General features: G+C 35.4%; 3 protein-coding genes across 3 annotated transcripts; 1 reads left to right on the top strand and 2 right to left on the bottom strand.

Moving 5' to 3' along the window:
- Nucleotides 1–38,701: 38,701 nt before the first annotated feature.
- On the top strand, nucleotides 38,702–47,348 carry LOC145790301 (putative zinc finger protein At1g68190). Its single transcript, XM_082868059.1, has 3 exons — nucleotides 38,702–38,840; nucleotides 44,793–45,442; nucleotides 46,704–47,348. The coding sequence occupies exons 2-3, from the start codon at nucleotides 44,885–44,887 to the stop codon at nucleotides 47,049–47,051; spliced, it is 906 nt and encodes a 301-aa protein (XP_082724185.1). The 5' UTR covers nucleotides 38,702–38,840; nucleotides 44,793–44,884; the 3' UTR covers nucleotides 47,052–47,348.
- Nucleotides 47,349–47,903: 555 nt separating this feature from the next.
- On the bottom strand, nucleotides 47,904–50,502 carry LOC145791069 (uncharacterized). Its single transcript, XM_082870857.1, has 4 exons — nucleotides 49,560–50,502; nucleotides 49,348–49,478; nucleotides 49,177–49,252; nucleotides 47,904–49,057 (listed from the first exon to the last, which is right to left on the bottom strand). The coding sequence occupies exons 1-4, from the start codon at nucleotides 50,500–50,502 to the stop codon at nucleotides 47,946–47,948; spliced, it is 2,262 nt and encodes a 753-aa protein (XP_082726983.1). The 3' UTR covers nucleotides 47,904–47,945.
- A 13,465-nt stretch (nucleotides 50,503–63,967) lies between these two features.
- On the bottom strand, nucleotides 63,968–69,608 carry LOC145791951 (uncharacterized). Its single transcript, XM_082872408.1, has 2 exons — nucleotides 68,362–69,608; nucleotides 63,968–64,151 (listed from the first exon to the last, which is right to left on the bottom strand). The coding sequence occupies exons 1-2, from the start codon at nucleotides 69,606–69,608 to the stop codon at nucleotides 63,968–63,970; spliced, it is 1,431 nt and encodes a 476-aa protein (XP_082728534.1).
- Nucleotides 69,609–72,089: the final 2,481 nt, after the last annotated feature.

Raw genomic sequence — 72,089 nt, 5'->3', positions numbered from 1 at the left:
CAAATTGAAAGCCTTATCAGCGGCCGAATTTGAAATTGATTAGTGATATGTGTTAATCATAATTTATGTGATTTTATGGCATATTTATCCAAAATGTGATTTAGTGTGATTAAATTAGATTAGATAATGTAAAACACATAAGTTGGTTTTATCTACCAAAATGTCATTGTGAGTTGGCCACTACCTTAGACCATATTTGAGCCTTATTACACTCATTCATACACATTTCATCAGCTCATTTCTACGCACAACCGACCATAGAGAGAGAGAGAGAACTAAGATAGTTGGTTTACATCTTGTTTTGCTTGGAAATTGAAGGAATTGTAGAGTTTATTGCAAAATTGAGCTTCTAGACCTTTAATTCAAGACTTAAGGTAGAACATCCACCTTCTTGAACTTGTTTTTGAATTGATTCATGCATGGTTCTTGTGTCCTTAGTGATCTAAGCCTAGATTGAGCCTTATAATGTTGTATTGTAGCTTAATTCATGTATGCATGTTGCCATTCTTGAGTTTTGAAGTTATTATTCATGAGATTGCTTCATGCATGTTCATCTTTTGATCATAGTTCATGATTTTACCATATTTTAGAAGAAATTGGCTCATTAGAGCATGTAATTGAAGCTTTGAATTGGTTAAGCTCATGCATGTCATCTTTGAGCTTTGTTCATGAAAATTGGTTTGAAATTAGATTTAATTGAACTACCTTTGGGCTTTGATTTCTCAAATTGATCTTTGAAACATGTTATACTATGGGTTTTGAAGTGTTTTCCAGAAAATTAGCGCAAAAGGATTGAATTTAGTACATTAAAACTTGGTTTTGAGCTTGAGGTTCGAATCTGGAATTTCCAGATTTTAGACTCACGCTCGAGCGGAGTAACTGGCGCTCGAGCGTGAAATTCGTGCTCCCAGCACTTTGCACTGTTTTACAATCCGCTCGAGCGGGGTATTGGATGCTCGAGCGAGGACTTGTGTCACATGCTCGAGCGGGTGTCGAGCGCCCAATCGAGCGTGATTTTCACACATCTAGTACTTTTTCAGTACGCTTGAGCGTGAAAGTTTACGCTTGAGCGGAGGCTTTTGTTTGCATGTCTGCTCGAGCGGGGAATCCCACGCTTGAGCGAGACCCCTGTTTTCTAAAAATTCTGAAAATGTTTTCTAAGTGCATCCTTGCATCCTCATTTCATTCTAGGCATTCTTAGGCTTAGTTTAAGACATCTTGATGAGGATATCGAGGTAGAACCACACCGAGTCAAGATAGGGATTAAGTTATTATTTTCCCAACTGTGTAGCTTAGTGTGTGTTCATTCTGCAACTGTGTAGGATTGGCTTTCGGAGACGCGCTCTAGCTTATCTGTAGCCTAAAACTCTGTGAGTAACAATGTTGTAAAGATATGTTCTTAAATAAATATTTTCTGAATGATCAATTGAACTGTTTTCTGAACTGTTTACTGTTAACTGAATGAATGTTTGTCCTCTATTCTGAACTGTATTGTGGCATCCTTAGCAACTACTGTTACTGTTACTGTTACTGTTACTGCTACTGTTACAGAGATCTCTGTCGGTTCCCATGTTTGGAACCATTACTGATGGCCATCATTGACTGTTCGGTCTCTCAAGACCTATTGTTTACTATACTGTTTCTGCTATTAGATGTACCACATCTGACTGTTATGACTGAATGACTGATATACTGAATCAATTGACTGTTTTCAATACTGAAAGGATATTCATTCTTAACCTCTTTACGCATTATGTTATTCACTGGGCTTTAGCTCACTGCTCATATATATTTGTAGGTGTTCAGGCACCAGACCGGAGCTTAGAGCGTGGGTTAGGCTCCCTTTTGTCAAAACCAACCATGGTGCCTCACTGCGAGGTTCCGAGCCTGTCAAGCCAAGGCTTTGGGGGGTGTTTTAGGTTTCTCCTTTTTGTATCTGTTATGTAATTACTGTGTAGACTGAATGTTTTTGTACTGTACTGTTTAATAGGAATTAAGTCCCTGTCCGGAATGATTGTATACATTGTACATACTGTCTTGGTACTGATTGTATATATATATATATGAAAAGTCTTTTTGCATACAGACTGTCACAGCTCATTGGACATTGTCTATTTACTGTTTTGGCTTCCGCCATGCCCCTGTACTCTGTATTACTGTTAAGCAGGCCTTCGGTAATCTTGGATTACTGGCCAGTTACGGTGCTAAACCCATAGGGGCGGGTTTGGGTCGTGATACTACTCCCTGGGTTCTGATCCCTGGGATGCCGACCTCCAGCGAAATGACAGCTTCTGTGCCATAGGCCATGGCAAAAGGGGATTCTCCCGTTGATCTTCTCGGCGTAGTTCGATATGCCCAGAGCACACTTGGTAGTTTATCCACCCACGTTCCTTTCGCTGCCTGCAGCCTCTTCTTTATCCCATCCAAGATAACTTTGTTGGATGCTTCTGCTTGTCCATTGCTTTGGGGAAAGCTTGGGGTTGAAAAGTAGTTCTTGATCTTGAACTTTGCACAGAAGTTCTTAATCAGTTTACTGTCGAATTGTGTTCCGTTGTCGGCAACTATTGCTCTTGGAATTCCAAATCTGGTGATGATGTTCTTCCATATGAAGCTCTTTACATCAACATCTCGAATTTTGGCAAGGGGTTCAGCTTCTATCCACTTGGTGAAGTAGTCTGTCGCAACCAACAGGTATTTTCTTTGTCCAGTTGCCTGGGGCAATTTCCCAACGAGATCCATGCCCCATTGGGCAAACGGCCGAGGACTGGATACTGGGTTCAGGTCTGCTGCTGGCTGGTGTATCAGAGGTGCAAATCTTTGACATTTTTCACACTTCTTCACATAGGCTTCTGTGTCTTTCTGCATGTAGGGCCACCAATACTCCTGGGTAATGGCCCTATGGGCAAGTGATCTGCCTCCAGAGTGGCTTCCACAAATTCCTTCATGAATTTCATATAAAAAATCTTCAACTTGTAAAGGATATACACACCTCAAAAGGGGTCCAGTGAAGGATCTTCTATAGAGGTGTCCCTCTGCTGTCAGACTGAATCTTGCCGACTTCAATCTGATCTTGTGTGCCTCATTGTGGTCGTCTGGCAGCTTTCCTTCTTTCAGGAATGTTACAATTGCATCCATCCAGCTTAGTCCAATGTCCACACACATCGCTTCGCGCGCTGTGGTCAGTGGTTTGATGCTTGGGCCCGACAAGTAATCAACCATTATGGTCCTTGCTTTTCCAAGTTGTACTGCACTAGCTAGGTTGGCCAACGCATCGGCGTGGCTGTTATCATCTCGGCTTACTTGAAGTAGTCGGCAGTTCTGAAATAAGGCTGACAACCTAATAACCTCCTTTGCGTAGGCCGACATTCGTTTATCTCGGGCTGCAAACTCGCCTGTTGTCTGATCAACTATTAGTTGTGAATCACAAAAAACTATTACCTCATCTGCTTGCACTGCTGCTGCCAGTTTCAGCCCTGCAATGAGTACTTCGTATTCTGCTTCATTGTTTGAGGCCTTGAACCCCAAATGAATCGATTGTTCTATTATCTGCCCATCTGGAGATATCACAACTACTCCTACCCTCGCTCCCTATCGGTTGGAACTCCCATCAACGAACAGTCGAAAGGCGTCGCCGATGTAAATGCTGCAAGGTCTGAGTTTTTCTTTTTTCTTTTGTTCTTTCGCCTTTACCTGGGCTTCTCCTTGCTTGTTTGGATATCGTTTATCTTGGCTCAACGGAGCCCGATATACGATGGATTCTGATGTGAACTCGGCTACAAAGTCGGCCAGAACTTGGCCTTTGATTGCTGTTCTGGGTCTGTACTCCAGGTCATACTGGCCCAGGGCGACTGCCCATCTGGCTATTCTTCCTGTCAAGTCTCCTTATTGCAGCAAGGACTTCAAGGAGTATTCAGTTAGCACCATAATTTTATGGGCCTGGAAGTAATGGTTCAGCTTCTTTGAAACCAGTACCAAAGCCAGTGCCAATTTCTCTAAGGGTAGATACCTTTGTTCTGCATCGACCAAGGTTTTGCTTACATAGTAAACAGCCCTTTGCTCTCCTTTTTCTTCTCGAATTACCACTGCGCTCACTGCGTGTTCTGAAACCGCTAAGTACAGGAACAGCTCCTCCCCAGGTTCTGGATTTGAAAGAACTGGAGCTGTGGTCAAGTACTTCTTCAGGTCGGCCAAAGTAGCTTCGCACACCTCGGTCCATAAGAAGTCCATAGCTTTCTTCACTGAGTTGAAGAAAGGTTTGTATTTGTCTGAACTTCTGCTGATGAACCTATTCAGGGTTGCGGCCCTTCCAGTTAGCATTTGCACTTGTTTTGCCAACGTCGGGCTCTTCAAATCCAGTATGGCCTTGATCTGATCTAGGCTAGCCTCTATGCCCCTTGTAGTCACCAGGTATCGCAAAAACTAACCAGATCCTACTCCAAAGGCACACTTTACTGCATTGAGTTGGAGCCGATATGTCTTAAGGATGTCGAAGACTGCTTTCAGGTCGGCTAGATGACCTTCAGGTTCCTTGGTCTTCACGACCATGTCGTCAATGTACACTTCTACCGTTCCGCTAATCAGGTGTTTGAACATCTTGGTTACCAATCTTTGGTAAGTTGCTCATGCGTTTTTTAGCCCGAAAGACATCACTTTGTAGTAGTATAGTCCTTTGGGGGTGATAAACGCAGTCTTCTCTTCATCTGGGGGGTACATGGCTATCTGATGGTACCCCCTATATGAATCCAGGAAGCTCATCCTCCCATGCCCCGAAGTGGCGTCTACCAGCGGTCAATCTTGGGTAGAGGAAAGCTATCTTTAGGACGGGCTTTGTTTAAACTGGTAAAGTCTACACAGACCCTCCATTTACCGTTCTTCTTCTTCACCACTACTGTGTTCAATAGCCATGTCGGGTAATTTACCTCTCGAATGGCCCTGGCCTCGAGAAGTCTGTCTATTTCTTCTTCGACTGCTTCGACGTGTGCCAACGTTGGTCTTCTTGCTCGTTGAATTACAGGTTTGGCCGACCTGTCAACGTTCAGCCTATGGCAAGTGACCTCGGGGTCAATGCCTGGCATTTCGTAAGGCATCCATGCGAACACCTAGATGTTTGCTCTGAAAAAAGCTTCCAATTCTTTTTCCTCTTCTTCGGCTATGCCCGAGCTGAGAAGAAAGAAGCGTTCTTCATCCTCTTCCTGGACAGAATTTTCTTCAGTGCTTCTTCACCCTTTTCGACTGGCTCCTTGCCGACATCTTCTAGGACCTCCACGTCCCCATCTTCGATCTCTGCATTTTCTGGTTCTCGAATGTTGCAGGTGGATTTCATTGCTACCATGGAGCAATTTTTTGCCTGCAGTTGATCTCCTCTTACTTCTTCAATCCCATGCTCTGTTGGGAACCGCAATAGTTGATGCAATGTTGAGGGAATAGCCCCCATTGCATGCAACCATGGCCTTTCCAAGATGATGTTGTAAGGGGAGGGTGTGTCGATTACAGTGAACTCTGTTGTTATCTTCCTGGTGCCTGCCTGCACCTCTAAGTTGGTTGTTCCCAGTGGCCATGTCGGCGCTCCATTGAACCCGATCATTGGGCTATTGGATTGCTCCATATCGTTTGGGTGAAGGCCGAGCTCCTTGTAACATCGAACGTACATGATGTCGCAAAAGCTGCCTTGCTCAATCAAGATACATTTTACTTGGCACTCCCCAATCTGGAGGGATACTACCAAGGCGTCATTATGCGGATGCTGCACCATCTCAAGATCGGCTTCCGAGAAGGACACTACTGGTCCTTGGCACTCCTTTGCCCGATGTCTCTTCTCCCCGACTTGGTAGACATGTTGCAGGTGTTTCACCTTCTGGGTCTCCCCCTTAGTTTTGTTCTCGTTGACCTTCGAGTGAATCACATTGACTACCCGAGGTCCTCCTGCCTGAGGTTGTGGGGCTGGGGGAGGCCGAGCTACTGGCGCCTGAGGCAATCTTGTCTGTTCTTCCCTCGTCTTGGCCTCATCAACAAGGTCTCTCAGATGGCCTTGTCTCACCAGGTCTTCCAAGTGTGTTTTCAGGGCTCTGCAGCCTTGAGTCATATGCCCATCTTCATTGTGGTAAGCACAACGCCTACCAAGGTTTCTTTCCATAAATTCTCCTGGAGCCCTTGTTGGTGCTCTGAAATAGGGTTGATTCCGAATTTGTTCCAGGACTTTGTGAATTGGGATTCGGAACACAGTTGTCACTGCCTATGTAGCCCTTAGTTCTGTTTCTTGCTTGCTCGATCCATTGTTACCTCGGCCTCGCTTCGGCGAACCGTTTCCTTTATCTAGCTTTATGTCCTTAGTCCCCGACGTGTCTTCCTTGGCTCTAGCATACTTCTCGATTCTCGCCATGAGCTCTTCCATACTTTTTGGCAATGTCTTTGCCAAAGACTTTCGTAGTGGACAGTTGTCTTTTAGGCCGTTCTTGAAAGATACGACCGCCACCTCTTGATTACATTCGGGTATTCGATTGAACACCTCATAGTATCTTTTTGCATAGGCCCTAAGGCCTTCATCCTTGCTGATCTTCAAGGCCATCAATGCGTCCACCCTTAATGGCTGCAGCTTGTTTGTCACGAACCTGGCCACAAACATCTCGGCCAGGCCTTCCCAAGTCTTCACGCTTCCCTTTGGTAATTTGTGGAACCAATCTGATGCAATCTCCCCGAAAGATGAGGGAAACACTTTGCAGAGCAACGGCTCGTTCCCACTATACAATGCCATTGAGTTCAAATATAATCCAACATGGAAGTTGGGGTCTAACTTACCATCGTATATTTGAAACCTCGGCATACTGAATCTCTTCGGCGCCTCAAACTTGTCCAATTCTACCGAGAATGGTGTCCTCGGCTTATCTGGGGAGGTTACCTCGGCGTCGGCATTCTGTTACTTTCTCTTGAGGCAATCTCTTAAGTCCTCCTTCGTCCGCCCAGGAGCTCGGCTATCTCCTGCTTTTAGTCTTTTTGGTGCGCTACTTTCAGTTTCGTGGTGAGTCCTTTTTGACCCTTCTCCATGAGTAGTGTCGAAGCACAGTGCCTGCCCCTGAACATACCGATGTCCTTTGGGGTTTGCCTCTTTTGTGCGATGTGTCCTCCGTGATTCTTCTCTTTTTGACTCTCTTCATCCGACTTCCCTAGAAGCTCGGTGATAGTATCTTTCGCTCCCGTTGTGCTGAGGGGCTACGGGAATTGTTTTCTACCCTCCCTTTTGGGCATTGGCCACTGGAATCGGTGTGTCCTACAGCGGGAACGGTGGCTGCATAATGTTATTTTGCATCATGAAATTGACAACCGACTGCAGGTCTGCCAATTTGTTTGCCATCTCTTTTACCTCTTCATCCCCTCGTAGGCACCTATCATTCCAAACCTAGAGGTCGTCCTCGTTGTAGTATCCATTTCGATCTGGTTTCTTTGGTGCGTCGCCAGTCTGGCCGACGTCTTTCACTCCGTGATTCTGGTCACGAGTTTTTGCATTGCATTCGTCTCTTATGATATCAAGGTCAATAGGTCTCCCACTCCCAGCAGGAGTGTTGTCTCTAATCTTTTCCTTCTATCCGTTACTGGCCATATATTCTCCTTTCTTTCCCACAGACGACGCCAAATTGTGTGGGTGATTTTTCGATCACACTGCCCAACTCAGTAATCAGCTGGAGAGAACTGGTAGAATAGATGACACCTGGCTGACCTGCAACAGAAAGAGAAGATTCCGGCGATGGTTTGTCCACCCGGGGGCACTTCGACGATCAAGTCAGTATATCTCTCAAAGATAATCAATAGTTCAAGATTCACTATACTGAATATAAATTGCGTACCTTAGACCTACGGGGGTGCCTCTCTTTTATAGCTAACTCAATCCTTGTCCCAACAGGAGCCTAACTCTAATAGACTTAGGATTACTATCAATCTTGGACTCCCAGTAGGATTGGGATAAACTCCCTAAGAGTCTTATCTTTTCCCAACTGTAGTCTTCCCCTTTTCTAGGACTCTTGTGCCTTATCCGCTTATCTTGGATTCCGATATCTTCGGAGGTAACCTCGGCCTCGTCGAGATCACCTCGGCATCCTGACCAGGACACGTGTCACCTCGGCTGACACGTTGGCGTCACCTTAGCCACGTGTTGGTACTCAGAAAATATATCCCCACAGTCGACACAGATGTGGCGAGTAGCACCAATATCCACCCACCATTCTTTAGAATTTCCGACAAGGTTTGCCTCAGAAACAACTGCAGAAAGATTTATATCCTCAACACCATTGGAAATTTTGTCCACTTCGGTCATATTGGCTTGAGCAGATTTCTTGCTTGATCTTCCTTTACCTTTGCGTTTGCTACGACAATCTTTGGCCCGATGTCCCTCTTTATCACAGATGTAACATTTTCCATTAAACTTGTACTTCTTAGTTTCCCATCCTTTAGAGCCTTATGAGGAACTTTCTCCAAAAAACTTTCATTTTTTGGCTTTTGGAGCATATTCCACTACATTTATCTTAGACTCCATTGGATGCTTACCAGCCCGCTTTTAAGAATTGCAATTGTCCTACTCAATCCTCAAACGCACAATCAATTCCTTCAATGTCATTTTTTTGCGCTTGTGTTTGAGGTAGTTCTTAAATTCCTTCCAGCCTTGTGGTAATTTTTCAATTAAGGCAACAACTTGGAAAGATTCACTGAGAGACATGTCTTCTGCATGGATGTCATGCAGAATAAGTTGGAGATCTTGAACTTGGCTGATCACAATCTTTGAATCAACCATCACAAAATCGAGGAATTTGCCAACCACAAACTTCTTTGAGCCAGCATCTTCTGTTTTGTACTTTTTCTCCAGAGACTCCCAAAGTTCATTTACTGTCTAGATAGGACTGCAGACGTTGTATAATGTGTTATCAAGTCCATTCAAGATATAGTTCTAGCAAAGGAAATCAGCATGTTTCCAGACATCGATCGCAGCAACCACTTGCCGATCAATTTCATCATCTTTCAGAGTAGGAGCATCCATACGGAGAAAACGTGCCAGGTTGAGAGTAGTAAGATAAAATAGCATTTTTTACTGCTATCTTTTAAAATTAGTTCCTAAGAACTTCTCTGGCTTCTCACCGTGATTGACTGGCACAGTCACAACATGAGGAGGGGCTGGAGCAATTGCAGCCACCACACTAGTATTTGTTTGAGGATTAGTTTCAGTAGCCATGAATTCTTTATAAAAAAAATTATAATTTAAACTAAAACTGTAGAATTAAATTTTGTAAAAATAAAAGAAATAAGAATTGTAACTTTTATTTCTAATTAATTTGAAAATAAAATAAAATTTATTTAAACAAATTAATTCCACACAAAAAATTAAATTTCTATAACACTTCAAAAAATTAAAATACTAAAACAAAATTTTAATTAATGAAAACTCATAAATTATTTTTGAAAATCAAAATTTAATTTCTAACAAATTTCACAAATAAATGTTCTGAATTGTTAATGACTACCAATATATTACTACTAGTTGTCAAAGAAAATAAATAGTATATTACTACTTTTTTTCAAACAGTATATCACTACTATTTTTTTTCCAACCAGAATATTATTTTGTAAAATTACAGAAAATAATTTCTAGAAGAAGAAATGAATAAAAAGAAACAAATGAAAAATTCTGTATAAACGGAATAATTCGAATCTGTCTCAAGATTAGATTGTTGGAACAATCTTCTGTGTAAAATAAATAACTTAAAATAAATCAAAAAAATAAAAATAAATTACTTACAAAATTTATTTTACCGAAATGTAAAAGTACAAAAAGATCAAGTTGAGTGTGTGACACTCTGTACTACGTTACTTACGGATAAATGACATTTATCTCTCAGGATACAATGATCTTCACAAATTGTAGTAGCACTGCAAACAGTTTGTACGGCGAACAAAACCTGTGTTCTATGCTCTCTGAATTTAGATCATGTTGTTGCACTTTTTCTCTGTCAAATTCCATTCATGTAAGGGATTGTTAGAATTTATGGTTTTTATAGGCTTATTTTGGGTCAATTTTGAGGCCAAATTTTAGTGGGGTCCACACGTCTTTTGAGGTGGGTGCAAAGAGCTGACGTGTTCCTTGTCGCGTGGCGAGTTACAAGGTGAAGACGGTATATCAAAACCATTTATGAGTGAATGGAAAGTTGACGTCGTTTTCGGATTCGTGGAATGAACAATTCAAGAAGTAAAATGTGGGTTTCCTTGAAATGGTTATCCCACATTGGAAACTTAAGAGAACTTATGTGTGTATATAAGTTCTAGGTGGCAATACTTGGGTTGGGCCCCATAGGGCACCCCAAGTTTATAGAAGGGAGGCATATGCCCAAATTATTGGAAGCTTAATGTACTTAATGACCCAGATATAGCCTATGCAGTAAATAAATTAAGTAGATATACGAGTAATCCATGAGCAGAACACTGAAAAGCAATTATAAGGGTTCTTAGATACCTCCAATTTACTTGTAACATTGGGCTAAATTATACTAGATATCCAGCAGTACTTGAAGGATATTGTGATGCAAACAGGATATCGGATACTAGAGACTCAAAATCCACCAGGGGGTATGTTTTTACACTTGGTGGTGCGGCTGTATCCTGGAAATATTCTAAACAGACTTGCATTGCTAGGTCTACTATGGAATTAGAATTCATAGCTTTAGATAAAGCTCGGGAAGAAGTAGAATGTTTTCGCTACTTCCTTGAAGATATTCTAATATGGCCAAAACCGGTGACTGTTATATGCATACATTGCGATAGTCAATCAAGAATAGGTAGAGCAAAGAGTCATATGTATAACGGTAAGTCACAACACATTCGTCTTCGACATAACACCGTGAGACAACTACTCTCTAATGGAATTATTGCCATTGAATATGTGAAGTCTAAAGACAACATAGCAGATCTATTAACCAAAGGGTTAACAAGAGAGTTAGTTGAGAATTCATTGAGGGGAATGGGACTTAAGCCTATTAAATAAGAGTTACCACAACAGCAGCCCAATCTAGTTGACTGGAGATCCCAAGATCTAGGTTCAAAGGGAGAATCGAGTTATGTATGACTCAGAAGGATCACTAGGGAGTCAAACTCCTACTTATTTCTATGATAAAATAGTGATGTCTGCATCATTTTAGGTTAAATAATACTTTTAATGATTCTTATATCTAGGTATACCTAGTGGAATATGGCATGATACTTTTCATAAGAATCATCTATATAAGTGTGAACTGGGCTGGTTCTATGAGATTTATGAAGGGCTACAATTCTCTAGAGCATTCATGAAAGACCAGGTTGTTCAGGGCCAAAATGAACACAATTGTGAGAACTAAACTATGTCTGGTAAAATACTGTGTGAGTTCTATTGTCTTAGTTTACACGAATGGCTGAACAGTTCAAGACATTATGTTCACTGGTTAGCTAGTAAATCTGATAGTGTCTTACAATGGAAGGTTCAAAGCCAAAAGTTGCCTATCCTTTGCAGAATATTTTCAATTTTTGTACTCTCTGTAATTAGATCATATTGTTGCATTTTCTCTCTGTCAAATTCCATTCATGTGCGGGATTGTTGGAATTTATGGTTTTTATAGGCTTATTTTGGGCCAACTTTGAGCGCAGATTTGAGTGGGGTCTACACGTCTTTTGAGATGGGTCCAAAGAGGTGACGTATTCCTTGCAACGTAACAAGCCACACGGTGAAAATGGTACGTCAAAACCATTTATGAGTGAAAGAAAAGTTGACGTCGTTTTCGAATTCGTGAAATGGACAATTCAAGAAGCAAAATGTGGGTTTCCTTGAAATGGTTATCCCATATTGGAAACTTAAGAGAACTTATGTGTGTATATAAATTCTAGGTGACAACACTTGGATTAGGACCCATGGGGCACCCATGGGCACCCCAAGTTTGCAGAAGGGAGGAGTTATGGGCAATATGAACCTTAGCCCAAACAAACACACACGAGCGCGCCGCCGCCGTTGTCCATCTGACCAGTCAGTCGAGCTGAGCTGTGCCGGGCGCGGGTAATGATTGTGGGTCGGGTCAATTCTAACTTTAATTTTTTGGACAAAATTTATTTGAATTTTTTTCCAAAATTCTTGTTGGAAAAATTTAAATTTTGCACCAATTTGAATTCAAATTTTTTGCTCCCTAATAGTGTGTCTTTTCTAGCAGATTCAAAACAGTTTTTCCAAACTGTTTTAACTGAACTACACCGGACAGGTTCAAACTGCTTTAACAGATATGAAGCTGCCAGTAGTTTTTTAACAAATTCAAACTGGTTTGTAACAGATCTGTTTAGTTTGAAGTTGTATCTATCCAGTTTGAATTTGCACCTGTTAAATTCAAATAACCTACCTGTTCGGGTTTGTCAAGTTGCTTAAAAATAGAGACCCAATTCCAGCAGTTTTGGACATCTTAAAACCCCAGATAGATTTGCCCCGCTTCGGTGCTTACTGATAAATGACGTCTATCTCCCAGGATACAATGATATTCACAAATTGTAGTAGCATTTCAAATAATTTGTACGGAGAACAAATTTGTTACAAACCAGTTTAAATCTGTTAAAAAACTGTTGGCAGTTTCATATTTGTTAAAGCAGTTTGAACCTGTCCGGTGCAGTTCAGTTAAAACAGTTTGGAAAAACTGTTTTGAATCTGCTGGAAAAAACAAATTGTTAGGGACAAAAAAAATTGAATTCAAATTAGTGCAAAATTAAAATTTTTCCAGCAAAAATTTTGGAAAAAATTTAAATAAATTTTGTCCCAAAAAAAAATTAAAGTTAGAATCGACACGAACCACACCCAAACCCCGCACGGCTCGGCTCGGTTTGCCAAACAACGGCAGCAGCGCGTGCATGCATGTGTGGTGGTTGGGTTAAGGTTCACATTGTCCATAACTCTTCCCTTCTACAAACTTGGGGTGCCTCTTGGAGCATAACCTAAGTGTTGCCACCTAGAATTTATATACACACACAAGTTCTCTTAAGTTTCCAATGTGGGATAACCATTTCAAGAAAACCCACATTTCACTTCTTGAATTGTCCATTTCACGAACCGAAAAATGACGTCAACTTTCCATTCACTCATAAATGGTTTTGACGTACCGTCTTCACCGTGTGACTCGCCACACGACAAGGAACACATCATTTCTTTAGATCCACTTCAAAAGACATGTGGACCCCACTCAAATTTGGGCTCAAAATTGGCGCAAAATAAGCCTATAAAACCCATTATTTCCAATAATCCTCTACATGAATGGAATTTGACGACAAGAAAATGCAACAACATGATTTAATTATAGAAAGTACAGAAATTGGGAATATTTTGCAAAGGATAGGTAGCTTTTGGCTTTGAACCTTCTCTTGTGAAATACTATCAGATTTACTAGCTAACTAATGAACATGATGTCTTGAATTGTTCATCCATTTGTGTAAACCAAGACAATAAAACTCACATAGCATATTATCAAACACAGTTTAGTTTTCACTATTGTATTCATTTCGTCCCTGAACAACCTGGTCTTTCATGAGTACTCTAGAGAATTGTAGCCCTTTACAAATCTCATAGAACCGGCCCAGTTCATACTTACATAGGGGATTCTTATGAAGAGTATCTTACCATACTCCACTAGGTATACCTAGATATAAGAATCATTAAAAGTCTTACTTAACCTAAACCGCTGCAAACATCACTATTTCATCATAGAAATGGGTAGGAGTTTTGACTCCCCAGTGATCTTTATGAGTCATACACAACTCAGTTGTCCCTTTGAACCTAGATCTTGGGATATTCAGTCAGTTAGGTTGGGTTGCCGTTGTGGAAACTCTTATTTAATAAGCTTAAGCCCCATTTCTCTTGATAAATTCTCAACTAACTCTCTTGCTAACCCTTTGGTTAGTGGATCCGCTATGTTATCTTTAAACTTCACATATTCAATGAAAATAATTCCATTAGAGAGTAGTTGTCTCACGGTGTTATGTCGACGACGAATGTGCCGTGACTTACTGTTATACATATGACTCTGTTCTCGACCTATTACTGATTGACTATCACAATGTATGCATATAGCAGGCACTGATTTTGGCTACAATAGAATATCTTCAAGGAAGTGACGAAGCCATTCTGCTTCTTCCTCAGCTTCATCTAAAGCTATGAATTCTGATTTCATAGTAGACCTAGCTATGTAAGTTTGTTTGGAAGATTTCCAAGATACAGCCACCTCACCAAAAATAAAAACATATCCACTAGTGGATTTTGAATCTCTAATATCCGATATCTAATTTCCATCACAGTATCCTTCAAGTACTGCTGAATATCTAGTATAATTAAGCCCAATGTAACGAGTAAATCAGAGATATCTTAAAACCCTTATAATTGCTTTTCAGTGTTCTACTCCCGGATTACTCGTATATCTACTTAATTTACTTACTGCATAAGCTATATCTAGGTGAGTGCAGTTTATCAAGTACATTAAGCTTCCAATAATTTGGGCATACTCTAATTGAGAAATACTTTCCTGTGCATTCTTAGAAAAAAACAAATTAACATCTGTAGGTGTTCTAGCAAGATGATCATCATCTTTGTTGAATTTGTCAAGTATTTTCTCAATGTAATGAGATTATGACAAAGCATATCCTTCTGATGTTTCGGTAATTTTCATACCAAGAATTACATCAGCAATACCCATGTCCTTCATGTGAAAATGTTTATTCAACATTTTCTTGGTAGTTTTAATCATATCATTATTACTACATATGATGAGCATATTATCCACATAAAGACATACTATAACATACCCCTTGCTTGTGTTTTTAATATAAACACATTTGTCACATTCATTAATTTTGAATCCATTTGACATCATTACTTTGTCAAATTTCTCATACCATTGCTTTGGCACTTGTTTTAAATCATATAATGATCTAATCAATTTACACGCTTTCTTTTATTTTCCTGAATAGAAAATCCTGCTGGTTGTTCTATGTAAATTTCTTTATCTAACTTACCATTTAAGAAAACGTTTTTCACATCCATTTGATAAATTTCTAGATTGTACAAAGATGCAATGGCAATTAGCATTCTAATGGATGTTATTCTAGCCACTGGTGAGTATGTAGTAAAGTAATCAAGACCTTCTTGTTGTCTATATCCTTTGACCACAAGTCTTGCCTTGTATTTGTCAATTGATCCATCTGCTTTCATTTTTCTTTTGAAAATCCACTTGTACCCAAAAGGTTTACAACCTGGTGGCAAATCCACTAATTCCCAAGTGTGATTTTGCATGATGGATTCAATTTCGCTGTTTACAGCTTCTTTCTATAAAGGAGCTTCAGGACTGGACATAGCTTCTTTGAAAGTTAAAGGCTCATTTTCTAACAAAAAAGTTAGAAAATTTAGGCCAAAAGATTTTGAGGTTCTAGCACATTTACTATGCCTAGGTTCCTCTTTTTCATTTTAATCTATCTCTTGCTCTTGTTCTTGATCATAACTAGTAATAGCATCAAAAAATCTTTTGTTAGTACTAGTCTCTTGTCCAGTTTTATTTGGAAACACAAGTTCAAAAAAAGATGCATTCTGATATTCAATAATAGTATTTACGTGCATTTCGGAATGTTCTGTCTTATGAATCAAAAATCGATATACACTACTATTCATGGCATAACCAATGAAAATGCAATCAACAGTTTTAGGACCTATGTTAGTCTTTTTAGGACTAGGAATAGTCACTTTAGCCAAACACCCCCACACTTTTAAGTATTTATAGGATGTTACTCTCCTATGCCACATTTCATAAGGTGTTTGATTCACTTTCTTTTGAGGTACTTTATTAAGTATATAATTAGCAGAAAGTATTGCTTCTCCCCACAAGTTCTGAGGTAATCCAAAACTTATTAATATGGCATTCATCATTTCTTTTAAAGTCCTATTTTTCCTTTAAACAATTCCATTTTGCTAAGTTGAGTAAAGAGCGTCGGTTTGATAAATTATTTCATATTCTTTACAAAACTCACCAAAAGGTGATTCATATTTACCACCTCTATCACTTCTAAGTTTTTTTAATTTTTTCACCAAGTTGATTTTCAACTCCATTCTTGTATTGAATGAAAGTTTCCAAAGCTTCATTCTTGGTTCGAATTAAATAAACATAACTATATCTAGTATAGTCATCTATGAAAATGATAAAATATTTTTTCTCACCTCTAGTTTGAATTGATTTAAAAACACAAATGTCACTATGAATTAATTCAAGTGGCTCCGTACTTCATTCAATGGAATGAAAAGGGGTTTTAGTTAATTTTGCCTCAATACAAATTTTCACATTTATGATTTAAATCAATGTCAAATTTAGGTAAACATTCCATATTAATTAATCTACGCAAGATCTATAATTTAACATGTCCAAATCTACCATGTCATAAATTTGAAGACTCAAACAAGTAAGAAGAAGATGTATTTTTATTAATAACTGAGGGTACAACGGTTATTGCATTTTGTTTGAAAACACCATCAGACATGTAACATTTTCCTACATACATCTCGTTTTTGGTAAATACAAATTTGTCACTTTCAAAAACTAGCCTAAATCCATTTTTACTCAATAGAGATACGGAGACTAGATTCTTGCGAATGTCCAGTACATGCAGCATATTGTTAAGAGTGAGTTCCTTTCCAAATGTCATCTTCAGAATAATCTTTCATTGTCCTTCAACTTTAGAAGTCAAAGAGTTGTCTATAAAGAGTTGTTCGCTATTGTCCACCATAGAATAAGATGTGAACATCTCTTTCTCGGCACAGATGTGGCGAGTAGCACCAATGTTTACCTACCATTCCTTAGGATTTCCGATACGATTTGCCTTGAAAACAATTGCAAAAAGATTTATGTCCTCAACACCATTGGAAATTCTATCCACTTCGGTCATATTGGCTTGAGTAACCTTCTTACTTGATCTTCCTTTGCCTTTGCGTAAATCAGTTCCTAAGAACTTCTCTGGCTTTTCATTGTGATGCACAGTCACAACATGAGAAAGGGTTGGCGCAATTGCAGCCATCAGACCAGTACTGATTCAAACATTAGTTTGACCAGTTTCTGTAGCTATGAATTCTAAATTATAAAACAAAATTATAATTATAATTTTTATAGTACACAGAAAATTGAACCAAAACCACATAATTAAATTCTGTCAAAATAAAATAAACAAGAATTGTAACTTTCATTTCCAATTAATTTGAAAACTTTTGACCACAAGTCTTGCTTTGTATTTGTCAATTGATCCATCTACTTTCATTTTTCTCTTGAAAATCCACTTGTGCCCAAGAGGTTTATAACCTGGTGGCAAATCCACCAATTCCCAAGTGTGATTTTGCAAGATGGATTCAACTTTGCTATTTACAGTTTCTTTTCATAAAAGAGTTTCAGGACTAGACATAGCTTCTTTGAAAGTTAAGGGCTCATTTTCTTACAAAAATGTTAGAAAATCTAGACCAAAATATTTTGAGGTTCTATCACGTTTCCTACGCCTAGGTTCCTCTTCATCAATTTGATCTATCTCTTACTCTTGTTCTTGATCATAACTAGTAATAGCATCAAAAGATATTTTATTAGTACTAGTCTCTTATCCAGTCTTGTTTGGAAATATATATTCAAAGAACAAAGCATTCTGAGATTTAATAATAGTATTTACATGCATTTCGAAATGTTCTGACTTATGAATCAAAAACCGATATGCACTACTATTCTTGGCATAACAAATGAAAATGCAATCAACGATTTTAGGACCTATCTTAGTCTTTTTACGATTAGGAATAACTACTTTAGCCAAATACCCCCACACTTTTAAGTATTTATAGGATGATACTCTCTCATGCCACATTTCATAAGGTGTTTGATTCACTTTCTTCTGGGGTGCTTTATTTACAATATAATTAGCAGAAAGCATTGCTTCCCCCTCCCCCCCCACAAGTTCTGAGGCAATCCAGAACTTATTAACATGGCATTCATCATTTCTTTTAAAATCCTATTTTTTCTTTCAACAATTCTATTTTGCTAAGGTGAGTAAGGAGCGGTGGTTTGATAAATTAGTCCATGTCCTTTACAAAACTCACCAAAAAGTGATTAATATTCACCACTTCTATCACTTTTTAGTTTTTTAATTTTCTTTCCAAGTTGATTTTCAACTTCATTCTTGTATTGAATGAAAGCTTCCAAAACTTCATCATTGGTTCAAATTAAATAAATATAACTACATCTAGTATAGTCATCTATGAAAGTGATAAAGTATTTTTTCTCACCTCTAGTTTGAATTTATTTAAAATCACAAATGTCACTATGAATTAATTCAAGTGGCTCCATACTTCGTTCAATTGAATGAAAATGAGTTTTAGTTAATTTTACCTCAACACAAATTTCACATTTTTGATTTAAATCAATATCAAATTTAGGTAAACATTCCATATTAATTAATCAACGCAAAGATCCCTAATTAACATGTCCAAGTCTACTATGCCATAAATTTGAATACTCAAACAAGTAAGAAAAATATGTATTTTTATTAATAACAGAGAGTACAACGGTCCTTACATTCATCTTAAAAATTCAATCAGACATGTAACATTTCCCAACATACATCCTATTTTTGGTAAGTACAAACTTTTCACTTTCAAAAACTAGTGTAAACCTATTTTTACTCAACAGAGATCTGGAGGCTAGATTCTTGCGAATGTCTGGTACATGTCGTACATTGTTGAAAGTGAGTTCTTTTCCAGATGTCATCTTCAGAATAATCTTTCATTGTCCTTCAACTTTAGAAGTCGAGGAGTTGGCCATAAAAAGTTGTTCACCGTTGTCCACCACAGATAAAATGTGAACATCTTTTTGTCGGCACGGATATGGCAAGTAGCACCATTGTCCACCCACCATTTTTTAGGATTTCCGACAAGGTGTGCCTCGGAAACTACTGCAAAAAGATTTATATCATCTACACCATTGGAAATTCTATCTACTTCGGTCATATTAGCTTGAGCAGCCTTCTTGCTTGATTTTCCTTTGCCTTTGCGTAAATCAGTTCCTAAGAATTTCTCTGACTTTTCACCGTGATTCATTGGCATAATCACAACATGAGAAAGGGTTTGCGCAATTGCAACCATCATACCAGTACTAATTCGAACATTAGTTTGACCAGTTTCTGTAGCTATGAATTCTAAATTATAAAACAAAATTATAATTATAATTTTTATAGTACACAGAAAATTAAACCAAAACCACAGATTAAATTTTGTCAAAATAAAATAAACAAGAATTGTAACTTTTATTTCCAATTAATTTGAAAATAAAATAAAATTTTATTTAAACAAATTAATTCCACACAGAAAATTAAATTTCTGTAACACTTCCAAAATTAAAATATTGAAAACAAAATTTTAATTAATGAACACTCAGAAATTATTTCTGAAAATCAAAATTAATTTCTGACCAACTTCACAAATAAATATTCTGAATTGTTAATAATTACCAGTATATTACTACTAGTTGTCAAAGAAAATAAACAGTATATTACTACTATTTGTTTTTCCAACCAAAATATTATTTTGTAAAACCACAAAAAATAATTTCTGTAAGAAAAAGAAAAAGAAAAAGAAACAAATGAAAATTTTTGTATAAACAGAATAATTTGGAAATATCTTAAGATTGTTAGAACAATCTTTTGTGTAAAATAAATAAGTAGAAACAAATCAAACAAATAAAAATAAATTACTTACAGAATTTATTTTACCGAAATGAATAAGTACAAAATTAGATCAAGTCGAGTGTGTGACACTCTGTCCTTAAGACAGATTTACCCAGCTTCGGTGCTCACGGATAAATGTCGTTTATCTTTCAGGATACAATGATCTTCACAAATTGTAGGAGTACTCCAAACAATTTGTATGACGAATCAAACCTATGTTCTATACTCTCTGAATTTTATTCTAAAACTAGTATGAAGAATAATGATTCAAGAAAGCAAAATAAAGGCAACAAAATGAATTTTTCGGGAAAAAAATCGAAATGCTGGAAATGGCCTAGTATTTATAGACAATTAGGTGACCATTAGATCTGTCCGAACAGGTTCAATTTGACATGAACAGATTTGTTTTTGAATGAACCGGTGCAGTTACTATTTGAACAGATAACTACTGCAGTTTCATATCTGTTCATAACTATTGGGCAGTTTTAAACCTGTCTGAAATTGCTAGACTATTTTTCAATCTGTTGAACAGTTTGAACCTGTTCAACTTGTTGGAAAATGGACTGAAAAAGGGCACTGTTTGAACAGAAAAAATTGGCGCAAAATTTAAATTAATTTTCCCATTTGAATTTTTTGAAAAAATTCAAATAAATTTTCTCCTAAAAATTAATATTAGAAGCGACCTGACCTAGGCACGGCCGGCGGCGCGCGCACGCTCGTATGATGGCTTGAGCCAAGGTTTACTTTGTTCATAACTTCTCCCTTCTACAAACTTGGGTGCCCCTTGGAGCCCAACCAAAGTGTTGTCACCTAGAACTTATATACACACATAAGTTTTTTTAAGTTTCTAATGTGAGATTACCATTTCAAGGAAACCCACATTTATTTATTTAATTTTTCATTCCATGAACCCGAAAACGACATCAAGTTCTCATTCACTCATAAATGGTTTTGACGAATCGTCTTTACCATGTGACTTGCCATGCAGCAAGAAACACGTCACCTCTTTGGACATACCCCAAAAAACGTGTGAGATCCACTCAAATTTGGGCTCAAAATTGACCCAAAATAAATCTATAATACCATTATTTCCAACAAGTGTATTGTCTATATTCCATATTTAGGGTTTCGATAGTTTGTGGGTTCCCATAGTTTGGTTTTGTTTGAGGCTACTCCATTCTGAGCCTTTATATATAGGCTCTCTCTTGTATTCATAATTATTTAGCTCAATATAATTTTCCATTCTCTTTTTATTATTTTAAAATAGTGTTAGAATTTAAGGTTTAACCAAAACTCCAAATTTCTTTGCACTCAACCTCTCTACCGGGTTTATATATAATTCAGTTTTAAATCCAAGCCTAACTCCTCTATTCTACCCAGTTAAAGTTTGGTATCATTTTGGTTTCCATTTCATTTTTTTAATTTCTTGTTTTCAATTTTCAATTTTCATTTTTTATATTCGCGAATAAAAAATACTACCAAATGCGTCTAATCCTAGGTAACATTTGCGTGGAGCGGGACTGAGCACGAGACTGAGAGTGACTTATAAAAAATATCATAAAACCGATGCACCATGCTAAAAAAAAAAATTGTAGAGAATTTACATATAAGTTTTAACTTATGAATTTATACTCTATTAAGTTTTAATTAAGATTTTTTAAATCTTTAAATTCCATTAAATTTTTAATAGTCAGAATTATTTTTCAAATTATGATTATTTATCATTTATGATTATTTATAAAAGAATACGATAATTTAACATTTATTTTGATTTTCAAAATTTTAAAATATCAACTTTTAAATTGAAAAAACTAAAAAAAAAAAAATTACGTGCAAAAAACAAAACAAACGAAACAAAACAAAATTGAAAAAATTGAAAAACTGAATTATTTTTCTATGCAAAATTGAAAATTTTGTGTCTATAGAGGAACATGATGATGGAACATTGATGTGTAAAACTGTTAAAAAAATTAAAAATGAAAAAGCTGTTAATATTCTCTATTTTATTGGATAGTTGAATCAAACCAATAAATAGAAGGGCAAAAACGTTTAATCTCATACTTTTTTTTTTTTATCAATTAGTGAAACAATTATTTTGGACATTACTATGCAAAAGTAATAATGTTTTTAGTTTTAAAAATTGAAAAAAACTGATAATATTCTCAATTTTACTAAATTGGACTTTTTGGTTCAAAAAAATCTTAAATAGGATCTGAGTTATCATATTCGTAAATAGAATTTTTAGGTAATTAATTCTTTTTTTATTAACAAAATTTAATTTTGTTAGTTTCAATACCAAACTACATAATAAAATTGTGTTATTAATATAGTTTTGATTAGATGAAAGGATTTTAAAAAAATTGCATATAAAATATGAAAAGAGGCATTGCACAGATGCCCCACCAGTGATGTATCGTTATCCAAATCATACGGTTGAACATTTCCGGATTAATTTACCACCGATAATTTTTTTGAACATATGCCGTATAATGTTAATATCATTTATACCCAATTTGAAGGGGTTGATGAAAAGTTAAAGATTTGAAAATAAAATATAAAGTTTCAAATTTAATATATTCTAAGGGTCATTAGAGGTTTGTCTGATTGTTAATCTCAAATACTCGAAATTAGTCAAGTTTGCACGCAAATTAATCCAAACACTTATTGTTCCAAAAAAAAAGAAAAAAAAAAAATCACTTATACCTGACTAGAGAACTGAAATTTGTAGATATTATCTTAAAATTAGTCAAGGTATAAGTAAAATATATATATATATATATATATATTTAAAAAAATCACTTATTTCTAACCAATGTGCGTTAGAATTAATTTAACAATCCACTCAAAGAACCAATCCAAAACATACGGTTTGAACATGTCAGGATAAAGATAAACTTATCAGTTCCACCAATAATTTTTTGGAACACCCCAAGCAAATTAGTTAATGAAAGCCTGTCAAAAACAAATTCTTATTGAAGATGCCAGATATGATTCTATTAATTACAAACGATAATGTTAGGCCTCGTTTGACAAGTGATTTTTTCAATCAAAAAATCAAAAAATTATTAAAAAAATCAAAAAGTTAACAACTCATACAAAAAAGTCAAAGATTCGATTTTCTCTCTACTTGTTGCCCATCTTTTTGTAAAAAACTAAAAAGTCATCTCAAACATACTAATTTTTTTTACATCACATTTTAGCCAAAAAACTAAAAAGTTACTAAAAAAAACATGTTCCCAAACAAGGCCTTAGTATCATTTATACCTACTCAAATTGGGAGAGTGATAAAAATTTAAGAATAAAATTTAAAATTTTGAATTGGAATTGGAGTCATCTTAAGGGATTAGGAATATTTGCTCTATTATGAATTTTAGGGTTCTAAGATTAATCAAAGTGCGAGTAGACTAGTCTGGACATCCAGTTATAAAAATTAAAATAAATAAAAAAATCATTTATACGTAACTAAAGAACTGCAATTTGTAGATATACTAGCAATTAATTCATATAGTTATGTTAAGGCATATTGTATCTAAATGATGAGGAGATAACACGGGAGGCCATAATGTTTGTGATTGGTTGAAGGCACCATGTGACATGTCACATGATACCCTATTTGCACCTAAGTATTTTCCTATTTCTTGTAGTGGTTCTTAAGCATAGTGACCTTTGGCTATCTAGTTATTGTTAGACTTTAATTGCTCAGTTTAATGTAACTTAATGTTTCTTGTATTTGAAATTATTCGATCTATAATTAGACCGAATTTGCTAGCCTTGTTGAGCAACTTTCATTTTACCTCTAAATTATTTTTCGAAGCTCAATTTGACCCATGTCTAATAATTTTGTCAATTTTTAACTTACACTATTCCAGTTTGAATCAATTATAATATTTTGATATAATTATCTAAAGTAAATTCAAGGATATCTTGTACATCTCATGATTCTGCCTAACTTTTTGTCCATCGTCATCAAACTTCAAAGCCAAATTAACGAAAAATTCTTAGGTGCAGATAGGGTACCATGTGGCATGTCACATGATACCTTCAACCAATTACAAACATTATGACTTCTCATGTTGTCTCCTTATCACCCAACACATAAATATAGTCCCCACTCTCTCAACTAATGACAAAAGAGAAAGGTACCATATGATACCTATCCTATTTGCACCCAAAAATTTATCAAGAGATAGCCCAAATTTATAAAGAAATAAGCAACACATATATACTTATAACAATAATTAGAAAATCAATAGTCACCACCACAAAATAGCCTAAATTTAGTAGGAAATAAACAATACATATACAATTTCTATAATAAAGAAGAAATAAAGTCAAATAAATAAAACATCAAACTGACAAAATAACTCCATCAATAGTTAGAAAGCCAACAACCATCCCAAAAAACAAAAAAAAAAAAAACCCAAATTTAGGAAGAAATTAAAGAAGAAGAAAAAAAAAACCAATAGTCACTACAAGAAATAGCCCAACTTTAGGAGGAGTTGAATCCAAACCACATGCCACAAAACAGTGATACTACACAACCACAAAGGCAAAGGCTTTAAGGGTCACATTAATCCAACAAAGAACCCATGAGTACTATAATTAAGCAGTCAGACTGTCATAGAAAACTAGTAAAGAAATTTAGTTCTTACAGAATAAAGATAACAAACTAAACTTCATCAGAATTAAAACTCCGGCAAGTACTTGAATTACTGCAACACAACTTGTTCAGAATTTGCTAAAAGTAACTTCCTTGATTATTAAGGACAAACAGACCTTCTAAGGAAAAGCATTATCAGAAGCAGGAGGTATGTCAAGCCATTCAAAAAACTTACCATTATTCAGCTCTGCAATCTCTTTGTCATCTTCAAATAGTTTCTGCAAATCATCAAAACTTGTTGAACGCCTTCCCGGATGACCTGAACTTGCAGGAGCAGCCGTACCCACCACAGCATTTGAGTCTTGGTTAGTAGCTTGGAAGTTGTTGATCAAGTCTGGATGAGAATTGCTGCTAGAAGAAGTTTGTCCCTGCAAGAAGCTTGTTTTTTGGGTTGACTGAGGAAATGCCACGGAGAATCGGTTGGGGATTTGCAAGTAGTTTGTAGCATTCAACTTTTGAGCATGGTCTAGCTTTTGGTACGTATCATGAACCATTTCTGAGGAGTAAGGGCGGTGTCTGTAGTATGGAGCATTCAACTCTCGAGCATGGTTTTGGTACACATTAGGAGGAACTTTTTGGAAATTGTATGAGGCGTTAAACTCTCGAGCATGGTCTAGCTTTTGGTACATATCATGAACCACTTCTGAGGAGTAAGGGCGGTGTCTGTAGTATGAAGCATTCAACTCTCGAGCATGGTTTTGGTACACATTCGGAGGAACTTTCTGGAAATTGTATGGAGCGTTAAACTCTCGAGCATGGTCCAGCTTTGGGTGCATATCATGAACCACTTCTGAGGAGTAAGGGTGGTGTCTGAAGTATGGAGCATTCAACTCTCGAGCATGGTTTTGGTACACATTAGGAGGCCCTTTCTGGAAATTGTATGGAGCGTTAAACTCTCGAGCATGGTCTAGTTGTTTGTACACACTAGGAAGCACTTCCAGGGAGTTAGGGCTTTGCAAGTTGTATAGAGCATTCAACTCTCGAGCATGGTCTAGCGGTTGTTTGTCCACACCAAGAAGCACTTCCAGTGAGTTATGGCTTTCCAAGCTGTATGGTGAATTGAACTCGTGAGCACGGTCAGGAAGCACTTGCAGAGAGTTAGGGCTTTGCAAGTTGTACGGAGAATTCAACTCTTGATCATCATATAGAAGTTTCTGCACATCAGGAAGCACTTTCATGGCCTGGTATATATCTTCCAAATCCGCAAAGCAAGCTAGTTCTGAACTGAAATTCTCGGTGCTTCCACCAAATCCAAGAAGCTGCTTATCCATTTGGTTAGCATTTGGACCATCAATGCTTAATTTGTTCAATCCACGAAGCTCATCAGTTTTGTTTGGCACCTCAACTCCAATTGAGTTGCTAGGATTCAATGCTCGTTGAATTATTTCAAGATTGTAGTGAACTGATGATGTGCCAACATTTAGTCGTTGTGTTGTAGTAGCAGCAGCTCCAATTTCAGAGTTGGAAGCCTGAAGACCTTGTGTGTGCACCATTGAATTTTGCTGCTCCAGTTGTTGTTGTGCATCCATTTCACAATTCATTCGGTTTACCTGTTCTCTATATTTCTGATATCACGAAAATAGGTAACGTAGTCAGTACAAAAATAGATGATGGAGACAAAGAAAAATGAAAATAACGCATCCATGGCATACGTTATCATTTATTCATTTGAAGTATCATATAATAACATATTAAGTACAAAAAAAATAAAGTATGTTTTACATAATAAATAAAAGAAGTTAGATATATATATATACATATATATTCTTGCGTGCCCTGTTATATTGTCAGTAGAGGTGGGGGCTTTAAATTGAGGATCGCCATGGCCTGAAGTATATATATCCTAACACTTTAGGGAACAATGAATTAATTAAAAGAAAAAAGTAAAGAAAAAACTTTATCATCTTTTTTTGAACAGCTAAAAAAAAATTTAGGGTAAATTTTACAAATAATCTCTATAATTTACAAGATGTGTTAATCTGGTCCATGTTGTTTCAATTTACTCGATTTTGTCCCTTAATTTAACAGATTGTGTCATTTTAGTCTAATAAATAACGGTTGTTAAATTTGGTACAATTTAGTCCATGTAGTTTACACAATGTGTCAATTTGGTCCCTATCAAAATCGAGCAAATTAAAACAACAGAGACCAAATTGACACGTTGGGTAGACTTTCCATCCAACAAATTTAACAACCGTTATTTATTGGACTAAAATGACACAATCTGTTAAATTAAGAGGTAAAATTGAACAAATGGAAACAACAAAAAACAAATTGACACATCGTGTAAACTACATGGACCACTTGCATAATTTACCCAAAAATTTATTGATGAAAAACATAATACAAAGTACAAATACAACATCAATAAAGCAAGACAAGTGGAAAAAATATCACAAAGTGCAAGTTCATCCGAACTAAGTTACATCAAAATGTACGCACTATCATTTGTTAGCGCCCTAAGTTGGTGAAAAACCAACCAAAAAGCTTTATCATCTTCGCAACCAAGATGCAAAGAAGCCTTACAGAAATCATATCTCAAGTTGCATGAAGTTTCATGGTTTTGCTACCATTACATTAATTGCAACCATATCTAATGCACAAAATACCAAAGAAAATTTAGCTTGCATTCTTGCTAGATTTCATGCAACATATCTTTTAGTTGCTATTATCGTGTAAAATATAAACTAATCTTAGTCTCCCTTTCAAGAAAGAATAATTCCACTCCAAGCCAGCTCCATATGAAATGAACTAGGCAAGTAGGTACAAATATTTAGTAATTTATTTTAAAGATATATACTAACTAAAATTAGTGTTGATGCAAAAATAATTAGTGTTGATGATACTGAAGAGATAACGTTGATGATAACAATGATACGTAAATAGCTAAAATTGGAAAACTCAATATATCAGATGAATTAGCTGAGCTTTCATGAATACCCAATGCATATATTAGTACTGGATTTAATAGAGAAGATTATAATGAAAATTTTATTTTAAGAGTCGTCTTTCAAAACCTGAAGATGGCTAGCTACATTGCAAACCGTCAATTCAGGCTCATTCATCATCTCATGTAAAACTTTCGGATGAGCTCCTGGACCAAGAAATCAAATAGAGACAACAAGAAGTCAACATCTTACTTATTGCAAACAATGGTACAAAGAAGAAACTAAATTTTCAAATTTTAGATTGAGTTAAAGAATGAAGTTACTTTCATCTCCCACTGTACTAATGGCTTCCATGAACTTGAATTGAAGAGCAGGAGTCCATTTCATTCGTGATTTTTTCTCGGTGCTACTGTTATCTGCATTTTTCCTTTCACTGCGATCCTCCATGGATTTCAAGCCTTTTGAATTACTTATTTTCAAGTAACTACTCCTTTCACTTCTTATGTCATCATTATCACTGTTTACTCTTTTTCTACTAGATGTGCCTTGTTTTCCTTTTTCCATACTCATAATCTGTGCTGCATAAAGTGACTCTCTTGCACAGTCATCCCCAACTAGACCAAATTCACCTGTAACTTGTGTACTTTTTTTCCTTTCCTCTCTTGGTAGAGTTTCAAGGATAGTTATTTTCTCAATATTTGCCTGTTGGTTTTCTTTTTTCGGGGACCTTCTCTTTCGATACACATGTTTCCACACACTTAAAAGATCAAGCCTACAAATTGGTTTAGGAAGAAAGAAGCATGCCCCTTGATTTAGGGCTTTGTTAGCTATATCCATGTCTTCCTCGAATGATATAACTGTATAAAGAAAATAATTTTAAAAAGCATCATTTGAGGGAGAAGTAAATAAATATATAACGAAACCTTTTAAGTTGAAAAAGAAAGAATAAGCTCACAAATGATCGGCATATCCTTTTTAAGCAATATGCTATTGAGAAATGTAGAGATATCCATTTCCTTCCCCACGTTAGTATTGGCCATAACAAGGTCAAATTGGTCATCTCCTTGTTGAATCATGGACAATGCAGCCGATGCTGAGTTACTGATTTTCACTAAAAGAACATAGTAAATTGTCAACATTCATGTTATGAAAGTGTTGAATATCATGTATAAAAATAAAATACCTGGGGATACTTTTAGGAAAGAATAGGTGTTAAAAATATAGACGTAACCAAAATGAAAAGTATATCATGTGTTTATATACGGAGATTATTATGATTTTTCCAATAGAATTAGATTGAGATGGCAAACTAAATATTACCTTAAGATGCTTAATTTGCAACTAGAAAAATAAAAATACATGTTGAAGATGTTAACTCATATGTAGAGGAGAATTTTTTCAAAAGAAGACATGTTCTGTTAGTTTTCAGTACAAAACCAGTGATTTAGTGTTTGAAAATTCAACTAAGTTGATCTTTGTGACCAAACTATTTCAATGAATTGCAAACTTGACCACATTAATTTGCTACTTGTAGAAAATTAATAAATGTGCCTCTCTTTTATTTATCTTCTATAAGTAGTCTCTTTTACCAATTTTTCTCCCTAACAAATAAAATTTTCGCCTCACTTTTCAAGCTCTAATTCTTTTTTTTTTTTGGTGACAATCCCTAAAATTTTGATTCCTAAAAAAAAAAAAAATTTGAGTTGAGGTCATTAAGTATATAGACAAGAAAATAATGAAACTTAAAAGACATGAAAATCTGTAGAGATTGTCTTCTTGTTTCCAATCTCTTTCACACACAATTTAGATTTTGGAAAAACCATAAATATAAACAACCCACCAATTTCTGTCCAAACTCAACATTTTATCAATTTAACCATGTCATATGATGGGAAATAGAAAGGGAAACATAGAAAAAGAAAATTATATTTAATTTGTTATTCCCAATTTTACGATATATATACGTGAAAATAACTTTTGAGATTTATTAGTCTAATGACATGATTTCGTAGTTTTCTTTTCAAATTTAGATTCAAATAGACCGTTAGCTGCCGTTATTTAAAAAAAATGTCACCCTACTACCTTAATCATGCAACACACTATGGGTGAAAGATATTTTAAGAATATAGCATACGTAAAAATAACTTTTGAGATTTATTAATGTAATGATATGGTTTCGTAGTTTTCTTTTCAAATTTAGATCCAAATAAACCGTTAGTTGCCGTTATTTTCAAAAATGTCACCCTACTACCTTAATTCATGTAACACACTATGGATGATAGATTTATAAAGAAGATGGCGTCTTTCAACAAAATTAAAGAAAATAAAAATCATCAGCATGCATAGACATGAAGATCAAATTCTCATAGATCTTATAAAATGAATAGAAACCCTTGGTGGTCAATTTTACCATCGTAAAATTCCTTAAGCACTGATGCTACGGCCAGGAGTGTAGAAATCTTCTGATCAACCAACAGGACACGGAGGCCACGAGCAGCAATAGGAACGAGAGAATCTTTTGAACCACTAGTACTCATTTTGTTAAAACTTCTTACCCCTTTGACAATGAACAAGGAGAAACCAGCTTAAAAACCCTAGACAAGTAGAAAGAGAGATATGCGTGCTTGTGTGTGTGTGTGTGTGTGTGAGAGAGAGAGAGAGAGAGAGAGAGAGAGAGAGAGAAATATACAGATAGCATCTATATGAACTAACCTGGTACATAGAAAATTAGAAGATGAAAGTGTGGTATAACCTTCTGAGAGCTACTCTTCCATAAAACACATACTGGACTGGACTGGACTACACATTCAGCTTATATGTAATGAGAGAGAGAGAGAGAGAGAGAGAGAATTTGCCATAGCAAGTGTAATCTGAATTCTCAATGCTTCAAATGAATAAGATCAACTGAGTTTGTTTTTTGTGACTATTAATTGTATTATCTCCACTTAACAAACTCACGGAAAACCAATAGCGGAAAGGTAAGGCCGATTCTTAGAGACATAGACGGTATAATGGGACTGTGAATACTGCTATTTTAATATATAACAAATATTATGAATTTGGTCCATAATTTTACGCATAGAATTATTACATAAATTAAGTGGGTTTAGCTTAGTTGTCACTCCATTCCCTCATATTATTTTATTTCAAAATTTTGTACTAATAAGGCCTCTTTTGGGAGCATGGAAAAAAGCCAATTTATTATTATTTTTTTTTTTTTAAAAACATGCAAAAAAAAAATAAAAAAGTGATGTGATCCAAATAAATCAATAAACCAATAAATTGGCTTTTTTCCTACTTCCCAAACAAGCCTTAATGTATTTTGTAGGGACCACTCGAAAATTTTAGTTGGTAAAAAATTTAATGTGAGTTTATGAGTTACAAAATTAATAAATGAGTTTACATGAGGTGATGAGTTCAAAAATATTTTTTTCTTGACCATAACAACTTTATTTAAATTTAATATATTAAATTATTTTCTATTGTTCATTGTTTCTTCAAAGGATCTGCAAGTTAATCTGTATGTTAAGAATGTGATTTGATGAGAGGTAATTGATAATCAACGGTGATAAGTTAATTGCATCATAAGTGGCTTTTGTCAATTTTGGTAAGGTTGGTTCCTACAAATTACAATTCAGCAAAATAGGCATGATTATCTTTTTAATTACAACATTTAACACGATTTATGTAAGCACTTGTGCATTCTATTTGCAATTTTTATGTCTTTTTAAAGCATAAACATATGTAAGCATTTCTAATCAAATACATAGTACCTATTGTATACCTTAAAGGGGAAAAATATCAAGATTTTGTTTCTTCCGTATAATGTTTTAATAAACCGTCCATCTTCGGGAGACTTTTCCTGCAACTTTTTCGGTGTTGGCGGTGGTCCGACAACGAACTAGCGGTGGTCAAGAGGCAGTTTGATAGTGATCTAACAACATTAAAGTAAAAATGAAAAAAAAAATTAATTATTCTTTTTACCGAACAATTTCTTTAATCATATTATTATCTTCCTAAAAAATCAAATTTTGGATTTAATGTCAAATCGTCATAGAAATAAATTTATCACTAATAAAAAAAAAAATTGGGTTGATGGCCACTAGTTCAAACTCAATCAACAAGCCTCATTTAGTCATTTAACAAGTTTAGGTACACAGTTGACCAAAAAAAGAAAATGTAACGCTGATGTCTAACAAGGAGTAAAACCCACATGATGTGGGGCACATATCATATGGGACCCACATATAAGACCCCAGTCCCACTACATTGGGGTCTTCTAACTACACTCCTAATAACGTGGCTAAGACTCATGTGAAGTGGTTTGAGAAATGTCCCAACCTCTCCTCCCATTTCATCACTTCTAATTGTACTTCTAATGATGTAGCAAATAATATCAACCAATCAATTTTCTTTAAACTCTTCTCTCTTTTTTTTCAAAATTAGTTGCCATTAGAGATGTAATTGGGGGTAATGAAATAAGAAAATGTAGCACAACTCGTTTTACACTCCTCTCTCTTCGTCTCATCTTTTACTCCCTGATTTCATATTATTTGGAAGGAAAAATTGGAGGGATAAATCATTTTTCTATGAGGCCCGGTTTGTTTTGGGTTATAGGGGATGAGATTTGATTAAGATAGATGTGGGACTCATTAAAATAGTATTTGTTTCGCAGATTATGTTAGATGGGATTAAAAGTACGATAGCGATTGAGTGAAGAAATTATTAGTATAGCAGTATTAAGTTGGAGATGTAAGATAAAGTGTATTTGTTTATGTACTAGGGTGATAGTATTAGTTAGTTAGGACTAAATCTGTAAAATTACGTAAAATTGCTCCTCACATATAATATAATTTGTTAGTTTTGTAAAGTAAAAGGCAAAATGATAATTTAGCTATCAATTTGTGTGAGGGGATTAGCTATCCCAACCTTTCCATGGGATGCCAATCCCACCATAGGAATGGATTCATACTCCCATAGAATTAGTAATCCCATGACATTTATTGCACACAAACAAAGGTTTGGTGGGTCCCATGAATTGGTTATCGAATCTCCCATCCTAAACCCCCAATCAAACATGGCCTAAGGCAATGTTTACGAACCTGGCCCGGCCCGGCCGATTAAACCGGTAACTGGGCCTTGTTCCAGTCTGGAAAAACCCCTAAACCTGGACTAGGATAAAAACCGGTGTAAAATGCAAGAACTGAATAGACCGCCGATTGAACTGACAAAACTGGTGACCCGGACTCAATTATTATGAACCGACCAGGTTTGTTGAACATATATATAGTACTGAAAAAAAATCTCAAATCTTAGGGCTACAACAGAAGGGTTTTTCTTCAGCTCCTCTCTTTCTCTCTTTTGGGTTTTGCTGGTTTTGGCTTGAAATCCCACTTTCTCTATCCAGCAGCTGCAAAATTTTGGTAAATGGAGGACACAAGTCCGATGAGTACTTCGACCTCTGCTATTGCTTTGTTTCGTTTCTCTGTTTTGTTGGTAACTATTCTCTCTCTCTCCTCATTCTCTTCCTCTTCTGCAGCGGTGGCGAAGACAGAAACTCTTGCGCCAGCCTCACCATTTTTGCTAGAGAGTATAAAATTGGTTGGTTTCTTGATTCGGAAAGATGAAAATTGGTCCCAAATGGTTCAGTTTTTTTTTTTTTTTTTGGTTGAAAATTTGGGTTTTTCATCATCATCAATAAGTCCTTTATACTTCTCTTCTTCATTTTTTCTGCTTTTGTTTGGATTTTTTTTCTATCGTAGAGAGAGTCCATTGATTTTTGGTGTGAGTAGAGCTTTCTCTTTTTCTTTGTTTGTTTATGATGAAATTTTATTTTCTGGATAATTCTTAGTTTAGATTTTCACAATGTGGGTTCAAGTTATCTTGACTTTTCATTACGAATATATATAAATTTATCTCTGTGTCTGCTGTAAATGCTTGTTTGATTTATCTCTGTGTCTGTTATAAATGCTTGTTTGATTTTAATCTTTCTTGAAGTTTATAGTTTTTGTTAAGTTAATGTTAAGAAAATATGAAAGATTGAAAGCATTTTAGAGGTCAGAACTATCCATTTCAATGCTTGTTTGATTTAAGTGTGTTCTAAAGTTTATGTTTCTGTTGAGCTAATGTTAAGAAAATATGAAAGATTGAAAGCATTTTGTTTGTTAATGTTCGTTTTTTTTTTTTTTTTTTTTTTTTTTTTTCATAGCTGTTAGATACATGATAATAAATTTTGATTTCATGCTATTTTTTTTATAAATTTATGATTTCATAGCTATTATTTAATGGTTTAATGAACTAACTTTTTGATTATATATTATGATACTCATCTTGCACAAATAAATATATGTATACTCATCTTCCAAAAAATTTGATTTCATAGTTGTGCTAATTTTCTAATAGTACTAAATGTATTATATAATGTTGTTTTAGGTGAAATGGATTCATCTAGCTATAATTCAACAACACACTCTAATATCCCATCATTAACAAGAGGTAAATCTGATCCGGCATAGGACCATGTAACTAAGGGGCGAGGTTCCAATGGGGAAAAACTTTAACATGTTTGTATTGTGGGAAAACTATCAAATGTAGAGGGATTACTAGAATGAAACATCTTGCATGAAAGTCTGGTGAGGTTGGTCCATGTAAGAAAGTTTTAGGTGATGTTAGGTACCGAATAGAAGAGGCTTTAAAGTAATTATTGAAAAGAAAAAAAAAAAAAAACAAAGTGAGGAATCTAATCCCTTTGGTTGGGATGTTTTCAAATTTAAGGATGATGTTGAAATTGAAGAAAAAATTCCATAAAGCAATAAGGGCATCTAATTAATGAAAGTGGTGGTAGTAGGAATAAGAGTAAAGCAGCAATGAAACGAAAAGGAAAAGGAAAGGAACCTGCAAAAATTGATAATTTTTTTTGCACCAAGGACCACTCCGAACTCTCAACCAACTATCAAAAGTGCCCTTGCAACTAAAAAAGCTGTACATAGGGCACATATGATTGTGGCAAAATTTTTGTATGACACATGTGTTCCAATGAATGTCGTTAATTCCATATACTTTCAGCTCATGTTTGATGCTGCAATCGCCATTGGTCCAATATATAAAGTACTTACCTACCATGAAGTTCGAGTTCCTTTATTGAATGACTCAAAGAAAGAGTTTCAATTGTTTATTAACTCTATAAAGAGCACTTGGGCTGACACTGAGTGTACAATTATAGGTGATGGTTGGACTGTTGGTAGACATAGAACTCTCATTAATTTTCTTGTATATTATCCTAGAGAAACTACTTTTGTTAAATCTGTTGATGCCTCTGATGTTGTAAAAGATGCTTTGAAGAAATTATTGAGTGGGTGAGAGTGAGCAATATTGTGTACATGGTGACAGATAATGGGGCAAATTATGTTGTTGCTAAAAGACTTGTTAGTCAAACTTACAAGAATATTAATTGGTCTCCTTGTGTAGCACATTGTTTGAACTTAGTGTCAAGTGATATTTCCAAGTTGAAACATGTGAAAGAGCTTGCCTTTAGAGCATCAAGTGTGACAAGATTTATTTACAATCACCCATGGTTGATAGCTTGGTTGAGGAAAATGAAGGGATGGACTGAAATTGTCCACCTAAGAACAACCTGTTTTGTCACTACTTTCATTGCATTGCATAATATTCAAAAACACATGCTTGATTTGAAAGCCTTAGTGACAAGTAAGGATTTTGTCGATTCAAGACATGCAAAGATAAGAAAGCAAAAGAAGTTGTTGCTATCATTTTAGATAGTAAGTTTTCAAATGTTTACTTGATCATTGTTAAGATTGTTGAGCCATTCATGAGATTGTTGCGTATTGTTGATGGAGATAAAAACACCTTTAATGGAATATGTATATGATGGCATGTATAGGGCAAGAATAGCAATTAAAAATGTTTTCATGAAGAAAAAAGCATTGTACAAGCCTTATACAAGTATTATCAAAGATCGTTGAAATAGAACATTACGCAAAAATATCTATGCTGTAGCTTATTAGTTGAATTCAGCTTTTCAATATGATCAAGTATCATTTTGCAAAAAACCAGAGGTTTTGGAAAGTATGCTTGATGTGATAGAAACAAAAGCAACATGTAGCAAGACAAATCTCTTGGATGAAACTAGATTGTTTCGAGATCAATTAGAAAGTTTTGGAAGAGAGCTTGCTACTATTACATCTAAGACAACGCAACCAAGTAAAATTATTTATTACATTTGATTTTTTTCATTGTGATTTCTTAATAAATTTTTTAAGTGTAATATTAGATCTAATTTATTTATTTTTTTAGATAATAAGATGAATGGTGGAGGTTATTTGGCCATAGTGTTCTAAATTTGCAAAAGTTAGTTATTCGAATTCTTAGTCAAACTAGTAACTCTTCTGGATATGAAAGGAATTGGAGTATTTTTGAACGTATACATACGAAGAAGATGAATAGATTGGAACATCAAAGGCTTAATGATCTTGTATACATTCATTATAATTTGCAGTTGAAGAATAGGTAAATGAACCATTTACCTTGTCATGCATTTACTAATGGAATATTTATTCAAGTAGTCTTATTTTTAAGTGAAAATTGTAGGCATTTCAACAAAATGAAGAACTATGATCCGGTTGACATTGAAAGTATTTCCAAAACTGAGTTTTGGATTGTTGAAGATGAAGAAGAGCCTTATCTTTTTGATTTTAATGAGTTGGGACAAATATTTGTAGTAACAAATTATAGGCATTAATGCTTTATCAAGAAAATAAGAGGCAATGTCATGGTCTACGTGATGGTTAGTAAGTAATAATTTCATTATTATATAACAATTTTTTTTGTTATTATTAAATTGATTACTTATTGATTTTGTTGTAACTATTGGAGAAGATGACGAGGATGATATGGTCTTAGAGGTTCGAGATGATATAGACCTTAGATCATTTAGTGATCTCAACGTGGATGATAAATCTAATGCTCAAAGTGGTGGAGTTGGCACAGGCAACAATGAAAATGAGGTTGACGATGGTTGGCTAACGGTGGGCTTCCCAAGGAATTAGGCAAAAAAGCTTTTTATGGCATGATGTGTTTGTAGTAGATTGGTTTTGAATTTTTTTTTAATATTTATTTATCTACTTTCATTTAGAAAGGATAGATGCTCATTAGTGTGTTTTAAGATTTGGAATTATAGATCTTCTCTCTATGCTTGCTTGGTTTATGTTTGTGTTTGAGATTTGACTCTTAGGGTTGGTTTGGGATGTTCTAAAAAAGTGCACTTTTTGACTTATTTGTGGGTTTGGGTTGGGTTTGGGTTGGGTTTGATGTGATGTGTTAGAGAGGTGATGTGATTTAAATAAGACGATGTGACTTAAATAAGATAGTGACTTTTTAACTTTTTGGCTTATTTAGTACATGCCAAACTAGCCCTTAATTAATGTAGTAAATTATAGTATTTTTATTTGACTATGTTTGTGTTTTTATATGACAAATAAGTAATATTAATTACTTTTAGTATAATACTTTTATTACTTTCATTATTATGATTGCATTTATAATATTTTCTATTTTCGAACTTTGATATATGTATAGATTGTGCGGTGATTTTTGCTTGTCAAAAGTGTTACGCAACCCATTTAGAGAAAGGTCTTCAACAAATAAAAATAAGATATATCACATTATTATTGCAAATTACAATTTCATTGTGAGTGATATTTGAAAATTCTATTATTTTGTTGAATTTAATTATTTTTTTTATTTTTACATTTATATTTTTAATATATTTATGATGTAATTATGACATCACGACTTGACTGCTTCAACCCGGTGATTGAACTGGTGGCCTGTCCACCCAGTCCTTTTTCTGCTTCACTCACCGGTCCAATTTTCAAAACATTAGCCTGAGGTACTATGATAAGTTTTGGAGGAGAGGATTAGTAAAGGTATCTAACGGTTAGATTTCAAAACTAGTGAGGGGATTAATTTAAAAAAAGACTATTTTAGCCATGTTGTGTGCGTGCTTTTATGGCTTTTTGTTTTTTTTTGAGTATTACATCATTATATATATAAAAATTTTAAAATAATATACTAAAAAAATATTTATAAAATATAATTTTTAGGATAAATTACAAATACACCCCATGATGTTTGATTAAAATACGAATAACCCCCTGTGATTTTGAAAATTATATTCCACCCCCTGAGATTTCTAATTTTATAACGAATCGCCCATTTAATTAATAAATCATCAAGTCAATTAACAGTGGTTTACTGCTAATTGCTGTTAAGTGCTGGCTTTGTGTTATTTTTCCCTCCTCTCTTTTTAGTTCTTTTGATTGGTTCCTCACCAATCTTGGGTTATGTGCTAGCAGAGGATTGTGCTTCCATATCGGTGCCAACCTAGTTGGGATCGGTATGGTCAGCTACGATACTATTTGCACTTCTCGTCTTTGTTGATGTAAGTTTTCGCATGTATCTTGTTTTTTTCATAAATAAAGTTTCTTTTTACTGATCCAAAAATAAATAAATAAATAATAATTTGTAATGATGTTAGAAATATATTTCAATTAATAATTTAGATAATTTTATTATTGTATAAGAGAACAATTATAAATTTTATTTATTTTTAGTTAGTTCTATTAAATAAAAAATACTAACAATGAGATATTTATAATTTTTCAAACCGCATGAGACAATCTGTACTTTAAGCAAATCTTAAGGGTGTATTTGTAATTTATCCTAATTTTTAATATTAAAATATATTTTAAAAAAAATTACCAAAGGATATTAATGATATTTTCATATAGTTAATCCACTCACTAAAATATATCACAAACAAAAATAATTTTTTTAATCTATGTACTAATAATTTCATACTAACAATTCATATATTAACAATTTCATTCACCATTTGTGAGGCATTCTCACTGTGTGATTTGTCTCTGGATTCGTAGATAGAGAATGTTTGAAAAAATGACTATTTTATTTAATTTTTACAAAAAAAAATTAAATTAAAATTTAAAATAATAATTAAATAATTTAACTTTTTAATTATTTTAACAAAAAAATCAACATCTCAAACGGGCCTATTGCTCGTGGTCCATCCCCCGCCAATAATTCCCTGCAGGGCTAAGGTCACCCGCCATCCCCATCTTGGACCTTAGGTTACGTGGCGAAATCCCAATCGACGCAGCAACTACACTTTCTGGATCAACGTGACGCACTTCACGTGAAAACCGATAACATTAACGTTGACGTGCCCACTTCACTCCACGTAACCACGTCCACGTAGGATCGACTAAGCACGTCAGATTAAAAAGGTATCGAAAGAGAAAAAAGATGAAGCAGGTAACAGAAAGGTCACAAGAAGTGAAGCTCAAAAAAGCTCTCTGATAAATGAACATATAGCATAGATATACATATATGCATTTCAACTATTTTCTCCCTCGAGAATGGCGAAGACCGGTTAGGGTTTCTGAAGAGTGAAGATATTGTCTTTGAACGAAGCTTTTGGGTTGAAATCTTAGTCGCAGGTTCGTTTAACTGGAAACTAATTTGAGGGTTTATTGCTTTAATCTGTTTTTCATTTTCATTTGTGTTACTGTGGATTGTTGATTGATATTTGAATTTTAAGTTTATCATTGTAGCTTTGCTTAGTGATTAGATTCTCAATGAAAGAGCATTTGATCTATTTGCTCATGGTCGGTGAATTAAAATTATATTTCTTCAAATTTTCGATTCAAAGCTCAGGTTTGATACTAGTTTCTAAGAGAGAGAGAGAGAGAGAGAGAGAGAGAGAGAGAGAGAATTGAAACCAAAAAAAAAAATCAAAAAATATTGAACTTAATCATTAGATTCTCAAATAAAAGAGCATTTGATCTATTTGCTCAATTGTATGTGAATTAAATTAGATTTCTTCTAATCTTTGATTCAAAGCTGAGGTTTGATACTAGTTGCTGAGAGAGAGACAGGGAGAATATAAAAAATTAAAAAATTAAAAATTAAAAAAAAAAACCCAAAAAATATTGAAGAAAGAAATTACACTTCGATGGAGTATGGTATACCCCATTTGCTTTTCCTTTACTTGGTTGAGTATGAGGTGTCATTATTGTTAATGATTTTGGATGCAAATTATCATCTCATTCATGGATCTCATGATTTTGGATGCTCCATACTATATGAGTGATAAGACTGGTGTTACCAGAAAATGCTAACACCTTAGCATTTACGCTTTGGAACGCAAGTTTCGAAACATGGTACACTTTTATTCCAAAATGATAAATTTAGCGATCCAAACCAATCCCGTAATTTTTCCTATGCTTTTCATTAAAAGTTCTCCTTAATAGGGAAAAAATTATATATAATGAACTAAAATTTAGATGGAGTGGAGTTTTGAATTGACAAAATATAAAACAATGGGTCATAATGCTCTTTGAACTATGTTGAACAATTGATTTACAATATATTGGATGTCATATTAAGAACGCCACCCTTGTTGTACCACGTTTTAGAGCATGCGGTGTACCACGTTTCAATTCTTGTTCCTCGTACCAGAACAATCAACATTCTAGGTAACATAGGACAGGACAGTCATGGGAACAAGAAGGGGAAGGTGGGAATGGAGACGGAACCCATAAGGAAAGGATACTTTATTTTCAACTTTTTGTTTGGTTGAGTAGCATTTTATTTTACTATTATACTTTTACATATTAACACAAAGGTGTTACTTGAAAGGCAAAATTCTAACATAAAAGATTCATTACTTTCTCTCTTCCTCGGACTAAAAAGGGAATGTATTCAAGCTAGATTAGGGTTGAATCCAATTCAATAAGAAAATACATTGATCGTGTAATCTGACATATGGTCAATACGGATATGTTAAACATCCGATCAAGTATGGTTGTCTAATTTTGTTAACAATAATAGTTCAAAAATTTAGACATATACATTGAATTCAAATGATATTGTACTCGTATTTTCATAATGCAATATTTTGTTGAAATATTAATCATTTTAAATTATGTAAATATAAGCATTTTTGTCCATTGTTGATATGTTTTGTTTTTAAGAATATAGAGCTTAACTCAATATGCCGTTATCCCAATCACTAGGGGTTTAGCTATATGAATCCATTTGCCCATTGCTGGAATACCCTGTTTGAAAAATTCTCAGGATCCATGTATATGAAGTATTAAAGTGTGACTATCAAGGTACAAAATTTCGTTTTGTTTCCATTGAAACAACCAAAACATTTGTTTCCTTGGAAATTGAAATGATTCATTGATGGAAAATTTCAATATTTCCATTGAACCATACCAAACACACCAAAACACTATGGAACATACCAAAACAATGAGTTGTTTCTATGCCTAGTAGGAATATCCAACAATGGTAATTTCTATAAGCCCCTTTTTGTCATAGGAAAAGATTTGAGAACACAAAAATCTTAAATTTACTAGAGAATCTAAGAAACTAGAAAGGAGAAGAGGAGGTGATAAAAAAAAAGTATGATTGAGTTACTTTTTCTTTGTTACCACAAATGTTTTTCCCCCCCTTTTTTTTCTTTTATTTTCATCCCAACTACTACTAGAATTTTGCATTATTTTATATTATTTCTTACAATGGCAAACCCTCTTCCCCAACTCTGCCGTTAAACATTTGGTTTATGAGCTTCCTAGATTCTTTGATCTCAACATGTTCAATTATTTATTGAGAATTCTAATAACCTCTTGTATAGGTTTAGCTTTTGTTTCCAAATATTTTCATATGTTTTTTATATTCTTTTGTCATTTCTCTTATGCTTCCGAAACAAATATATTTCAAAGCTATCCAAAACAACATACCAACATATCAAATTTGATCCTTGGTGTATAAATTTTAGGGGTTTTTAAGGATAGATCCCATTTATGGATCTTGTATAGTATTTATTTAGTCCTATCTATGTTCTGTTAACCTTAGAGGTCCCACACTGTATTAAATGACCAAAATACCCCGCAATATATATACATCGTCTAATTCTCTGACCTAGTGGGACTCACATTTGTCGTCTCTTCTCTACGACCGCCATTGTTTCGCTGACTCTGTCATAGTTGCCACTTCTCTGTTGCCTCCACAGTTTTCGAGGACCCCATTGTCTGGTGTCTCATGGAAAAAATAAGTGCATGAGCTTCACATGATAGGAGGTGATGGAAAATCTACAAGTTGATTTCATATACTAATTAACAATACATAACAACTATTTGAGAAATATATAATTCAACACTCTGTGGGTGGAAGCACATTTTAGCTTTGGGAAACGCTTGAATTTAGTTATGAATATGGAGGGATTACAAACATCTAATATGTAATCCAAATTCTCAGAGATTACATATTACAAGAAATGTGGTTTTGCCATGCCATAGTTTCAATTCTCAAAGATTACATATTACATATGTATAATTTTTAAATATATATATATATAAACAATCTGGTTAAATATTACAATAATCTAGGGTTTGTTGCAAAATCATACTTTTGCAAATTGTTAAGCGATTCACATTTAATGAAGAGAAAAGCTAACTGCACAGGAATTTTTCCCAGAATCAACCCACATGTGCGCCCCACACAAGTGGGTCCCACCCTTTGTGTTTGTTCTGTGTTTGGTTCTATGAAAAAAAAATCATGCATGTAGCACAGCTGTTTAATGAATTTGGGATTTGGGACTATGAAATTTGGAACTAGGATTTTATGAAGAATTTCACACTTTGAAACTGCTCACTGTGAGAGAAAAATTCGTACTGTGAAACTTCACACTGGTAAAATTGAGAGTTGTCACTACACAAAGTGTGGGAATTGGGAGCACCTATGAAGAAGTGAAATTCTATATTATTGTCAAAGTGTAAAATCCATATTGTGAAACTTCATGGGAATTGAGGATTGCACTTCTGAAGAAGTGAAATTCTACTCTTCTAGCATAAAATTGACTGTGAAACTTCAAGCAATTGTTGGAATTGAGGATTGCACTTATGAAGACGTGAAATTCCACACTTCTCTATTGTCAAATTGTGAAACTTTACACTGAAATTCCACACTTTGGGACCCAAAAAAGTGTTATTTTTTATTTATTTTTTTACATAATTTCATATTCAATTGAGATATTGTTTGATAGATCTCATCAAGTATAATTTTTATTGAAACAAATGTGTATAATAAAAGTTATAGAATTTTAAACTTTGAAACACACAAACTCAAAAAATTTGCCAAGTGAGTGTGTCTCATGTGCGCTGACTTCTTTCTTAGATCTCTGCATGCATAGATAAAAGGTGAAAAGGTCCAACATTTTGCTGAAAATTTGAAAAAACAACTTAAGTTTTCAATATTTCATATAATGGTACTTTATGGGATAACTAAAATAGTTATGGGACCTATTGGAAAACAAGGACATGAAGTGGGACTTATCACTAATTTCCCCTACACTTTATGTTGGCCATCAACCTGCCACAACCCCCTCTTTTCTTCGAGCTTGGGACTGGCTTGGTAAATCTATACTTGTTATTGAAGTTATATCTAGCAAGTACAACTTTGATAAAAATAATAATAATAATAACTTTTGCAATTAGATTAGACCACTCTAAATTGTGATCATTTTAGTAGTTAATGGATAAATTGATTGTATCGGATAACGATTCACAACCTGTTGCTGACTCTGGATTGTTGGATTGAATCTTGAATATATGGAAGTCCAATACTTGACATGCCTACCTATTTTTTTAAGGTGCTTGACCCAGACAAAATCCTTCCTTTTCATAAATTGGAGTTTAAACATTTTTCTTAGAACTAGAAGGGAAAAACAAAATATGATTGTGCATGATGTTGAGCTCCAGTGCCTCTGTTAAATCCTTTCATAGTATCTTGTAAAATTGCTAAGGTCAGATTAGAGGCTCACCAACTCAAGACAAGAGAATTGATGACCACTGATGGCTAGATGTTTTTTTTTTTTTTTTTTTTTTTTTTTTTTTTTTTTTTTTTTTGATCGGCAAAGAAAATCTTTATTGATGAAGGTATGCAAAAAGTATACAGGACATCAATAAAGAGGAGCTTGGAGCTAACTAAAGCTCCAAGCGCCAGTTGGTGAGAAACCAATAACAAACCAAAACAAAAAGAAGCAGAAGAGGAGCATAACAGAAAAACTAAACTTCACCCAAGCCACTGACATCACCAATTCACCCAAGCCATCACCAATCCACTGAATTGATATACCTGGACAGCATCTATAACACTGCAGAATAACACAGCCATTCAGAACCATTCAGCATCTTAATCGTAAGGAACAGAACCACATTCGCCCCAGCAGACTATAACCACACAGCCATTGCTAACATATTAATGCCGAGCATGAACAAAGAAGAGGGAGAAATCTAGATTTTTACATGTACCATGCCTAGATCTTTGTATAATTATGTTTAGGGTCAATTTGACTAAGGTTTTGATGTACTTAATAAATTAGAATTTTGCTTCACAGATTTTATGACTTTTTATTAGGTTTTAGGTGTCAAGTTTATTTCAAAAAATTTGCAAATTGTTTGATATGAGCTATAGGAGTCACCCATGAGTTGTCTTGTGCATCAAATTATGTTATTGGGTTTTATGTGGAGTCTTTATCTTTATTAGGTTTTGAATATTCTAGTTAGTCAAAATTTCTTAATTTCTTATTTTTTAAATCATATTCCTTGTACGAATAGGAGAAGTTTAGTAACCTATAAATATGAGTGCAATCTTTCTATTCATAGGAATTGAGTTTTCGAGAATTGTACGAAGCTTTTTTATGGCAGCTCCAACAAAATTCACCATATCAATCATTCATGTCATATTAATAATCCTAGTTGCCTTGGAAAAGGAAACCAATCACAATAATAATGATGCCACATCCCTGTCTAAGTGAAAGAAAAGAGTGGGCAAACTTGCCAGCATCTTCTTCTTCTTCTTCTTCTTCTTCTTCTTCTTCTTCTCTCTCTCTCTCTCTCTCTCTCTCTGTGAAGATTTTAGCAAATCTTGTTGATATGATTAATAATTTATCCAAAAAAAAGAAAATGATATGATTAATTAAATCGTGTGTTGTTTACTTTCATCACAGGAATCATAACAATATTTGTATATTTTGATATAATACTTAATATTCTTCCACACCATTGGGGTGGAGTCCTGATGTTCATCTTTATCTCTTTTGATGTTTCTTTTGAACTTTACCATAGTTATCTAGTAGGAGAAATACTTGGTAAAAAATCAGGTCATTATTCTCCTCTTTATAAGTAAACATGTGTGTGTGTGTGCGTGTAATATGCTGTTTCGAAGTGTGCTGTTTCCTTGTATCTGCTTCCAAGCTGATACTGCAGTTTAGAATTTGTATTTGGTGGGTGTATTGTAAATTTAGTTGGCAATGTTCATTGTGGTAGTGAATTACAAACAAGAAGATGTACTAACTTTTGTGGGTATTCTGTTATTGACAGGGAGACCCTTCATCAATATGGGTTCATGAATTGATCAGCTGGTGATATTTATAGCTCAAACATTAAACTTGAACATATGAAATGATGATATTATGGGATCTTTAAGTTTTGTGAATAAGAAGATGGACAAAGTTTGTGAATTCTGCATGGGATTGAGACCAGTTATTTACTGTAAGGCAGATGCAGCATATCTTTGCCTTTCCTGTGATGCAAAGGTTCATTCAGCTAATGCTCTTTCAAACCGGCATCCCCGAACCCCGGTGTGTGAAGCATGCAGATACCGCCCAGCTCATGTTCGATGTTCTGATCATAGGATGTTTATGTGTCATGGCTGTGACTGCAGTCTGCATAAGGACTCCTCTCAACATCAGAAACAAGTGATTAGTAGTTTCATGGGGTGCCCTTCTGCTAAGGATTTTGCAGTGCTGTGGGGTTTTGAATTAAATAAATTGGAGAACAGTACTCTTCAAAATCAGTTCGTCTTGACTTCATGTGTGTCAGTGGATACTGGTGTTAAGACTTCAAACTTTCCAAGACAATCTATGTCTAGTCCACAGACTGGAGGCCCTTCATTAGCATCCCAGGCGACCACTGTGACTTCAATCCTTGGTGCAGAATATGAAGTTGGACTGAGCAGTCAACACACTGAGGTAGGTGTGAGTTATCTGAGTTTAATAATTGTCATATCCATATATATGTTTGCTTGAAATATCCATTTTTATTTTTGCTTGAATCCTGAGTTTCTTTTTGTTGCCATTTTATCATTTTTCAAAGTGTTCTTTATTCTAGTTGATTGCTGTCAATCTAGTGTTCAATCTTTTTTTATAGCCCTAATGATAAAGCTTTGGGCTTATAATAACGCTGACATTTTAGTTAATAATTCAAGTCCACCATACAGAAAACATGATATTGCATATCAAAATCATCATTGATCTTCATCTAGAAGAATGTACCCATTATCCGTTTTTCATGTCTTTGCATTGTGATTGCTAATTATTTATCATCTTCAAATCATTTCTTGTAGTTCTATAGTCCTGATGTTAGTTTCTTACCTGTTACCCATTACCATTTTGATCATATGCTATGAATGCAGAGTCAAATTTTCTGTTGATTATTTATTTATGTCAATGACTTGTATTACTTGTTTGATGCTTAACAGTAGCCCCATTTGTCACAAGACTCTCCACAAATTTGTACAGGTTACCAACCATCTTTTTGTCCGTTGATGATTGGTCGTTCGTTGTTGAAACCACATGGCCCCTGATGGCCCTTTATCATCAGCAATTAAACCCAATTGCTCCTGATCTTGTCGAATCTGTCCAACCACATAACACTGCTGGTCGCTAACTTGATAAAAGATGGTTCTGTATTTTATTGGAAGCTTTCTGGTTTTTGATAGCCTGTGATGAAAGGGACAAGATTTGGGTTTATTGTCCACAAATAATTAAACTGTCAATGTACTTCTGCTGATTTTTATACTAATGCTAAGGACTTTCTCTTGATATGTTTACCATATGTCATACAACAAAACCTGTAACAAAGTTCCAAACTAGATTCATGTAATCATGTTTTCCTCTTTTAAGTTTTAGCTGTCTTTCCTTCTCGTATCCTCGTCTGTTAGGGTTTGGTAGGATTTGAATGTGAACGGCATTCCTTCTCCCAATGAATTCTAGTTGATGTAGATCATGCTCAACACTTGTAGCATGCAACAAAACAATTTTTGCCATGTTAATAACTATTATATCACTGTGAACAAGAAGGTCCACTGTTGTTGTTGAGTTCCAGCCTTCAATGACTTTTTGGGGGGCTTCCACCATGACACAGTGTAATGTGCTCCATTTGTTTCTTTTTAAAAACTACAAAAGCCTGTAGCTAATGTATCCATTACCCCTGTGGTGCTTCATCTTGTAGGTATTTAACAAAGGTAAACAGCAACAAGACACGTGCATTATTCTTCAACAGATTTTTGACTTGGAGAGGCTTCAACTCACTGAAGGAGACAAGAATTCATCTTTAATACGTGGCAAGCAGACAACTGGCATATCTTCATCTACATATGACACATCATGGAAGCTTGATCAGTCTTTCCAGCATTCGCTTGGTCTTGGTGCTGATCCCCATCAGGAGCTAAATGTAGAATATTTTTCTTCACCATTTCCTCCATTAGAGAACTTAACTTTGTCTTCAACTGTGGGAAACCATTTGCAGGGAGAGCCCCTTTGGCAATGCAGAAGTCCAACTCAGAGTTTCCAGGTTTGATCATTTACATTTCTAGACATTCCATTGTGCCATTGATGCAATAAATTACATTATATTTGTTAAGACATTGATCCATCAATACTTCTGGTGCTAAGAGGATGCATAAGTTTTTTCTCTTCCAATTAGCACATGCATGTATTATTGCTGGAAGCAATGCTTTCCATGAGAGGGCGGCGTAAGATGCACGTCTGTTGATTTTGTTCATTTTGGTTTACCTTTTGTTAAATTCTGTGTTGCCATGATTTCACTGAGAATATTCAGACAATATCAATAAATAGCTTATAAAAATTTCATATTTAAGTGTGGTGGCTATTATGGCACTTGATCAAGTACCATATGACTCTCATCTATTTTAGGCAAGAAGCGGATATAAATTTAGATACGCTCAGCCTTGCCATTTTAGCAGGCACTTCAATGCAATTTTCAGGGTGTATCATAACCATAGTTCTAAATCGCGGTATCGGGTAACGTAACGGTATCGATCGCGGAGTATCGGTATCGGGAGTATCGACCGATACGTATCGGGTATCGGGCGTCACGGCTGTGAAATTTCAAAAATCATTAGCAATTCCTCTAAAACTCAATTTTATGTATTTTTTGACTCTTTTAGCCTTAATTTATCACATTTTAATCAAAATTTTGATATGTAAAGACACTTTTGACTCATTTTCAACTAAATGATATGTATTTATTTTAGTCTCAAGCTTTTACTTGGCATATATGTTAAACTTTAATATAAAATTGATGTGAAAATATTTTTTTACTTATTTTCAATAATGAAATACTTTCACATGCACAACAAATTAATAAGAGAAAGGGGGATATGAAAATAAATCATTCACTTCAGTTATAATCGCATACAAACAATCTACTACAAATCAACAACTCTAAAACTTAGTAATAAAAAGAATTAAATGGTGGTACAGAAGAATCTCCATATCTCACATCACTTTGATCATCACTATGAATTGGTTGGCCTATTTCTCCATATTGATATTCCTGGTAGTAGTTATTGAAAGTGCATTGATCATAAGTAGTGTTGTTGCTGCCACTGCTACTTGATTGTTGTTGTGTCATTGCATGCCCCCCTGTACCATAATTGAAACCCTCTATATATGGATATTGATGAGGTTGTTGAGAGTAGTTCCAATTTTCCATATAAGGTGGTTGATAGATGTGTGGTGGTGGTTGACTTGGAGGAGGGTAATAAGGATATGGTACTTGGCATATTGGTCGCCAATGTTGAGTTCCCCTTCCATCTTCTTGTCTAACTCCGAGATGTCCAAATTGATTTCTAAGGTCACGATGACCATAAATATCATCAATATGTCGTGAACGCCCAACTGATGCTTCTACATCAGGAGTAGAAATAGAATGTCGTCGTTGCTGTGTAGAATCCCTATTCCAATCATGATCAATATGATGAATACTGCGTCTACAACCATGTGCAGAACCTGCAGACTCCCATTGTCCACCACTACCACCACCTGTTGGAGGACGACTGCCATCACTATCATCTCCACTACCACTAGGTGGACTCAAACCGCGACCCTCACTAGAGCCACTTCCAGCAGACCCTGCTCTTTGATGGTGTTGAGGCACTTGGCTACTAGTTGCATGATCTCCCTCATCATCATCATCATCAACAATTAACCAACCTGAGTTATCTTCATCATCCAAGACTGCATGTTCTCTCTCTTGAAGCCATGGAGTTAATAGATCATCTTCTTCAAATATATAATCAAGATTGATGGGGTTAAAAGATTCCTCTCTGTCATCTTGACTTTTTCGTGTTGCATGTCTAATCTTTAGCCTCATATTGTAATACACATAAACAAGTTTATTTAATTTTTTATACTTCAACCGATTCCTTGTCTTTGTATGTATCAGGCTAAATGTACTCCAATTGCGCTCACAATTAGAAGAAGACGTGGTTTGGCTCAATACTCTCACAGCCACTTTTTGGAGTGCCGGAGCCGATGTACCATAATGGATCCACCATTCAGCTTTATACAAATCAATCAAATATTAGTGATTATGTTATAATTTGATATATAATTGTTGACAATATAACAATAATATGTAATTCAAATAGTTAATAGTTCATTGAGTATATAATAATTACCAGGATTTGTTGCTTTCACTGCTCTTTGTGCTAACACAGCACCAAAAGAATCTTCTTTATTACAAAATAAAGAGATCTGCAATGAACAAAAGGCAATAAACAGTTTTACAAACACAATTCACAAGTCAAATAATAAGTTATCAATTTAACTAATATTAAATAATGACTAACTTGATTTATCGCCTGTATTTGCTCGTTTAAATCTGGTAGAAGTCTCGAAATCACGTTTCTAACTCCACTCATTACTTCTCGATGATTAGAAAGGTGCTCCCCATATTGGAATATGGGATTTAAAAAATAACCTACGTTCAAATATAAAATAATAATAAAAGTGAGACAAGAAACACATGATTTATAATTTAAATAAATTAAAAATTACTTACCAGCAGCATGCAAGTCCGTGTGTAGTTGGAAAGCCCATCGATTATCAATAATCTTCCAATAATCTACATAATAGCGACAATTTTGTTTGATGGCCAACTTTGCTCTATCCATGGCTTCATATATAAAACCCATTGTGGGCTTTTCATCCCCATCTACAAGTCTAAGCACCTTTAGAAGTGGTTCTTGAACTTTTAATACATCTGCCGCCTTGGTCCAAAAATCTTTACTTTGTATAATTTTTTTCGCTTCTTTTGCATCATCCTTTTTGGACCATTTGCTGTGCTTCCACTCTTGAGAATGAAACATATCCTGTAAAGCAGTCTTATGTTTAACAATGCTTTCCAAAGTAATGAAATTGGTGGCAAAACGTGTGATGACAGGACGTAACAACTCTCTATCTCCTGTGAATCTTTTCATGAAATCAACGACCCAATTGGAGTTGTAAATAAAGCGTGTGATTACTTTTGCACAATCCAACACCTTTGCTACACTTTTTTTCTTCCCAATATCCTCTAACATAAGATCAATACAATGAGCTGCACATCCTGTCCAATACAGATTCTTTCTTTTTTGCATGAGTTTGTAACCAGCAGCCTTTATTGCAGCTTCGTTATCAGTTACGATTTGCACAACATATTCTTCTCCAATTTCATCCACTACCTTGTCCATGAGGCTTAGGTAATAATCAGATGTCCTACTAGGTACATCAGTTACATCCACAGACTTCTGAAAAATTGTTCCACGATTGCTATACACAAGAAAATTAACAATGTGCTTTCTTGTGGGTCCAGACCATCCATCACACATAATTGTAACACCTCTCTCAGCCCAACTAGATTTATGAGATTTTATCCAATTTTGTAACGCTTCATACTCCATTGGTAAATACACTTCAGTTACCTGTTTAATAATAAATAACAAACAAAAACTATTAACAAGCATCTTAATAATTTATTTATTTTTAAACCTAGATAGAGTTTTTTCAAACTTTAAGTTAGAGGCTTACTTCATAAGAAGTAGGTAGCTTTGTTCCTTTTCCAACCTCTCTTGCAGTATCCAACATTGGTTCTAGCCATTTGGAATTAACAACATTAGTTGGCACTGGAGTGAACAATACAAACTGGCTAACTGCTCTTCCTAATTTCTTCTTTGCTTCTTTCAAGAATCTAGAGGAGAGCTTGGATTGTTTGTTGCCTTTGGTCCTATGAAGATCCACATCTATGTCTAATAATTGAACTTCTGGAGAGGATGTATCAATCCATTTCCTACCTGTACTAGCCTCACGAACACTATGACATCGCCGAGCAAAACCAGGAGGAGGTGCAACCTCAATATCACTAGTCCTATTTTGTCGGGCCATAACCATTTCTAAGTCCTCCTCATCATTTTCATCATCATCACACTGACTGGCTCTAATTTGTTCTGTTAATTCCTCATTCATCTTCCTTTTGTCAATCTTTTTGCCCTTATAATTATTCAAATGATCCATCATTAGTGTTCGAACTTCACTACTAACATTAGCACAAGGTGCGACTTGACCTTTCATATGGGCTAAATGTTGCTTCAACCTAGTTATACCACCATTTAGCTCTTTTCCACAAAATTTACACCTAATTTTATGCCTATTATTTTCTAGTGGAATTCCAAATTTCCATCCAATATCATCACTTGGAAGTTTTCCAATAGAACCACCTCCGTGCGCCATTATAACTTTCAATTATCTACAATAACAGTTTTCAATTAACAAATATTGTAATTCTAATTTTGTTACTAATAATAATGCATTTAAAATAAAAATAAAAAATCTAAACTATTAAACCTCTTTACTTAACAATTAAACCTCTTTAAAAAAATCTAACAAATGAAACTTCTTTAAAAAAAATCTGATATAAAAATAATCTGAAATAAAAAGATATGACAGATTCAAAAATTTGACAGATTCAAACAAACACACTATAAGGAAATAATTATCCTAATCAACCCATTGTCATGGCTTCTAAGTTTTTCATGGATCACTAATTCTTTATGACTCAAATGAAGCACGAGAGACTGAAATGATATCAAATTGGGCTTGGGATCTTCTATATTAATTTTTTTATTTATTTTATTTATTTATTTATTTTCATCTATTTTAATGCACTTTCAATCAATAATCAGGGTGACTCTAGTCTCATCCCCCATCAAGCAAACAAAAGCTCTTAAATTTTTTTTATTTGTATTATTAATATTTTATTATATATAGTTTGGTTATTTAAAAAAATCAAGGATCCCATCAAAAAATATATATATATATTCAACACAATAATAATCCTATCTACATACAAATTATAAACTATTATAAACTATTAAACAAATTATAAACTACTATGCGGCAGTCCTACAATCCCACATAAATCAAATAATAATCCTATCTACATACAAATTATAAACTATTATAAACTATTATATAAATTATAAACTATTATGTGCACTGCAGTCCCTACAACCCCCACATAAATCAAATTATATTTTATTATATATACATAAACAAACCGAGCACAGCAAGCAAAGCCATTTGAAGAAGCTCCAGCCAAAACAAAAAACAGAGTAGGAAACAAATGCGAACAGAGCATGAGAGAAAAACCTTCAACGAAGAAACTTCAAATCGGTGATGGGTTTGGGTTCAATTCGACGCTTCTCCTTGCAACACTTTACAAGATCGATGGCCCGGGGAGATGGATTTGGGTTTGATTGGGGAGTTGAGTTTGGTCCGATTGAGGGAAAACTTTAGAGGTTTTTTACACATTTATGGTGTCCTGGTGTTTGTGAGTCTGTGTGTATATATTATTGCTTGAAGAAGACAAAAAAATTGAAGTGAAATGTTTAGCCCGTGAGTCTGTTATCCTTTCTTTTCTGCTTTTTCTTTTGTTTTTGCAGGTGCTTTGGTCGGTTCTTTTTTCTTTTACAGGTGATTTGCTGTCCAGGTGATTTGCTTTTCTTAGTGACTTGCTTTCCTCAATTATTTTTCCATGCTTTGCTCGTTTTTCAGCCGAATCGGACAATATCGGAACTGTATCGCCCACGTATCGGATTCAAGCCGATACGTGTCGGGAATCGGCCGCTACAGACGTGAAATTCAGTCTCACCTGTATATCGGGGTGTATCCGACTCGGCACTCCCATTTTCCGTTACGAACCGGCCGGTACGGGACGTACCGGCCGATATTTAGAACCTTGACCATAACCTTCTACCTCTAACCAAATAAATTTGTAGAAAATTTAATGTATAAAGAGAAATAGAGAATTGTATTATTGATTGATGTATTGATATATATTGTATTACAATGATTCATGATTCCTATATATAGAAGAGGGTGAGTGTGTAGTAGGTAAGTAGTAGGTGAAGTGGAGGTGGTAGTGGTGTAGTGGGTTAGGTTTAGTGGAGTAGGTGAGGTGGTAGTGGTGTAGTGGGTTAGGTTTAGTAGAGTAAGTTTAAGTGGGTGAAATAGGTGGAGAGTGTAGTAGGTAAGGAGTAGGTGAAGTGGAGGTGGTAGTGGTGTAGTGGGTTAGGTTTAGTGGAGTAGGTGAGGTGGTAGTGGTGTAGTGGGTTAGGTTTAGTGGAGTAAGTTTAAGTGGGTGAAATAGGTGGAGAGTAGGTGATTTTAACAGCCCCCGCAAACTCAAGGGGGATAGGAACTAACCAACTTGAGTTTGAAGAGAGTAACAAAACAAGAAAATACATAAAAATAAAAGAGGATAAGAGACACTGTATGGTCGTGTCAGACCGATGTAGAAGACAGTTTATGGGGTCATGTCGGACCGTTGTAGCAGACAGTTTACGGGGTCATGTCGGACCGTTGTAGCAGACACTGTGTGGTCGTGTCAGACCGTTGTAGAAGACAGTTTATGGGGTCATGTCGGACCGTTGTAGCAACTAACCGAAATCAATGTCGGGACAGTTTACAGAGTCTTGTCGGACCCATGAAGGAGCTAACCGGAATCAATGTCGGGACAGTTTACAGAGTCTTGTCGGACCCTTGAAGGAGCTAACCGGAATCAATGTCGGGACAGTTTACAGAGTCTTGTCGGACCCTTGTAGAAACTAACCGGAATCAAGGTCGGGACAGTTTACAGAGTCTTGTCGGACCCATAAAGGAGCTAACCGGAATCAATGTCGGGACAGTTTACAGAGTCTTGTCGGACCCATGTAAAAGTTGCACCCTCAAAAGGTGTGCCCAATTTTGTCAAAAGGCGTGCCATCAAAAGGCGTGCCCAATTCATCAAAAGATGTGCCGGACATGATGGCGAGGCACGTGAGTACCTTGGTTGGCGTGCCCGTTTGTCGTCTGGCGGCAAGTGGCGCGCGATACGCGTGGCTGCCTCGGCTATTTAACCAAGACAGAGCTTGAGGCCGAGGCAGAAGCAAAAAACCTGCGAAATCCTCTGTAAAACTCTTCGTTGTGCTGAGAGAGAGAGGCTGTAACACTGTTGTGCTGAGAGAGAGAGTCTGTAACACTCTGTTGCGAGAGAAAAATGGCTTCGTCGTCCCGTGGTCTGCTGACTCTCTTTCCTGACCTCAACGAGTCAACAAGAGAGACAACTGGTGCGGTGGCCAGTGAACCTCAACCAAACACCTCTGGTTTTGCTCCGTTGAACTTTCCGATGCGGTCGGTGGAGCAAAAAATGGCGGTGCAAACTGATATTGAGGCCAATCAGTATACTCTGAAGTCATGTGTGGAAACCATGACGGCGGTCACAAACTTGTCGAACCGGCTGCAGAGTAGGACAAATGAGGTGCAGCATTTAAACGCCCAACTGGCTCTGCTCCAACGCATGTATAAGGATGCGCGAGCAGAGATAAGTGTGCTTAAAGCAGAAAACAAGGAGCTGAAGCGGAAAGCCACCGTGATGTTCCGATTTGGAGGTCCACCATATGCTGTAGTGGAGGAGCAGGGTGGAGTGATCGTGCCCAGTGGAGTGGGAAACACGGAGGCAACACCGGCAAGGGCCGCCCAGGACGGAGGCAAGAAGAAAAGACCGGCTGCAGAGTAGAGAAGAAAAATCCCACTGTGGGTGTGGTTGTTTTGTTGTTTTTGTTTTTTTTTTTTTTTTTTTTGTTTTTTTTTTTTTTGATGTAAAATGGGGATCGGGGTGAGCCCCGACATGAATAAAATGAGTTTGTGGAATGATGAATTTTTTTTTTTTTTTTTTTTTTTTTTGAAAAGTAAGGGAATCGAATAATAAAAAAAATATGGAGATAGTGATGAAATGATAAGCATGGTGATGATGAATATTAATAATGAATAAAAATAGAGCACCAATTAAGTTTTATAATAAAAAATAAAATTTGGGTGGTGAATGGGTGTGATTAAAAAGAAAAGTAAGCATGGTAATGATGAATATATAATAATGAATAAAAATAGAGCACCAATTAAGGTTTATAATAAAAAATAAAATTTGGGCGGTGGGACAAAAAGATGGTTTATAATAAAAGTGCACATGGGTTGGTTCCAGAGTTATATTGGTCTCTTCAACCACTACCTCTGTCTCTTTGAAAAATGAAAAGCTAGTCATCTCTCTCTCTCTCTGCACCTGGTCTCTCTCTCTCTGGCATGAACTGGTTTGGAGATGAAGAGATCACACGCATACACACATGCATCTCTCTCTCTCTCTCTAGATCCATGAGTCTCTTCGGTCTGGGCAGGAACCAAAGGACATTTCGCCCGGAGTAAGGGGGCACAGCTGAGAAAGCACATTGATGCAACATTAGGGAGTGGAAATCTGAGAGAAGCAGTAAGACTTCCTCCAGGGGAGGACGCTAATGAATGGCTGGCTGTCAACACTGTGGACTTCTTCAACCAGGTGAACTTGATGTATGGTACCCTCACAGAGTTCTGCACTCCAGAAAACTGTCCTACAATGACTGCAGGCCCCAAGTATGATTACAGATGGGCAGATGGTGTACAAATCAAGAAACCAATTGAAGTTTCAGCTCCAAAATATGTTGAATATATTGAAAACAGGGAAAGGAAAATGGAGGAAAAGATGGATGTGGATGGTGGAAATAATAGAGTGGATGATTCTCCGAGCCCAACCCCGAGAGAGAGAGATATCAAGCATCTCTTGTGTATATGAGCTGGTCTGTGGTCTGTGTGGAGGATGGGTCTGGAAAAGCTTGGTCTTCGTTGGCAGCCATTGTAAAGGCAGAGAAGAGCTTAATTATGGAAGAAGGTATGTGTAAAAAACAAACAAGCAGACTAGGTTGAGGTCCGGCGGGCGGCTAAGGTGAGGTTGCCGCCCGCTGGGAAGCGAAAATACTAGATTCTTAAACCTGCTCTGATACCATGTAGAAAATTTAATGTATAAAGAGAAATAGAGAATTGTATTATTGATTGATGTATTGATATATATTGTATTACAATGATTCATGATTCCTATATATAGAAGAGGGTGAGTGTGTAGTAGGTAAGGAGTAGGTGAAGTGGAGGTGGTAGTGGTGTAGTGGGTTAGGTTTAGTGGAGTAGGTGAGGTGGTAGTGGTGTAGTGGGTTAGGTTTAGTGGAGTAAGTTTAAGTGGGTGAAATAGGTGGAGAGTGTAGTAGGTAAGGAGTAGGTGAAGTGGAGGTGGTAGTGGTGTAGTGGGTTAGGTTTAGTGGAGTAGGTGAGGTGGTAGTGGTGTAGTGGGTTAGGTTTAGTGGAGTAAGTTTAAGTGGGTGAAATAGGTGGAGAGTAGGTGATTTTAACAAAATTTTTTTTATTTGAATCATGCCGATCTACTTAAAATTATTATTTATGAATGTATAAGCACAACTCTTAAGCTTGGAAGTTGGAAGAGTTACCTTTGAGATCCTAAGGGACTTTCTGGAAATTGTATGGAGCGTTAAACTCTCGAGCATGGTCCAGCTTTGGGTGCATATCATGAACCACTTCTGAGGAGTAAGGGTGGTGTCTGAAGTATGGAGCATTCAACTCTCGAGCATGGTTTTGGTACACATTAGGAGGCCCTTTCTGGAAATTGTATGGAGCGTTAAACTCTCGAGCATGGTCTAGTTGTTTGTACACACTAGGAAGCACTTCCAGGGAGTTAGGGCTTTGCAAGTTGTATAGAGCATTCAACTCTCGAGCATGGTCTAGCGGTTGTTTGTCCACACCAAGAAGCACTTCCAGTGAGTTATGGCTTTCCAAGCTGTATGGTGAATTGAACTCGTGAGCACGGTCAGGAAGCACTTGCAGAGAGTTAGGGCTTTGCAAGTTGTACGGAGAATTCAACTCTTGATCATCATATAGAAGTTTCTGCACATCAGGAAGCACTTTCATGGCCTGGTATATATCTTCCAAATCCGCAAAGCAAGCTAGTTCTGAACTGAAATTCTCGGTGCTTCCACCAAATCCAAGAAGCTGCTTATCCATTTGGTTAGCATTTGGACCATCAATGCTTAATTTGTTCAATCCACGAAGCTCATCAGTTTTGTTTGGCACCTCAACTCCAATTGAGTTGCTAGGATTCAATGCTCGTTGAATTATTTCAAGATTGTAGTGAACTGATGATGTGCCAACATTTAGTCGTTGTGTTGTAGTAGCAGCAGCTCCAATTTCAGAGTTGGAAGCCTGAAGACCTTGTGTGTGCACCATTGAATTTTGCTGCTCCAGTTGTTGTTGTGCATCCATTTCACAATTCATTCGGTTTACCTGTTCTCTATATTTCTGATATCACGAAAATAGGTAACGTAGTCAGTACAAAAATAGATGATGGAGACAAAGAAAAATGAAAATAACGCATCCATGGCATACGTTATCATTTATTCATTTGAAGTATCATATAATAACATATTAAGTACAAAAAAAATAAAGTATGTTTTACATAATAAATAAAAGAAGTTAGATATATATATATACATATATATTCTTGCGTGCCCTGTTATATTGTCAGTAGAGGTGGGGGCTTTAAATTGAGGATCGCCATGGCCTGAAGTATATATATCCTAACACTTTAGGGAACAATGAATTAATTAAAAGAAAAAAGTAAAGAAAAAACTTTATCATCTTTTTTTGAACAGCTAAAAAAAAATTTAGGGTAAATTTTACAAATAATCTCTATAATTTACAAGATGTGTTAATCTGGTCCATGTTGTTTCAATTTACTCGATTTTGTCCCTTAATTTAACAGATTGTGTCATTTTAGTCTAATAAATAACGGTTGTTAAATTTGGTACAATTTAGTCCATGTAGTTTACACAATGTGTCAATTTGGTCCCTATCAAAATCGAGCAAATTAAAACAACAGAGACCAAATTGACACGTTGGGTAGACTTTCCATCCAACAAATTTAACAACCGTTATTTATTGGACTAAAATGACACAATCTGTTAAATTAAGAGGTAAAATTGAACAAATGGAAACAACAAAAAACAAATTGACACATCGTGTAAACTACATGGACCACTTGCATAATTTACCCAAAAATTTATTGATGAAAAACATAATACAAAGTACAAATACAACATCAATAAAGCAAGACAAGTGGAAAAAATATCACAAAGTGCAAGTTCATCCGAACTAAGTTACATCAAAATGTACGCACTATCATTTGTTAGCGCCCTAAGTTGGTGAAAAACCAACCAAAAAGCTTTATCATCTTCGCAACCAAGATGCAAAGAAGCCTTACAGAAATCATATCTCAAGTTGCATGAAGTTTCATGGTTTTGCTACCATTACATTAATTGCAACCATATCTAATGCACAAAATACCAAAGAAAATTTAGCTTGCATTCTTGCTAGATTTCATGCAACATATCTTTTAGTTGCTATTATCGTGTAAAATATAAACTAATCTTAGTCTCCCTTTCAAGAAAGAATAATTCCACTCCAAGCCAGCTCCATATGAAATGAACTAGGCAAGTAGGTACAAATATTTAGTAATTTATTTTAAAGATATATACTAACTAAAATTAGTGTTGATGCAAAAATAATTAGTGTTGATGATACTGAAGAGATAACGTTGATGATAACAATGATACGTAAATAGCTAAAATTGGAAAACTCAATATATCAGATGAATTAGCTGAGCTTTCATGAATACCCAATGCATATATTAGTACTGGATTTAATAGAGAAGATTATAATGAAAATTTTATTTTAAGAGTCGTCTTTCAAAACCTGAAGATGGCTAGCTACATTGCAAACCGTCAATTCAGGCTCATTCATCATCTCATGTAAAACTTTCGGATGAGCTCCTGGACCAAGAAATCAAATAGAGACAACAAGAAGTCAACATCTTACTTATTGCAAACAATGGTACAAAGAAGAAACTAAATTTTCAAATTTTAGATTGAGTTAAAGAATGAAGTTACTTTCATCTCCCACTGTACTAATGGCTTCCATGAACTTGAATTGAAGAGCAGGAGTCCATTTCATTCGTGATTTTTTCTCGGTGCTACTGTTATCTGCATTTTTCCTTTCACTGCGATCCTCCATGGATTTCAAGCCTTTTGAATTACTTATTTTCAAGTAACTACTCCTTTCACTTCTTATGTCATCATTATCACTGTTTACTCTTTTTCTACTAGATGTGCCTTGTTTTCCTTTTTCCATACTCATAATCTGTGCTGCATAAAGTGACTCTCTTGCACAGTCATCCCCAACTAGACCAAATTCACCTGTAACTTGTGTACTTTTTTTCCTTTCCTCTCTTGGTAGAGTTTCAAGGATAGTTATTTTCTCAATATTTGCCTGTTGGTTTTCTTTTTTCGGGGACCTTCTCTTTCGATACACATGTTTCCACACACTTAAAAGATCAAGCCTACAAATTGGTTTAGGAAGAAAGAAGCATGCCCCTTGATTTAGGGCTTTGTTAGCTATATCCATGTCTTCCTCGAATGATATAACTGTATAAAGAAAATAATTTTAAAAAGCATCATTTGAGGGAGAAGTAAATAAATATATAACGAAACCTTTTAAGTTGAAAAAGAAAGAATAAGCTCACAAATGATCGGCATATCCTTTTTAAGCAATATGCTATTGAGAAATGTAGAGATATCCATTTCCTTCCCCACGTTAGTATTGGCCATAACAAGGTCAAATTGGTCATCTCCTTGTTGAATCATGGACAATGCAGCCGATGCTGAGTTACTGATTTTCACTAAAAGAACATAGTAAATTGTCAACATTCATGTTATGAAAGTGTTGAATATCATGTATAAAAATAAAATACCTGGGGATACTTTTAGGAAAGAATAGGTGTTAAAAATATAGACGTAACCAAAATGAAAAGTATATCATGTGTTTATATACGGAGATTATTATGATTTTTCCAATAGAATTAGATTGAGATGGCAAACTAAATATTACCTTAAGATGCTTAATTTGCAACTAGAAAAATAAAAATACATGTTGAAGATGTTAACTCATATGTAGAGGAGAATTTTTTCAAAAGAAGACATGTTCTGTTAGTTTTCAGTACAAAACCAGTGATTTAGTGTTTGAAAATTCAACTAAGTTGATCTTTGTGACCAAACTATTTCAATGAATTGCAAACTTGACCACATTAATTTGCTACTTGTAGAAAATTAATAAATGTGCCTCTCTTTTATTTATCTTCTATAAGTAGTCTCTTTTACCAATTTTTCTCCCTAACAAATAAAATTTTCGCCTCACTTTTCAAGCTCTAATTCTTTTTTTTTTTTTGGTGACAATCCCTAAAATTTTGATTCCTAAAAAAAAAAAAAATTTGAGTTGAGGTCATTAAGTATATAGACAAGAAAATAATGAAACTTAAAAGACATGAAAATCTGTAGAGATTGTCTTCTTGTTTCCAATCTCTTTCACACACAATTTAGATTTTGGAAAAACCATAAATATAAACAACCCACCAATTTCTGTCCAAACTCAACATTTTATCAATTTAACCATGTCATATGATGGGAAATAGAAAGGGAAACATAGAAAAAGAAAATTATATTTAATTTGTTATTCCCAATTTTACGATATATATACGTGAAAATAACTTTTGAGATTTATTAGTCTAATGACATGATTTCGTAGTTTTCTTTTCAAATTTAGATTCAAATAGACCGTTAGTTGCCGTTATTTAAAAAAAATGTCACCCTACTACCTTAATCATGCAACACACTATGGGTGAAAGATATTTTAAGAATATAGCATACGTAAAAATAACTTTTGAGATTTATTAATGTAATGATATGGTTTCGTAGTTTTCTTTTCAAATTTAGATCCAAATAAACCGTTAGTTGCCGTTATTTTCAAAAATGTCACCCTACTACCTTAATTCATGTAACACACTATGGATGATAGATTTATAAAGAAGATGGCGTCTTTCAACAAAATTAAAGAAAATAAAAATCATCAGCATGCATAGACATGAAGATCAAATTCTCATAGATCTTATAAAATGAATAGAAACCCTTGGTGGTCAATTTTACCATCGTAAAATTCCTTAAGCACTGATGCTACGGCCAGGAGTGTAGAAATCTTCTGATCAACCAACAGGACACGGAGGCCACGAGCAGCAATAGGAACGAGAGAATCTTTTGAACCACTAGTACTCATTTTGTTAAAACTTCTTACCCCTTTGACAATGAACAAGGAGAAACCAGCTTAAAAACCCTAGACAAGTAGAAAGAGAGATATGCGTGCTTGTGTGTGTGTGTGTGTGTGTGTGAGAGAGAGAGAGAGAGAGAGAGAGAGAGAGAGAAATATACAGATAGCATCTATATGAACTAACCTGGTACATAGAAAATTAGAAGATGAAAGTGTGGTATAACCTTCTGAGAGCTACTCTTCCATAAAACACATACTGGACTGGACTGGACTACACATTCAGCTTATATGTAATGAGAGAGAGAGAGAGAGAGAGAGAGAATTTGCCATAGCAAGTGTAATCTGAATTCTCAATGCTTCAAATGAATAAGATCAACTGAGTTTGTTTTTTGTGACTATTAATTGTATTATCTCCACTTAACAAACTCACGGAAAACCAATAGCGGAAAGGTAAGGCCGATTCTTAGAGACATAGACGGTATAATGGGACTGTGAATACTGCTATTTTAATATATAACAAATATTATGAATTTGGTCCATAATTTTACGCATAGAATTATTACATAAATTAAGTGGGTTTAGCTTAGTTGTCACTCCATTCCCTCATATTATTTTATTTCAAAATTTTGTACTAATAAGGCCTCTTTTGGGAGCATGGAAAAAAGCCAATTTATTATTATTTTTTTTTTTTTTAAAAACATGCAAAAAAAAAATAAAAAAGTGATGTGATCCAAATAAATCAATAAACCAATAAATTGGCTTTTTTCCTACTTCCCAAACAAGCCTTAATGTATTTTGTAGGGACCACTCGAAAATTTTAGTTGGTAAAAAATTTAATGTGAGTTTATGAGTTACAAAATTAATAAATGAGTTTACATGAGGTGATGAGTTCAAAAATATTTTTTTCTTGACCATAACAACTTTATTTAAATTTAATATATTAAATTATTTTCTATTGTTCATTGTTTCTTCAAAGGATCTGCAAGTTAATCTGTATGTTAAGAATGTGATTTGATGAGAGGTAATTGATAATCAACGGTGATAAGTTAATTGTATCATAAGTGGCTTTTGTCAATTTTGGTAAGGTTGGTTCCTACAAATTACAATTCAGCAAAATAGGCATGATTATCTTTTTAATTACAACATTTAACACGATTTATGTAAGCACTTGTGCATTCTATTTGCAATTTTTATGTCTTTTTAAAGCATAAACATATGTAAGCATTTCTAATCAAATACATAGTACCTATTGTATACCTTAAAGGGGAAAAATATCAAGATTTTGTTTCTTCCGTATAATGTTTTAATAAACCGTCCATCTTCGGGAGACTTTTCCTGCAACTTTTTCGGTGTTGGCGGTGGTCCGACAACGAACTAGCGGTGGTCAAGAGGCAGTTTGATAGTGATCTAACAACATTAAAGTAAAAATGAAAAAAAAAATTAATTATTCTTTTTACCGAACAATTTCTTTAATCATATTATTATCTTCCTAAAAAATCAAATTTTGGATTTAATGTCAAATCGTCATAGAAATAAATTTATCACTAATAAAAAAAAAAAAATTGGGTTGATGGCCACTAGTTCAAACTCAATCAACAAGCCTCATTTAGTCATTTAACAAGTTTAGGTACACAGTTGACCAAAAAAAGAAAATGTAACGCTGATGTCTAACAAGGAGTAAAACCCACATGATGTGGGGCACATATCATATGGGACCCACATATAAGACCCCAGTCCCACTACATTGGGGTCTTCTAACTACACTCCTAATAACGTGGCTAAGACTCATGTGAAGTGGTTTGAGAAATGTCCCAACCTCTCCTCCCATTTCATCACTTCTAATTGTACTTCTAATGATGTAGCAAATAATATCAACCAATCAATTTTCTTTAAACTCTTCTCTCTTTTTTTTCAAAATTAGTTGCCATTAGAGATGTAATTGGGGGTAATGAAATAAGAAAATGTAGCACAACTCGTTTTACACTCCTCTCTCTTCGTCTCATCTTTTACTCCCTGATTTCATATTATTTGGAAGGAAAAATTGGAGGGATAAATCATTTTTCTATGAGGCCCGGTTTGTTTTGGGTTATAGGGGATGAGATTTGATTAAGATAGATGTGGGACTCATTAAAATAGTATTTGTTTCGCAGATTATGTTAGATGGGATTAAAAGTACGATAGCGATTGAGTGAAGAAATTATTAGTATAGCAGTATTAAGTTGGAGATGTAAGATAAAGTGTATTTGTTTATGTACTAGGGTGATAGTATTAGTTAGTTAGGACTAAATCTGTAAAATTACGTAAAATTGCTCCTCACATATAATATAATTTGTTAGTTTTGTAAAGTAAAAGGCAAAATGATAATTTAGCTATCAATTTGTGTGAGGGGATTAGCTATCCCAACCTTTCCATGGGATGCCAATCCCACCATAGGAATGGATTCATACTCCCATAGAATTAGTAATCCCATGACATTTATTGCACACAAACAAAGGTTTGGTGGGTCCCATGAATTGGTTATCGAATCTCCCATCCTAAACCCCCAATCAAACATGGCCTAAGGCAATGTTTACGAACCTGGCCCGGCCCGGCCGATTAAACCGGTAACTGGGCCTTGTTCCAGTCTGGAAAAACCCCTAAACCTGGACTAGGATAAAAACCGGTGTAAAATGCAAGAACTGAATAGACCGCCGATTGAACTGACAAAACTGGTGACCCGGACTCAATTATTATGAACCGACCAGGTTTGTTGAACATATATATAGTACTGAAAAAAAATCTCAAATCTTAGGGCTACAACAGAAGGGTTTTTCTTCAGCTCCTCTCTTTCTCTCTTTTGGGTTTTGCTGGTTTTGGCTTGAAATCCCACTTTCTCTATCCAGCAGCTGCAAAATTTTGGTAAATGGAGGACACAAGTCCGATGAGTACTTCGACCTCTGCTATTGCTTTGTTTCGTTTCTCTGTTTTGTTGGTAACTATTCTCTCTCTCTCCTCATTCTCTTCCTCTTCTGCAGCGGTGGCGAAGACAGAAACTCTTGCGCCAGCCTCACCATTTTTGCTAGAGAGTATAAAATTGGTTGGTTTCTTGATTCGGAAAGATGAAAATTGGTCCCAAATGGTTCAGTTTTTTTTTTTTTTTTTGGTTGAAAATTTGGGTTTTTCATCATCATCAATAAGTCCTTTATACTTCTCTTCTTCATTTTTTCTGCTTTTGTTTGGATTTTTTTTCTATCGTAGAGAGAGTCCATTGATTTTTGGTGTGAGTAGAGCTTTCTCTTTTTCTTTGTTTGTTTATGATGAAATTTTATTTTCTGGATAATTCTTAGTTTAGATTTTCACAATGTGGGTTCAAGTTATCTTGACTTTTCATTACGAATATATATAAATTTATCTCTGTGTCTGCTGTAAATGCTTGTTTGATTTATCTCTGTGTCTGTTATAAATGCTTGTTTGATTTTAATCTTTCTTGAAGTTTATAGTTTTTGTTAAGTTAATGTTAAGAAAATATGAAAGATTGAAAGCATTTTAGAGGTCAGAACTATCCATTTCAATGCTTGTTTGATTTAAGTGTGTTCTAAAGTTTATGTTTCTGTTGAGCTAATGTTAAGAAAATATGAAAGATTGAAAGCATTTTGTTTGTTAATGTTCGTTTTTTTTTTTTTTTTTTTTTTTTTTTTCATAGCTGTTAGATACATGATAATAAATTTTGATTTCATGCTATTTTTTTTATAAATTTATGATTTCATAGCTATTATTTAATGGTTTAATGAACTAACTTTTTGATTATATATTATGATACTCATCTTGCACAAATAAATATATGTATACTCATCTTCCAAAAAATTTGATTTCATAGTTGTGCTAATTTTCTAATAGTACTAAATGTATTATATAATGTTGTTTTAGGTGAAATGGATTCATCTAGCTATAATTCAACAACACACTCTAATATCCCATCATTAACAAGAGGTAAATCTGATCCGGCATAGGACCATGTAACTAAGGGGCGAGGTTCCAATGGGGAAAAACTTTAACATGTTTGTATTGTGGGAAAACTATCAAATGTAGAGGGATTACTAGAATGAAACATCTTGCATGAAAGTCTGGTGAGGTTGGTCCATGTAAGAAAGTTTTAGGTGATGTTAGGTACCGAATAGAAGAGGCTTTAAAGTAATTATTGAAAAGAAAAAAAAAAAAAACAAAGTGAGGAATCTAATCCCTTTGGTTGGGATGTTTTCAAATTTAAGGATGATGTTGAAATTGAAGAAAAAATTCCATAAAGCAATAAGGGCATCTAATTAATGAAAGTGGTGGTAGTAGGAATAAGAGTAAAGCAGCAATGAAACGAAAAGGAAAAGGAAAGGAACCTGCAAAAATTGATAATTTTTTTTGCACCAAGGACCACTCCGAACTCTCAACCAACTATCAAAAGTGCCCTTGCAACTAAAAAAGCTGTACATAGGGCACATATGATTGTGGCAAAATTTTTGTATGACACATGTGTTCCAATGAATGTCGTTAATTCCATATACTTTCAGCTCATGTTTGATGCTGCAATCGCCATTGGTCCAATATATAAAGTACTTACCTACCATGAAGTTCGAGTTCCTTTATTGAATGACTCAAAGAAAGAGTTTCAATTGTTTATTAACTCTATAAAGAGCACTTGGGCTGACACTGAGTGTACAATTATAGGTGATGGTTGGACTGTTGGTAGACATAGAACTCTCATTAATTTTCTTGTATATTATCCTAGAGAAACTACTTTTGTTAAATCTGTTGATGCCTCTGATGTTGTAAAAGATGCTTTGAAGAAATTATTGAGTGGGTGAGAGTGAGCAATATTGTGTACATGGTGACAGATAATGGGGCAAATTATGTTGTTGCTAAAAGACTTGTTAGTCAAACTTACAAGAATATTAATTGGTCTCCTTGTGTAGCACATTGTTTGAACTTAGTGTCAAGTGATATTTCCAAGTTGAAACATGTGAAAGAGCTTGCCTTTAGAGCATCAAGTGTGACAAGATTTATTTACAATCACCCATGGTTGATAGCTTGGTTGAGGAAAATGAAGGGATGGACTGAAATTGTCCACCTAAGAACAACCTGTTTTGTCACTACTTTCATTGCATTGCATAATATTCAAAAACACATGCTTGATTTGAAAGCCTTAGTGACAAGTAAGGATTTTGTCGATTCAAGACATGCAAAGATAAGAAAGCAAAAGAAGTTGTTGCTATCATTTTAGATAGTAAGTTTTCAAATGTTTACTTGATCATTGTTAAGATTGTTGAGCCATTCATGAGATTGTTGCGTATTGTTGATGGAGATAAAAACACCTTTAATGGAATATGTATATGATGGCATGTATAGGGCAAGAATAGCAATTAAAAATGTTTTCATGAAGAAAAAAGCATTGTACAAGCCTTATACAAGTATTATCAAAGATCGTTGAAATAGAACATTACGCAAAAATATCTATGCTGTAGCTTATTAGTTGAATTCAGCTTTTCAATATGATCAAGTATCATTTTGCAAAAAACCAGAGGTTTTGGAAAGTATGCTTGATGTGATAGAAACAAAAGCAACATGTAGCAAGACAAAACTCTTGGATGAAACTAGATTGTTTCGAGATCAATTAGAAAGTTTTGGAAGAGAGCTTGCTACTATTACATCTAAGACAACGCAACCAAGTAAAATTATTTATTACATTTGATTTTTTTCATTGTGATTTCTTAATAAATTTTTTAAGTGTAATATTAGATCTAATTTATTTATTTTTTTAGATAATAAGATGAATGGTGGAGGTTATTTGGCCATAGTGTTCTAAATTTGCAAAAGTTAGTTATTCGAATTCTTAGTCAAACTAGTAACTCTTCTGGATATGAAAGGAATTGGAGTATTTTTGAACGTATACATACGAAGAAGATGAATAGATTGGAACATCAAAGGCTTAATGATCTTGTATACATTCATTATAATTTGCAGTTGAAGAATAGGTAAATGAACCATTTACCTTGTCATGCATTTACTAATGGAATATTTATTCAAGTAGTCTTATTTTTAAGTGAAAATTGTAGGCATTTCAACAAAATGAAGAACTATGATCCGGTTGACATTGAAAGTATTTCCAAAACTGAGTTTTGGATTGTTGAAGATGAAGAAGAGCCTTATCTTTTTGATTTTAATGAGTTGGGACAAATATTTGTAGTAACAAATTATAGGCATTAATGCTTTATCAAGAAAATAAGAGGCAATGTCATGGTCTACGTGATGGTTAGTAAGTAATAATTTCATTATTATATAACAATTTTTTTTGTTATTATTAAATTGATTACTTATTGATTTTGTTGTAACTATTGGAGAAGATGACGAGGATGATATGGTCTTAGAGGTTCGAGATGATATAGACCTTAGATCATTTAGTGATCTCAACGTGGATGATAAATCTAATGCTCAAAGTGGTGGAGTTGGCACAGGCAACAATGAAAATGAGGTTGACGATGGTTGGCTAACGGTGGGCTTCCCAAGGAATTAGGCAAAAAAGCTTTTTATGGCATGATGTGTTTGTAGTAGATTGGTTTTGAATTTTTTTTTAATATTTATTTATCTACTTTCATTTAGAAAGGATAGATGCTCATTAGTGTGTTTTAAGATTTGGAATTATAGATCTTCTCTCTATGCTTGCTTGGTTTATGTTTGTGTTTGAGATTTGACTCTTAGGGTTGGTTTGGGATGTTCTAAAAAAGTGCACTTTTTGACTTATTTGTGGGTTTGGGTTGGGTTTGGGTTGGGTTTGATGTGATGTGTTAGAGAGGTGATGTGATTTAAATAAGACGATGTGACTTAAATAAGATAGTGACTTTTTAACTTTTTGGCTTATTTAGTACATGCCAAACTAGCCCTTAATTAATGTAGTAAATTATAGTATTTTTATTTGACTATGTTTGTGTTTTTATATGACAAATAAGTAATATTAATTACTTTTAGTATAATACTTTTATTACTTTCATTATTATGATTGCATTTATAATATTTTCTATTTTCGAACTTTGATATATGTATAGATTGTGCGGTGATTTTTGCTTGTCAAAAGTGTTACGCAACCCATTTAGAGAAAGGTTTTCAACAAATAAAAATAAGATATATCACATTATTATTGCAAATTACAATTTCATTGTGAGTGATATTTGAAAATTCTATTATTTTGTTTTTTTTTTTGATCGGCAAAGAAAATCTTTATTGATGAAGGTATGCAAAAAGTATACAGGACATCAATAAAGAGGAGCTTGGAGCTAACTAAAGCTCCAAGCGCCAACCTCTTAGCCCACCCTTCCTTGAAATGTTTCTTAAAATGAAGGAACACCTCGTGTTTAACTCTGCTTGGCTCCTCGAGAGACACACCATTAATTGAGATAGAATTTATCATGTTCCTATTGTGTCTGGTACTTGCAACAGCATGGAAGAACCTAGTATTTTTGTCCCCCTGCAAGGACCACTTCATTCGGGATTGTTGATGCCATAGCCACTCCACCTTCCTGTAGAGTTTCCACACTTCACATCTCACTGCTCTTCTTCGATCCATTTCTGATTGGAGCAGTACTCTTTCCTCTGCTAATCTGTCAAAGGCATGCAATTCCTCCTCTGTTTCCTTGAGCTTAGTGGTGATATTTCCAAACACTTCAGTATTCCAAACCTTTAACTTCATCTTGAGATGCTTGAGTTTTTGCTGAATTATGAAGCCTGCCCAACCAGAGGCAGTGGAATTCTCCCAGCAGGAAGTGAAAAAGTGAGAGAAATTGGGGTGCAGGGTCCAAGCATTAATGAACCTGAAAGGCTTAGGGCCCCAATCTCTTTCATCTTCCATCATCAATAGAGGGCAGTGATCTGATATTAACCTTGGCAGGCCCCAGAGTTTCATTTTGAAGTGAACCAACCATTCTGGGCTGAGCATTATCCTGTCAATTCTACTCCATTTCTGGGCCTCCTGAGAGTTGCACCAAGTGTAGGACCGACCAAGGAGGGGCAGATCATTCAATTCGCATTTGTCTATAAATTCATTAAGATGGCGCATCCCCCTATCTCTTCTGACACAGCCAAGTCGGTCCCCCATGTGCCTAATTTCATTAAGATCACCAGCCAAGCACCAAGGCCGAGGGAAGGATTCCTTGAGCTTAAGGATTGAATTCCAAAGAGTGGACCGACTACTAACATCATTAGGGGCATATACATTTAGGAGGACACAATCAAAAGAGCTGTAGAGCGTACCTGAGAGGAGTATAAACCTCCTGTTGCAGCAGCTCCCAACTAGTTGGAAAACATCCGGATCCCAGATGCAGAGGAGCCCACCTGCAGTACCAATAGGGTCTACTGACATAAACTCCATTTTCCTACTACCCCAAAGCCCACGAGCAGCAAACTCTGTATCTATTACTTTCTTGGTTTCTTGAAAAAAAACAACATCAATATGCCTATCTCTCAAGAGACGTTTGATTCTACCCCTCTTTTCAGGCATACCTATACCTCTGACATTCCAGGAGAGAAGCTTCATAAAGACCAGATGATGCACTGTGATGCCCCCGAACACAGCAGTCACGGCTTTGCCGAGCCCACTTCATTAATTCTCACTTTGTCATTGAGTTCAAGATCAATAATCTTGTCCATCACAGCAACTTCTTTACCCTTGAAATTAATTCCCAGCTGCTCTCCCAACTTAATGGTTGCTTTAGCTTCTTTGAGGAGGAAGCTACTTGTGCTGGAATTTCCTTCGGACAGATCTGATTGAGCAAGGGCAGCAGCAGCAGGTCTGAGGATGACAGACCTGGACGAGTGCTTAACAGCGGTTGCAGTTGTCTGGCCATAAAGCCTTGCAAAGCGGGAGAAGCCCTCCACATTAGCCTTCTTCTTCCCAGTATGTTTTGCCTTCCGAAGGGGATTAGTAGTGAGTGAGGATGAGCTATCGAGGCTTTGATCCTTGAGACCCAAAGTGCCCAAAGAAGATGGGCCAGCAGTAACATGTGGGCCTGGGACTGGAGCATGACAAATAATAGACTTAGTGACAGGGAATTCAGGTGACTTGATAAGAGTTAGGCTTTGGACTTTTTGCAACCCATGTGGATGGGCTAGATCCACCTCAAGGGAAATACCAGGCCCAAAGTCATCCATCGGCCCACTGGAGCTTTTGTTGGAGTGAGGGGGCGTAACTTCCACAGCACTCCTCGGTGGGTCAGCCAGGGGTGATGGCTCCCCCATCATTGCCCCCTTCTCACCTACTGCACTAGCACTGCACAGCTTCCCCTCACTCAACGTCTCCTCAACCTCATTGGGACCAGGAGCCACCATACCAGCTACGTTCTCACCTAGCTTCTGAGCATAGCCGGTCTCCTCAACCACTGTATCATCCTGCTCACCACTGTTGCACTGTGTGAGCCTCCGATCACCATGTGCCATTGCAACGTCATCCGCCTTCTCCTCGCCGGACTTCTGCGGAAAAGTAATTGGCCCCACTCCTACAATGGAGATGCAATCATCATGCTCAGTGTGTGAGCTGGTAGGGGACTCAACAGTGTTAACCAGGTGATCCTCATACACAAGGATGGGATGAAGTGAGCCCTTACACTCCAGATTGATTGTCGAAGAGATGAACCCCATGCAGGATGTCACCACTTTAATCCTGGTAGAGGAGAAGGACTTAGGTTGATTAACATCGCCCTCTAAGCTAAGAACTGACCCCCACAAGCTGCCGATGTTGTTTAGTGTGCTTCTATTCCAGAGGTTAAGGGGAATGCCAAAACATCTTAACCACACGCATCTCTCCTGCCGGATTTGAAGACCTGGCTGCCATTCTAAAACAAAATGGCTCCAGTCTTTGAACCATACTTTCAAATTGTGGACGTTAGATTGCATCTCCTCTTGGGAATTAAAGGTTACTACTACATCGCGACCACCTCCCTTTCTAACCACAACCTGCGATATCCCCTTCTCCTCGAGGGCCTCTCTGATACTATTTACAGTGTAATCCAGTTTTAGTCTGATTATAACACTGTCGTATAGCCATCCGTGGCCATCTTCGTTTGCTTTGATGGTCGTACAAGCTTCCCCATTGAGTTTTCCGCCTTTTAATACCTGTGCGAATGTTCTAGAGCCAACAAATGGCGTTTGACCCTTCTTTGTAGTTGGTTCGATATCACCTCTGTTGTTCTGAACCCGCCTCTGGCTTTGTATAACTCTGTTATTCCTGTCGTAAGAAGCCATATTGACTGCTAGCACCTTATCGTCCACCAAAAGGCCATTTGCTTTCTGAATAGCAACGTCTGATGCAACAGGACAGCCAAATCTCACAAAACCAAATCGGGAGTTTGACACTCTCCTCCTTTTGAAAGGGATGAAAACATCGCTCACAACGCCGAACTTGGAGAACAGCTTGAACAGGGATTTAGCATCCATGGAACGAGGGAGGTTGTCCACGAATATTGTGTGGAGGCCGCGTCTAACTTCCTTATCCCATGCTCCACCTCTTCGCCGTTGCTTCACCACAGGGATCCATCCTCCTTTCATTGTTGTCCTACCTTCTTTAATTAATTTTCTTCATTCACAACGCCAATTAAATATTCTTCTATTATTTTGTTGAATTTAATTATTTTTTTTATTTTTACATTTATATTTTTAATATATTTATGATGTAATTATGACATCACGACTTGACTGCTTCAACCCGGTGATTGAACTGGTGGCCTGTCCACCCAGTCCTTTTTCTGCTTCACTCACCGGTCCAATTTTCAAAACATTAGCCTGAGGTACTATGATAAGTTTTGGAGGAGAGGATTAGTAAAGGTATCTAACGGTTAGATTTCAAAACTAGTGAGGGGATTAATTTAAAAAAAGACTATTTTAGCCATGTTGTGTGCGTGCTTTTATGGCTTTTTGTTTTTTTTTGAGTATTACATCATTATATATATAAAAATTTTAAAATAATATACTAAAAAAATATTTATAA

Source organism: Camellia sinensis, chromosome 5 (genome assembly GCF_055761805.1).
Source record: "Camellia sinensis isolate YWXY chromosome 5, ASM5576180v1, whole genome shotgun sequence".
Lineage (NCBI taxonomy): Eukaryota > Viridiplantae > Streptophyta > Magnoliopsida > Ericales > Theaceae > Camellia > Camellia sinensis.
The sequence above is the reverse complement of the archived record's forward strand: the minus strand, read 5'-3'. Positions and strand labels throughout refer to the sequence as shown.

Coding starts and splice junctions, on each gene's coding strand:
- LOC145791069 (XM_082870857.1), bottom strand. CDS start 50,502: ATGCTTGTTAATAGTTTTTGTTTGTTATTTATTATTAAACAGGTAACT. Junction 49,479..49,559: donor CACGGACTTGCATGCTGCTG/GTAAGTAATTTT, acceptor ATTTGAACGTAG/GTTATTTTTTAAATCCCATA. Junction 49,253..49,347: donor AAATACAGGCGATAAATCAA/GTTAGTCATTAT, acceptor TGTTCATTGCAG/ATCTCTTTATTTTGTAATAA.
- LOC145790301 (XM_082868059.1), top strand. CDS start 44,885: ATGGGATCTTTAAGTTTTGTGAATAAGAAGATGGACAAAGTTTGTGAA. Junction 45,443..46,703: donor TGAGCAGTCAACACACTGAG/GTAGGTGTGAGT, acceptor TTCATCTTGTAG/GTATTTAACAAAGGTAAACA.
- LOC145791951 (XM_082872408.1), bottom strand. CDS start 69,608: ATGCCTGAAAAGAGGGGTAGAATCAAACGTCTCTTGAGAGATAGGCAT. Junction 64,152..68,361: donor CTCCTCTTTATTGATGTCCT/GTATACTTTTTG, acceptor TATACTCTCTAG/CAAAAATGGTGAGGCTGGCG.